Here is a 72,089-nt window from a genome sequence, read left to right on the forward strand (position 1 = left end):
ATGTGTACCTAGAGTTTAAAGCAGAAAAACAGGAACTTTTAGAATTTTCATGTTTTGACCAAAACGACAAGACCGGAGCTGATAAAAATGTTGATATGGATGTTATTTTTTTTCTGACTGTGATTTCAAAACCATGCACCAGAATTCACTTCTTTAAACTCAGTAATGCATTTTGGATGTGTACCTAGAGTTTAAAGCAGAAAAACAGGAACTTTTAGAATTTTCATTTTTTGACCAAAACGACAGGACCGGAGCTGATAAAAATGTTGATATGGATGTTATTTTTTTTCTGACTGCGATTTCAAAACCATGCACCAGAATTCACTTCTTTCAACTCAGTAATGCATTTTGGATGTGTACCTAGAGTTTAAAGCAGAAAAACAGGAACTTTTAGAATTTTCATTTTTTGACCAAAACGACAGAACCGGAGCTGATAAAAATGTTGATATGGATGTTATTTTTTTCTGACTGCGATTTCAAAACCATGCACCAGAATTCACTTCTTTCAACTCAGTAATGCATTTTGGATGTGTACCTAGAGTTTAAAGCAGAAAAACAGGAACTTTTAGAATTTTCATTTTTTGACCAAAACGACAGGACCGGAGCTGATAAAAATGTTGATATGGATGTTATTTTTTTCTGACTGCGATTTCAAAACCATGCACCAGAATTCACTTCTTTCAACTCAGTAATGCATTTTGGATGTGTACCTAGAGTTTAAAGCAGAAAAACAGGAACTTTTAGAATTTTCATTTTTTGACCAAAACGACAGGACCGGAGCTGATAAAAATGTTGATATGGATGTTATTTTTTTCTGACTGCGATTTCAAAACCATGCACCAGAATTCACTTCTTTCAACTCAGTAATGCATTTTGGATGTGTACCTAGAGTTTAAAGCAGAAAAACAGGAACTTTTAGAATTTTCATTTTTTGACCAAAACGACAGGACCGGAGCTGATAAAAATGTTGATATGGATGTTATTTTTTTTCTGACTGCGATTTCAAAACCATGCACCAGAATTATCTTCTTTCAACTCAGTTATGCATTTTGGATGTGTACCTAGAGTTTAAAGCAGAAAAACAGGAACTTTTAGAATTTTCAATTTTTGACCAAAACGACAGGACCGGAGCTGATAAAAATGTTGATATGGATGTTATTTTTTTTCTGACTGCGATTTCAAACCCATGCACCAGAATCAACTTCTTTCAACTCAGTAATGCATTTTGGATGTGTACCTAGAGTTTAAAGCAGAAAAACAGGAACTTTTAGAATTTTCATGTTTTGACCAAAACGACAGGACCGGAGCTGATAAAAATGTTGATATGGATGTTATTTTTTTTCTGACTGTGATTTCAAAACCATGCACCAGAATTCACTTCTTTAAACTCAGTAATGCATTTTGGATGTGTACCTAGAGTTTAAAGCAGAAAAACAGGAACTTTTAGAATTTTCATTTTTTTACCAAAACGACAGGACCGGAGCTGATAAAAATGTTGATATGGATGTTATTTTTTTTCTGACTGCGATTTCAAAACCATGCACCAGAATTCACTTCTTTCAACTCAGTAATGCATTTTGGATGTGTACCTAGAGTTTAAAGCAGAAAAACAGGAACTTTTAGAATTTTCATTTTTTGACCAAAACGACAGGACCGGAGCTGATAAAAATGTTGATATGGATGTTATTTTTTTTCTGACTGCGATTTCAAAACCATGCACCAGAATTCACTTCTTTCAACTCAGTAATGCATTTTGGATGTGTACCTAGAGTTTAAAGCAGAAAAACAGGAACTTTTAGAATTTTCATTTTTTGACCAAAACGACAGGTCCGGAGCTGATAAAAATGTTGATATGGATGTTATTTTTTTTCTGACTGCGATTTGTAAACCATGCACCAGAATTCACTTCTTTCAACTCAGTAATGCATTTTGGATGTGTACCTAGAGTTTAAAGCAGAAAAACAGGAACTTTTAGAATTTTCATTTTTTGACCAAAATGACAGGACCGGAGCTGATAAAAATGTTGATATGGATGTTATTTTTTTCTGACTGCGATTTCAAAACCATGCACCAGAATTCACTTATTTCAACTCAGTAATGCATTTTGGATGTGTACCTAGAGTTTAAAGCAGAAAAACAGGAACTTTTAGAATTTTAATTTTTTGACCAAAACGACAGGACCGGAGCTGATAAAAATGTTGATATGGATGTTATTTTTTTTCTGACTGCGATTTCAAAACCATGCACCAGAATTCACTTCTTTCAACTCAGTAATGCATTTTGGATGTGTACCTAGAGTTTAAAGCAGAAAAACAGGAACTTTTAGAATTTTCATTTTTTGACCAAAACGACAGGACCGGAGCTGATAAAAATGTTGATATGGATGTTATTTTTTTTCTGACTGCGATTTCAAAACCATGCACCAGAATTATCTTCTTTCAACTCAGTTATGCATTTTGGATGTGTACCTAGAGTTTAAAGCAGAAAAACAGGAACTTTTAGAATTTTCAATTTTTGACCAAAACGACAGGACCGGAGCTGATAAAAATGTTGATATGATTGTTATTTTTTTTCTGACTGCGATTTCAAAACCATGCACCAGAATTCACTTCTTTCAACTCAGTAATGCATTTTGGATGTGTACCTAGAGTTTAAAGCAGAAAAACAGGAACTTTTAGAATTTTCATTTTTTGACCAAAATGACAGGACCGGAGCTGATAAAAATGTTGATATGGATGTTATTTTTTTTCTGACTGCGATTTCAAAACCATGCACCAGAATTCACTTCTTTCAACTCAGTAATGCATTTTGGATGTGTACCTAGAGTTTAAAGCAGAAAAACAGGAACTTTTAGAATTTTCATTTTTTGACCAAAACGACAGGACCGGAGCTGATAAAAATGTTGATATGGATGTAATTTTTTTCTGGCTGCGGTTTCAAAACCATGCACCAGAATCAACTTCTTTCAACTCAGTAATGCATTTTGGATGTGTACCTAGAGTTTAAAGCAGAAAAACAGGAACTTTTAGAATTTTAATTTTTTGACCAAAACGACAGGACCGGAGCTGATAAAAATGTTGATATGGATGTTATTTTTTTTCTGACTGCGATTTCAAAACCATGCACCAGAATTCACTTCTTTCAACTCAGTAATGCATTTTGGATGTGTACCTAGAGTTTAAAACAGAAAAACAGGAACTTTTAGAATTTTCATTTTTTGACCAAAACGACAGGTCCGGAGCTGATAAAAATGTTGATATTGATGTAATTTTTTTTCTGACTGCGGTTTCAAAACCATGCACCAGAATCAACTTCTTTCAACTCAGTAATGCATTTTTGGTGTGTACCTAGAGTTTAAAGCAGAAAAACAGGAACTTTTAGAATTTTCATTTTTTGACCAAAACGACAGGACCGGAGCTGATAAAAATGTTGATATGGATGTTATTTTTTTTCTGACTGCGATTTCAAAACCATGCACCAGAATTCACTTCTTTAAACTCAGTAATGCATTTTGGATGTGTACCTAGAGTTTAAAGCAGAAAAACAGGAACTTTTAGAATTTTCATTTTTTGACCAAAACGACAGGACCGGAGCTGATAAAAATGTTGATATGGATGTTATTTTTTTTCTGACTGCGATTTCAAAACCATGCACCAGAATTCACTTCTTTCAACTCAGTAATGCATTTTGGATGTGTACCTAGAGTTTAAAGCAGAAAAACAGGAACTTTTAGAATTTTCATTTTTTGACCAAAACGACAGGACCGGAGCTGATAAAAATGTTGATATGGATGTTATTTTTTTTCTGACTGCGATTTCAAAACCATGCACCAGAATTCACTTCTTTCAACTCAGTAATGCATTTTGGATGTGTACCTGGAGTTTAAAGCAGAAAAACAGGAACTTTTAGAATTTTCATTTTTTTACCAAAACGACAGGCCGGAGCTGATAAAAATGTTGATATGGATGTTATTTTTTTTCTGACTGTGATTTCAAAACCATGCACCAGAATTCACTTCTTTAAACTCAGTAATGCATTTTGGATGTGTACCTAGAGTTTAAAGCAGAAAAACAGGAACTTTTAGAATTTTAATTTTTTGACCAAAACGACAGGACCGGAGCTGATAAAAATGTTGATATGGATGTTATTTTTTTTCTGACTGCGATTTCAAAACCATGCACCAGAATTCACTTCTTTCAACTCAGTAATGCATTTTGGATGTGTACCTAGAGTTTAAAGCAGAAAAACAGGAACTTTTAGAATTTTCATTTTTTGACCAAAATGACAGGACCGGAGCTGATAAAAATGTTGATATGGATGTTATTTTTTTTCTGACTGCGATTTCAAAACCATGCACCAGAATTCACTTCTTTCAACTCAGTAATGCATTTTGGATGTGTACCTAGAGTTTAAAGCAGAAAAACAGGAACTTTTAGAATTTTCATTTTTTGACCAAAACGACAGGACCGGAGCTGATAAAAATGTTGATATGGATGTTATTTTTTTTCTGACTGCGATTTCAAAACCATGCACCAGAATTCACTTCTTTCAACTCAGTAATGCATTTTGGATGTGTACCTAGAGTTTAAAGCAGAAAAACAGGAACTTTTAGAATTTTCATTTTTTGACCAAAACGACAGGACCGGAGCTGATAAAAATGTTGATATGGATGTTATTTTTTTTCTGACTGCGATTTGTAAACCATGCACCAGAATTCACTTCTTTCAACTCAGTAATGCATTTTGGATGTGTACCTAGAGTTTAAAGCAGAAAAACAGGAACTTTTAGAATTTTCATTTTTTGACCAAAATGACAGGACCGGAGCTGATAAAAATGTTGATATGGATGTTATTTTTTTCTGACTGCGATTTCAAAACCATGCACCAGAATTCACTTATTTCAACTCAGTAATGCATTTTGGATGTGTACCTAGAGTTTAAAGCAGAAAAACAGGAACTTTTAGAATTTTAATTTTTTGACCAAAACGACAGGACCGGAGCTGATAAAAATGTTGATATGGATGTTATTTTTTTTCTGACTGCGATTTCAAAACCATGCACCAGAATTCACTTCTTTCAACTCAGTAATGCATTTTGGATGTGTACCTAGAGTTTAAAGCAGAAAAACAGGAACTTTTAGAATTTTCATTTTTTGACCAAAACGACAGGACCGGAGCTGATAAAAATGTTGATATGGATGTTATTTTTTTTCTGACTGCGATTTCAAAACCATGCACCATAATTATCTTCTTTCAACTCAGTTATGCATTTTGGATGTGTACCTAGAGTTTAAAGCAGAAAAACAGGAACTTTTAGAATTTTCAATTTTTGACCAAAACGACAGGACCGGAGCTGATAAAAATGTTGATATGATTGTTATTTTTTTTCTGACTGCGATTTCAAAACCATGCACCAGAATTCACTTCTTTCAACTCAGTAATGCATTTTGGATGTGTACCTAGAGTTTAAAGCAGAAAAACAGGAACTTTTAGAATTTTCATTTTTTGACCAAAATGACAGGACCGGAGCTGATAAAAATGTTGATATGGATGTTATTTTTTTTCTGACTGCGATTTCAAAACCATGCACCAGAATTCACTTCTTTCAACTCAGTAATGCATTTTGGATGTGTACCTAGAGTTTAAAGCAGAAAAACAGGAACTTTTAGAATTTTCATTTTTTGACCAAAACGACAGGACCGGAGCTGATAAAAATGTTGATATGGATGTAATTTTTTTCTGGCTGCGGTTTCAAAACCATGCACCAGAATCAACTTCTTTCAACTCAGTAATGCATTTTGGATGTGTACCTAGAGTTTAAAGCAGAAAAACAGGAACTTTTAGAATTTTAATTTTTTGACCAAAACGACAGGACCGGAGCTGATAAAAATGTTGATATGGATGTTATTTTTTTTCTGACTGCGATTTCAAAACCATGCACCAGAATTCACTTCTTTCAACTCAGTAATGCATTTTGGATGTGTACCTAGAGTTTAAAACAGAAAAACAGGAACTTTTAGAATTTTCATTTTTTGACCAAAACGACAGGTCCGGAGCTGATAAAAATGTTGATATTGATGTAATTTTTTTTCTGACTGCGGTTTCAAAACCATGCACCAGAATCAACTTCTTTCAACTCAGTAATGCATTTTTGGTGTGTACCTAGAGTTTAAAGCAGAAAAACAGGAACTTTTAGAATTTTCATTTTTTGACCAAAACGACAGGACCGGAGCTGATAAAAATGTTGATATGGATGTTATTTTTTTTCTGACTGCGATTTCAAAACCATGCACCAGAATTCACTTCTTTAAACTCAGTAATGCATTTTGGATGTGTACCTAGAGTTTAAAGCAGAAAAACAGGAACTTTTAGAATTTTCATTTTTTGACCAAAACGACAGGACCGGAGCTGATAAAAATGTTGATATGGATGTTATTTTTTTTCTGACTGCGATTTCAAAACCATGCACCAGAATTCACTTCTTTCAACTCAGTAATGCATTTTGGATGTGTACCTAGAGTTTAAAGCAGAAAAACAGGAACTTTTAGAATTTTCATTTTTTGACCAAAACGACAGGACCGGAGCTGATAAAAATGTTGATATGGATGTTATTTTTTTTCTGACTGCGATTTCAAAACCATGCACCAGAATTCACTTCTTTCAACTCAGTAATGCATTTTGGATGTGTACCTGGAGTTTAAAGCAGAAAAACAGGAACTTTTAGAATTTTCATTTTTTTACCAAAACGACAGGCCGGAGCTGATAAAAATGTTGATATGGATGTTATTTTTTTTCTGACTGTGATTTCAAAACCATGCACCAGAATTCACTTCTTTAAACTCAGTAATGCATTTTGGATGTGTACCTAGAGTTTAAAGCAGAAAAACAGGAACTTTTAGAATTTTAATTTTTTGACCAAAACGACAGGACCGGAGCTGATAAAAATGTTGATATGGATGTTATTTTTTTTCTGACTGCGATTTCAAAACCATGCACCAGAATTCACTTCTTTCAACTCAGTAATGCATTTTGGATGTGTACCTAGAGTTTAAAGCAGAAAAACAGGAACTTTTAGAATTTTCATTTTTTGACCAAAATGACAGGACCGGAGCTGATAAAAATGTTGATATGGATGTTATTTTTTTTCTGACTGCGATTTCAAAACCATGCACCAGAATTCACTTCTTTCAACTCAGTAATGCATTTTGGATGTGTACCTAGAGTTTAAAGCAGAAAAACAGGAACTTTTAGAATTTTCATTTTTTGACCAAAACGACAGGACCGGAGCTGATAAAAATGTTGATATGGATGTTATTTTTTTTCTGACTGCGATTTCAAAACCATGCACCAGAATTCACTTCTTTCAACTCAGTAATGCATTTTGGATGTGTACCTAGAGTTTAAAGCAGAAAAACAGGAACTTTTAGAATTTTCATTTTTTGACCAAAATGACAGGACCGGAGCTGATAAAAATGTTGATATGGATGTTATTTTTTTTCTGACTGCGATTTCAAAACCATGCACCAGAATTCACTTCTTTCAACTCAGTAATGCATTTTGGATGTGTACCTAGAGTTTAAAGCAGAAAAACAGGAACTTTTAGAATTTTCATTTTTTGACCAAAACGACAGGACCGGAGCTGATAAAAATGTTGATATGGATGTTATTTTTTTTCTGACTGCGATTTCAAAACCATGCACCAGAATTCACTTCTTTCAACTCAGTAATGCATTTTGGATGTGTACCTAGAATTTAAAGCAGAAAAATAGGAACTTTTAGAATTTTCATTTTTTGACCAAAACGACAGGACCGGAGCTGATAAAAATGTTGATATGGATGTTATTTTTTTTCTGACTGCGATTTCAAAACCATGCACCAGAATTCACTTCTTTCAACTCAGTAATGCATTTTGGATGTGTACCTAGAGTTTAAAGCAGAAAAACAGGAACTTTTAGAATTTTCATTTTTTGACCAAAACGACAGGACCGGAGCTGATAAAAATGTTGATATGGATGTTATTTTTTTTCTGACTGCGATTTGTAAACCATGCACCAGAATTCACTTCTTTCAACTCAGTAATGCATTTTGGATGTGTACCTAGAGTTTAAAGCAGAAAAACAGGAACTTTTAGAATTTTCATTTTTTGACCAAAATGACAGGACCGGAGCTGATAAAAATGTTGATATGGATGTTATTTTTTTCTGACTGCGATTTCAAAACCATGCACCAGAATTCACTTATTTCAACTCAGTAATGCATTTTGGATGTGTACCTAGAGTTTAAAGCAGAAAAACAGGAACTTTTAGAATTTTAATTTTTTGACCAAAACGACAGGACCGGAGCTGATAAAAATGTTGATATGGATGTTATTTTTTTTCTGACTGCGATTTCAAAACCATGCACCAGAATTCACTTCTTTCAACTCAGTAATGCATTTTGGATGTGTACCTAGAGTTTAAAGCAGAAAAACAGGAACTTTTAGAATTTTCATTTTTTGACCAAAACGACAGGACCGGAGCTGATAAAAATGTTGATATGGATGTTATTTTTTTTCTGACTGCGATTTCAAAACCATGCACCAGAATTATCTTCTTTCAACTCAGTTATGCATTTTGGATGTGTACCTAGAGTTTAAAGCAGAAAAACAGGAACTTTTAGAATTTTCAATTTTTGACCAAAACGACAGGACCGGAGCTGATAAAAATGTTGATATGGATGTTATTTTTTTTCTGACTGCGATTTCAAACCCATGCACCAGAATCAACTTCTTTCAACTCAGTAATGCATTTTGGATGTGTACCTAGAGTTTAAAGCAGAAAAACAGGAACTTTTAGAATTTTCATGTTTTGACCAAAACGACAGGACCGGAGCTGATAAAAATGTTGATATGGATGTTATTTTTTTTCTGACTGTGATTTCAAAACCATGCACCAGAATTCACTTCTTTAAACTCAGTAATGCATTTTGGATGTGTAACTAGAGTTTAAAGCAGAAAAACAGGAACTTTTAGAATTTTCATTTTTTGACCAAAACGACAGGACCGGAGCTGATAAAAATGTTGATATGGATGTTATTTTTTTTCTGACTGCGATTTCAAAACCATGCACCAGAATTCACTTCTTTCAACTCAGTAATGCATTTTGGATGTGTACCTAGAGTTTAAAGCAGAAAAACAGGAACTTTTAGAATTTTCATTTTTTGACCAAAACGACAGGACCGGAGCTGATAAAAATGTTGATATGGATGTTATTTTTTTTCTGACTGCGATTTCAAAACCATGCACCAGAATTCACTTCTTTCAACTCAGTAATGCATTTTGGATGTGTACCTAGAGTTTAAAGCAGAAAAACAGGAACTTTTAGAATTTTCATTTTTTGACCAAAATGACAGGACCGGAGCTGATAAAAATGTTGATATGGATGTTATTTTTTTTCTGACTGTGATTTCAAAACCATGCACCAGAATTCACTTCTTTAAACTCAGTAATGCATTTTGGATGTGTACCTAGAGTTTAAAGCAGAAAAACAGGAACTTTTAGAATTTTAATTTTTTGACCAAAACGACAGGACCGGAGCTGATTAAAATGTTGATATGGATGTTATTTTTTTTCTGACTGCGATTTCAAAACCATGCACCAGAATTCACTTCTTTCAACTCAGTAATGCATTTTGGATGTGTACCTAGAGTTTAAAGCAGAAAAACAGGAACTTTTAGAATTTTCATTTTTTGACCAAAATGACAGGACCGGAGCTGATAAAAATGTTGATATGGATGTTATTTTTTTTCTGACTGCGATTTCAAAACCATGCACCAGAATTCACTTCTTTCAACTCAGTAATGCATTTTGGATGTGTACCTAGAGTTTAAAGCAGAAAAACAGGAACTTTTAGAATTTTCATTTTTTGACCAAAACGACAGGACCGGAGCTGATAAAAATGTTGATATGGATGTTATTTTTTTTCTGACTGCGATTTCAAAACCATGCACCAGAATTCACTTCTTTCAACTCAGTAATGCATTTTGGATGTGTACCTAGAGTTTAAAGCAGAAAAACAGGAACTTTTAGAATTTTCATTTTTTGACCAAAATGACAGGACCGGAGCTGATAAAAATGTTGATATGGATGTTATTTTTTTTCTGACTGCGATTTCAAAACCATGCACCAGAATTCACTTCTTTCAACTCAGTAATGCATTTTGGATGTGTACCTAGAGTTTAAAGCAGAAAAACAGGAACTTTTAGAATTTTCATTTTTTGACCAAAACGACAGGACCGGAGCTGATAAAAATGTTGATATGGATGTTATTTTTTTTCTGACTGCGATTTCAAAACCATGCACCAGAATTCACTTCTTTCAACTCAGTAATGCATTTTGGATGTGTACCTAGAGTTTAAAGCAGAAAAACAGGAACTTTTAGAATTTTCATTTTTTGACCAAAACGACAGGACCGGAGCTGATAAAAATGTTGATATGGATGTTATTTTTTTTCTGACTGCGATTTCAAAACCATGCACCAGAATTCACTTCTTTCAACTCAGTAATGCATTTTGGATGTGTACCTAGAGTTTAAAGCAGAAAAACAGGAACTTTTAGAATTTTCATTTTTTGACCAAAACGACAGGACCGGAGCTGATAAAAATGTTGATATGGATGTTATTTTTTTTCTGACTGCGATTTGTAAACCATGCACCAGAATTCACTTCTTTCAACTCAGTAATGCATTTTGGATGTGTACCTAGAGTTTAAAGCAGAAAAACAGGAACTTTTAGAATTTTCATTTTTTGACCAAAATGACAGGACCGGAGCTGATAAAAATGTTGATATGGATGTTATTTTTTTCTGACTGCGATTTCAAAACCATGCACCAGAATTAACTTATTTCAACTCAGTAATGCATTTTGGATGTGTACCTAGAGTTTAAAGCAGAAAAACAGGAACTTTTAGAATTTTAATTTTTTGACCAAAACGACAGGACCGGAGCTGATAAAAATGTTGATATGGATGTTATTTTTTTTCTGACTGCGATTTCAAAACCATGCACCAGAATTCACTTCTTTCAACTCAGTAATGCATTTTGGATGTGTACCTAGAGTTTAAAGCAGAAAAACAGGAACTTTTAGAATTTTCATTTTTTGACCAAAACGACAGGACCGGAGCTGATAAAAATGTTGATATGGATGTTATTTTTTTTCTGACTGCGATTTCAAAACCATGCACCAGAATTATCTTCTTTCAACTCAGTTATGCATTTTGGATGTGTACCTAGAGTTTAAAGCAGAAAAACAGGAACTTTTAGAATTTTCAATTTTTGACCAAAACGACAGGACCGGAGCTGATAAAAATGTTGATATGGATGTTATTTTTTTTCTGACTGCGATTTCAAACCCATGCACCAGAATCAACTTCTTTCAACTCAGTAATGCATTTTGGATGTGTACCTAGAGTTTAAAGCAGAAAAACAGGAACTTTTAGAATTTTCATGTTTTGACCAAAACGACAGGACCGGAGCTGATAAAAATGTTGATATGGATGTTATTTTTTTTCTGACTGTGATTTCAAAACCATGCACCAGAATTCACTTCTTTAAACTCAGTAATGCATTTTGGATGTGTACCTAGAGTTTAAAGCAGAAAAACAGGAACTTTTAGAATTTTCATTTTTTGACCAAAACGACAGGACCGGAGCTGATAAAAATGTTGATATGGATGTTATTTTTTTTCTGACTGCGATTTCAAAACCATGCACCAGAATTCACTTCTTTCAACTCAGTAATGCATTTTGGATGTGTACCTAGAGTTTAAAGCAGAAAAACAGGAACTTTTAGAATTTTCATTTTTTGACCAAAACGACAGGACCGGAGCTGATAAAAATGTTGATATGGATGTAATTTTTTTCTGGCTGCGGTTTCAAAACCATGCACCAGAATCAACTTCTTTCAACTCAGTAATGCATTTTGGATGTGTACCTAGAGTTTAAAGCAGAAAAACAGGAACTTTTAGAATTTTAATTTTTTGACCAAAACGACAGGACCGGAGCTGATAAAAATGTTGATATGGATGTTATTTTTTTTCTGACTGCGATTTCAAAACCATGCACCAGAATTCACTTCTTTCAACTCAGTAATGCATTTTGGATGTGTACCTAGAGTTTAAAGCAGAAAAACAGGAACTTTTAGAATTTTCATTTTTTGACCAAAACGACAGGTCCGGAGCTGATAAAAATGTTGATATTGATGTAATTTTTTTTCTGACTGCGGTTTCAAAACCATGCACCAGAATCAACTTCTTTCAACTCAGTAATGCATTTTTGGTGTGTACCTAGAGTTTAAAGCAGAAAAACAGGAACTTTTAGAATTTTCATTTTTTGACCAAAACGACAGGACCGGAGCTGATAAAAATGTTGATATGGATGTTATTTTTTTTCTGACTGCGATTTCAAAACCATGCACCAGAATTCACTTCTTTAAACTCAGTAATGCATTTTGGATGTGTACCTAGAGTTTAAAGCAGAAAAACAGGAACTTTTAGAATTTTCATTTTTTGACCAAAACGACAGGACCGGAGCTGATAAAAATGTTGATATGGATGTTATTTTTTTTCTGACTGCGATTTCAAAACCATGCACCAGAATTCACTTCTTTCAACTCAGTAATGCATTTTGGATGTGTACCTAGAGTTTAAAGCAGAAAAACAGGAACTTTTAGAATTTTCATTTTTTGACCAAAACGACAGGACCGGAGCTGATAAAAATGTTGATATGGATGTTATTTTTTTTCTGACTGCGATTTCAAAACCATGCACCAGAATTCACTTCTTTCAACTCAGTAATGCATTTTGGATGTGTACCTAGAGTTTAAAGCAGAAAAACAGGAACTTTTAGAATTTTCATTTTTTTACCAAAACGACAGGCCGGAGCTGATAAAAATGTTGATATGGATGTTATTTTTTTTCTGACTGTGATTTCAAAACCATGCACCAGAATTCACTTCTTTAAACTCAGTAATGCATTTTGGATGTGTACCTAGAGTTTAAAGCAGAAAAACAGGAACTTTTAGAATTTTAATTTTTTGACCAAAACGACAGGACCGGAGCTGATAAAAATGTTGATATGGATGTTATTTTTTTTCTGACTGCGATTTCAAAACCATGCACCAGAATTCACTTCTTTCAACTCAGTAATGCATTTTGGATGTGTACCTAGAGTTTAAAGCAGAAAAACAGGAACTTTTAGAATTTTCATTTTTTGACCAAAATGACAGGACCGGAGCTGATAAAAATGTTGATATGGATGTTATTTTTTTTCTGACTGCGATTTCAAAACCATGCACCAGAATTCACTTCTTTCAACTCAGTAATGCATTTTGGATGTGTACCTAGAGTTTAAAGCAGAAAAACAGGAACTTTTAGAATTTTCATTTTTTGACCAAAACGACAGGACCGGAGCTGATAAAAATGTTGATATGGATGTTATTTTTTTTCTGACTGCGATTTCAAAACCATGCACCAGAATTCACTTCTTTCAACTCAGTAATGCATTTTGGATGTGTACCTAGAGTTTAAAGCAGAAAAACAGGAACTTTTAGAATTTTCATTTTTTGACCAAAACGACAGGACCGGAGCTGATAAAAATGTTGATATGGATGTTATTTTTTTCTGACTGCGATTTCAAAACCATGCACCAGAATTCACTTCTTTCAACTCAGTAATGCATTTTGGATGTGTACCTAGAGTTTAAAGCAGAAAAACAGGAACTTTTAGAATTTTCATTTTTTGACCAAAACGACAGGACCGGATCTGATAAAAATGTTGATATGGATGTTATTTTTTTTCTGACTGCGATTTCAAAACCATGCACCAGAATTCACTTCTTTAAACTCAGTAATGCATTTTGGATGTGTACCTAGAGTTTAAAGCAGAAAAACAGGAACTTTTAGAATTTTCATTTTTTGACCAAAACGACAGGTCCAGAGCTGATAAAAATGTTGATATTGATGTAATTTTTTTTCTGACTGCGGTTTCAAAACCATGCACCAGAATTCACTTCTTTCAACTCAGTAATGCATTTTGGATGTGTACCTAGAGTTTAAAGCAGAAAAACAGGAACTTTTAGAATTTTCATTTTTTGACCAAAACGACAGGACCGGAGCTGATAAAAATGTTGATATGGATGTTATTTTTTTTCTGACTGCGATTTCAAACCCATGCACCAGAATTCACTTCTTTCAACTCAGTAATGCATTTTGGATGTGTACCTAGAGTTTAAAGCAGAAAAACAGGAACTTTTAGAATTTTCATTTTTTGACCAAAACGACAGGACCGGAGCTGATAAAAATGTTGATATGGATGTTATTTTTTTTCTGACTGCGATTTCAAAACCATGCACCAGAATTCACTTCTTTCAACTCAGTAATGCATTTTGGATGTGTTCCTAGAGTTTAAAGCAGAAAAACAGGAACTTTTAGAATTTTCATTTTTTGACCAAAACGACAGGACCGGAGCTGATAAAAATGTTGATATGGATGTTATTTTTTTTCTGACTGCGATTTCAAAACCATGCACCAGAATTCACTTCTTTCAACTTAGTAATGCATTTTGGATGTGTACCTAGAGTTTAAAGCAGAAAAACAGGAACTTTTAGAATTTTCATTTTTTGACCAAAACGACAGGACCGGAGCTGATAAAAATGTTGATATGGATGTTATTTTTTTCTGACTGCGATTTCAAAACCATGCACCAGAATTCACTTCTTTCAACTCAGTAATGCATTTTGGATGTGTACCTAGAGTTTAAAGCAGAAAAACAGGAACTTTTAGAATTTTCATTTTTTGACCAAAACGACAGGACCGGATCTGATAAAAATGTTGATATGGATGTTATTTTTTTTCTGACTGCGATTTCAAAACCATGCACCAGAATTCACTTCTTTAAACTCAGTAATGCATTTTGGATGTGTACCTAGAGTTTAAAGCAGAAAAACAGGAACTTTTAGAATTTTCATTTTTTGACCAAAACGACAGGTCCAGAGCTGATAAAAATGTTGATATTGATGTAATTTTTTTTCTGACTGCGGTTTCAAAACCATGCACCAGAATCAACTTCTTTCAACTCAGTAATGCATTTTGGATGTGTACCTAGAGTTTAAAGCAGAAAAACAGGAACTTTTAGAATTTTCATTTTTTGACCAAAACGACAGGACCGGAGCTGATAAAAATGTTGATATGGATGTTATTTTTTTTCTGACTGCGATTTCAAACCCATGCACCAGAATTCACTTCTTTCAACTCAGTAATGCATTTTGGATGTGTACCTAGAGTTTAAAGCAGAAAAACAGGAACTTTTAGAATTTTCATTTTTTGACCAAAACGACAGGACCGGAGCTGATAAAAATGTTGATATGGATGTTATTTTTTTTCTGACTGCGATTTCAAAACCATGCACCAGAATTCACTTCTTTCAACTCAGTAATGCATTTTGGATGTGTTCCTAGAGTTTAAAGCAGAAAAACAGGAACTTTTAGAATTTTCATTTTTTGACCAAAACGACAGGACCGGAGCTGATAAAAATGTTGATATGGATGTTATTTTTTTTCTGACTGCGATTTCAAAACCATGCACCAGAATTCACTTCTTTCAACTCAGTAATGCATTTTGGATGTGTACCTAGAGTTTAAAGCAGAAAAACAGGAACTTTTAGAATTTTCATTTTTTGACCAAAACGACAGGACCGGAGCTGATAAAAATGTTGATATGGATGTTATTTTTTTTCTGACTGCGATTTCAAAACCATGCACCAGAATTCACTTCTTTCAACTCAGTAATGCATTTTGGATGTGTACCTAGAGTTTAAAGCAGAAAAACAGGAACTTTTAAAATTTTCATTTTTTGACCAAAACGACAGGACCGGAGCTGATAAAAATGTTGATATGGATGTTATTTTTTTTTCTGACTGCGATTTCAAAACCATGCACCAGAATTCACTTCTTTCAACTCAGTAATGCATTTTGGATGTGTACCTAGAGTTTAAAGCAGAAAAACAGGAACTTTTAGAATTTTCATTTTTTGACCAAAACGACAGGACCGGAGCTGATAAAAATGTTGATATGGATGTAATTTTTTTCTGGCTGCGGTTTCAAAACCATGCACCAGAATCAACTTCTTTCAACTCAGTAATGCATTTTGGATGTGTACCTAGAGTTTAAAGCAGAAAAACAGGAACTTTTAGAATTTTAATTTTTTGACCAAAACGACAGGACCGGAGCTGATAAAAATGTTGATATGGATGTTATTTTTTTCTGACTAAGATTTCAAAACCATGCACCAGAATTCACTTCTTTCAACTCAGTAATGCATTTTGGATGTGTACCTAGAGTTTAAAGCAGAAAAACAGGAACTTTTAGAATTTTCATTTTTTGACCAAAACGACAGGACCGGAGCTGATAAAAATGTTGATATGGATGTTATTTTTTTTCTGACTGCGATTTCAAAACCATGCACCAGAATTCACTTCTTTCAACTCAGTAATGCATTTTGGATGTGTACCTAGAGTTTAAAGCAGAAAAACAGGAACTTTTAAAATTTTCATTTTTTGACCAAAACGACAGGACCGGAGCTGATTAAAATGTTGATATGGATGTTATTTTTTTTCTGACTGCGATTTCAAAACCATGCACCAGAATTCACTTCTTTCAACTCAGTAATGCATTTTGGATGTGTACCTAGAGTTTAAAGCAGAAAAACAGGAACTTTTAGAATTTTCATTTTTTGACCAAAATGACAGGACCGGAGCTGATAAAAATGTTGATATGGATGTTATTTTTTTTCTGACTGCGATTTCAAAACCATGCACCAGAATTCACTTCTTTCAACTCAGTAATGCATTTTGGATGTGTACCTAGAGTTTAAAGCAGAAAAACAGGAACTTTTAGAATTTTCATTTTTTGACCAAAACGACAGGACCGGAGCTGATAAAAATGTTGATATGGATGTTATTTTTTTTCTGACTGCGATTTCAAAACCATGCACCAGAATTCACTTCTTTCAACTCAGTAATGCATTTTGGATGTGTACCTAGAGTTTAAAGCAGAAAAACAGGAACTTTTAGAATTTTCATTTTTTGACCAAAATGACAGGACCGGAGCTGATAAAAATGTTGATATGGATGTTATTTTTTTTCTGACTGCGATTTCAAAACCATGCACCAGAATTCACTTCTTTCAACTCAGTAATGCATTTTGGATGTGTACCTAGAGTTTAAAGCAGAAAAACAGGAACTTTTAGAATTTTCATTTTTTGACCAAAACGACAGGACCGGAGCTGATAAAAATGTTGATATGGATGTTATTTTTTTTCTGACTGCGATTTCAAAACCATGCACCAGAATTCACTTCTTTCAACTCAGTAATGCATTTTGGATGTGTACCTAGAGTTTAAAGCAGAAAAACAGGAACTTTTAGAATTTTCATTTTTTGACCAAAACGACAGGACCGGAGCTGATAAAAATGTTGATATGGATGTTATTTTTTTTCTGACTGCGATTTCAAAACCATGCACCAGAATTCACTTCTTTCAACTCAGTAATGCATTTTGGATGTGTACCTAGAGTTTAAAGCAGAAAAACAGGAACTTTTAGAATTTTCATTTTTTGACCAAAACGACAGGACCGGAGCTGATAAAAATGTTGATATGGATGTTATTTTTTTTCTGACTGCGATTTGTAAACCATGCACCAGAATTCACTTCTTTCAACTCAGTAATGCATTTTGGATGTGTACCTAGAGTTTAAAGCAGAAAAACAGGAACTTTTAGAATTTTCATTTTTTGACCAAAATGACAGGACCGGAGCTGATAAAAATGTTGATATGGATGTTATTTTTTTCTGACTGCGATTTCAAAACCATGCACCAGAATTAACTTATTTCAACTCAGTAATGCATTTTGGATGTGTACCTAGAGTTTAAAGCAGAAAAACAGGAACTTTTAGAATTTTAATTTTTTGACCAAAACGACAGGACCGGAGCTGATAAAAATGTTGATATGGATGTTATTTTTTTTCTGACTGCGATTTCAAAACCATGCACCAGAATTCACTTCTTTCAACTCAGTAATGCATTTTGGATGTGTACCTAGAGTTTAAAGCAGAAAAACAGGAACTTTTAGAATTTTCATTTTTTGACCAAAACGACAGGACCGGAGCTGATAAAAATGTTGATATGGATGTTATTTTTTTTCTGACTGCGATTTCAAAACCATGCACCAGAATTATCTTCTTTCAACTCAGTTATGCATTTTGGATGTGTACCTAGAGTTTAAAGCAGAAAAACAGGAACTTTTAGAATTTTCAATTTTTGACCAAAACGACAGGACCGGAGCTGATAAAAATGTTGATATGGATGTTATTTTTTTTCTGACTGCGATTTCAAACCCATGCACCAGAATCAACTTCTTTCAACTCAGTAATGCATTTTGGATGTGTACCTAGAGTTTAAAGCAGAAAAACAGGAACTTTTAGAATTTTCATGTTTTGACCAAAACGACAGGACCGGAGCTGATAAAAATGTTGATATGGATGTTATTTTTTTTCTGACTGTGATTTCAAAACCATGCACCAGAATTCACTTCTTTAAACTCAGTAATGCATTTTGGATGTGTACCTAGAGTTTAAAGCAGAAAAACAGGAACTTTTAGAATTTTCATTTTTTGACCAAAACGACAGGACCGGAGCTGATAAAAATGTTGATATGGATGTTATTTTTTTTCTGACTGCGATTTCAAAACCATGCACCAGAATTCACTTCTTTCAACTCAGTAATGCATTTTGGATGTGTACCTAGAGTTTAAAGCAGAAAAACAGGAACTTTTAGAATTTTCATTTTTTGACCAAAACGACAGGACCGGAGCTGATAAAAATGTTGATATGGATGTAATTTTTTTCTGGCTGCGGTTTCAAAACCATGCACCAGAATCAACTTCTTTCAACTCAGTAATGCATTTTGGATGTGTACCTAGAGTTTAAAGCAGAAAAACAGGAACTTTTAGAATTTTAATTTTTTGACCAAAACGACAGGACCGGAGCTGATAAAAATGTTGATATGGATGTTATTTTTTTTCTGACTGCGATTTCAAAACCATGCACCAGAATTCACTTCTTTCAACTCAGTAATGCATTTTGGATGTGTACCTAGAGTTTAAAGCAGAAAAACAGGAACTTTTAGAATTTTCATTTTTTGACCAAAACGACAGGTCCGGAGCTGATAAAAATGTTGATATTGATGTAATTTTTTTTCTGACTGCGGTTTCAAAACCATGCACCAGAATCAACTTCTTTCAACTCAGTAATGCATTTTTGGTGTGTACCTAGAGTTTAAAGCAGAAAAACAGGAACTTTTAGAATTTTCATTTTTTGACCAAAACGACAGGACCGGAGCTGATAAAAATGTTGATATGGATGTTATTTTTTTTCTGACTGCGATTTCAAAACCATGCACCAGAATTCACTTCTTTAAACTCAGTAATGCATTTTGGATGTGTACCTAGAGTTTAAAGCAGAAAAACAGGAACTTTTAGAATTTTCATTTTTTGACCAAAACGACAGGACCGGAGCTGATAAAAATGTTGATATGGATGTTATTTTTTTTCTGACTGCGATTTCAAAACCATGCACCAGAATTCACTTCTTTCAACTCAGTAATGCATTTTGGATGTGTACCTAGAGTTTAAAGCAGAAAAACAGGAACTTTTAGAATTTTCATTTTTTGACCAAAACGACAGGACCGGAGCTGATAAAAATGTTGATATGGATGTTATTTTTTTTCTGACTGCGATTTCAAAACCATGCACCAGAATTCACTTCTTTCAACTCAGTAATGCATTTTGGATGTGTACCTAGAGTTTAAAGCAGAAAAACAGGAACTTTTAGAATTTTCATTTTTTTACCAAAACGACAGGCCGGAGCTGATAAAAATGTTGATATGGATGTTATTTTTTTTCTGACTGTGATTTCAAAACCATGCACCAGAATTCACTTCTTTAAACTCAGTAATGCATTTTGGATGTGTACCTAGAGTTTAAAGCAGAAAAACAGGAACTTTTAGAATTTTAATTTTTTGACCAAAACGACAGGACCGGAGCTGATAAAAATGTTGATATGGATGTTATTTTTTTTCTGACTGCGATTTCAAAACCATGCACCAGAATTCACTTCTTTCAACTCAGTAATGCATTTTGGATGTGTACCTAGAGTTTAAAGCAGAAAAACAGGAACTTTTAGAATTTTCATTTTTTGACCAAAATGACAGGACCGGAGCTGATAAAAATGTTGATATGGATGTTATTTTTTTTCTGACTGCGATTTCAAAACCATGCACCAGAATTCACTTCTTTCAACTCAGTAATGCATTTTGGATGTGTACCTAGAGTTTAAAGCAGAAAAACAGGAACTTTTAGAATTTTCATTTTTTGACCAAAACGACAGGACCGGAGCTGATAAAAATGTTGATATGGATGTTATTTTTTTTCTGACTGCGATTTCAAAACCATGCACCAGAATTCACTTCTTTCAACTCAGTAATGCATTTTGGATGTGTACCTAGAGTTTAAAGCAGAAAAACAGGAACTTTTAGAATTTTCATTTTTTGACCAAAACGACAGGACCGGAGCTGATAAAAATGTTGATATGGATGTTATTTTTTTCTGACTGCGATTTCAAAACCATGCACCAGAATTCACTTCTTTCAACTCAGTAATGCATTTTGGATGTGTACCTAGAGTTTAAAGCAGAAAAACAGGAACTTTTAGAATTTTCATTTTTTGACCAAAACGACAGGACCGGATCTGATAAAAATGTTGATATGGATGTTATTTTTTTTCTGACTGCGATTTCAAAACCATGCACCAGAATTCACTTCTTTAAACTCAGTAATGCATTTTGGATGTGTACCTAGAGTTTAAAGCAGAAAAACAGGAACTTTTAGAATTTTCATTTTTTGACCAAAACGACAGGTCCAGAGCTGATAAAAATGTTGATATTGATGTAATTTTTTTTCTGACTGCGGTTTCAAAACCATGCACCAGAATTCACTTCTTTCAACTCAGTAATGCATTTTGGATGTGTACCTAGAGTTTAAAGCAGAAAAACAGGAACTTTTAGAATTTTCATTTTTTGACCAAAACGACAGGACCGGAGCTGATAAAAATGTTGATATGGATGTTATTTTTTTTCTGACTGCGATTTCAAACCCATGCACCAGAATTCACTTCTTTCAACTCAGTAATGCATTTTGGATGTGTACCTAGAGTTTAAAGCAGAAAAACAGGAACTTTTAGAATTTTCATTTTTTGACCAAAACGACAGGACCGGAGCTGATAAAAATGTTGATATGGATGTTATTTTTTTTCTGACTGCGATTTCAAAACCATGCACCAGAATTCACTTCTTTCAACTCAGTAATGCATTTTGGATGTGTTCCTAGAGTTTAAAGCAGAAAAACAGGAACTTTTAGAATTTTCATTTTTTGACCAAAACGACAGGACCGGAGCTGATAAAAATGTTGATATGGATGTTATTTTTTTTCTGACTGCGATTTCAAAACCATGCACCAGAATTCACTTCTTTCAACTTAGTAATGCATTTTGGATGTGTACCTAGAGTTTAAAGCAGAAAAACAGGAACTTTTAGAATTTTCATTTTTTGACCAAAACGACAGGACCGGAGCTGATAAAAATGTTGATATGGATGTTATTTTTTTCTGACTGCGATTTCAAAACCATGCACCAGAATTCACTTCTTTCAACTCAGTAATGCATTTTGGATGTGTACCTAGAGTTTAAAGCAGAAAAACAGGAACTTTTAGAATTTTCATTTTTTGACCAAAACGACAGGACCGGATCTGATAAAAATGTTGATATGGATGTTATTTTTTTTCTGACTGCGATTTCAAAACCATGCACCAGAATTCACTTCTTTAAACTCAGTAATGCATTTTGGATGTGTACCTAGAGTTTAAAGCAGAAAAACAGGAACTTTTAGAATTTTCATTTTTTGACCAAAACGACAGGTCCAGAGCTGATAAAAATGTTGATATTGATGTAATTTTTTTTCTGACTGCGGTTTCAAAACCATGCACCAGAATCAACTTCTTTCAACTCAGTAATGCATTTTGGATGTGTACCTAGAGTTTAAAGCAGAAAAACAGGAACTTTTAGAATTTTCATTTTTTGACCAAAACGACAGGACCGGAGCTGATAAAAATGTTGATATGGATGTTATTTTTTTTCTGACTGCGATTTCAAACCCATGCACCAGAATTCACTTCTTTCAACTCAGTAATGCATTTTGGATGTGTACCTAGAGTTTAAAGCAGAAAAACAGGAACTTTTAGAATTTTCATTTTTTGACCAAAACGACAGGACCGGAGCTGATAAAAATGTTGATATGGATGTTATTTTTTTTCTGACTGCGATTTCAAAACCATGCACCAGAATTCACTTCTTTCAACTCAGTAATGCATTTTGGATGTGTTCCTAGAGTTTAAAGCAGAAAAACAGGAACTTTTAGAATTTTCATTTTTTGACCAAAACGACAGGACCGGAGCTGATAAAAATGTTGATATGGATGTTATTTTTTTTCTGACTGCGATTTCAAAACCATGCACCAGAATTCACTTCTTTCAACTCAGTAATGCATTTTGGATGTGTACCTAGAGTTTAAAGCAGAAAAACAGGAACTTTTAGAATTTTCATTTTTTGACCAAAACGACAGGACCGGAGCTGATAAAAATGTTGATATGGATGTTATTTTTTTTCTGACTGCGATTTCAAAACCATGCACCAGAATTCACTTCTTTCAACTCAGTAATGCATTTTGGATGTGTACCTAGAGTTTAAAGCAGAAAAACAGGAACTTTTAAAATTTTCATTTTTTGACCAAAACGACAGGACCGGAGCTGATAAAAATGTTGATATGGATGTTATTTTTTTTTCTGACTGCGATTTCAAAACCATGCACCAGAATTCACTTCTTTCAACTCAGTAATGCATTTTGGATGTGTACCTAGAGTTTAAAGCAGAAAAACAGGAACTTTTAGAATTTTCATTTTTTGACCAAAACGACAGGACCGGAGCTGATAAAAATGTTGATATGGATGTAATTTTTTTCTGGCTGCGGTTTCAAAACCATGCACCAGAATCAACTTCTTTCAACTCAGTAATGCATTTTGGATGTGTACCTAGAGTTTAAAGCAGAAAAACAGGAACTTTTAGAATTTTAATTTTTTGACCAAAACGACAGGACCGGAGCTGATAAAAATGTTGATATGGATGTTATTTTTTTCTGACTAAGATTTCAAAACCATGCACCAGAATTCACTTCTTTCAACTCAGTAATGCATTTTGGATGTGTACCTAGAGTTTAAAGCAGAAAAACAGGAACTTTTAGAATTTTCATTTTTTGACCAAAACGACAGGACCGGAGCTGATAAAAATGTTGATATGGATGTTATTTTTTTTCTGACTGCGATTTCAAAACCATGCACCAGAATTCACTTCTTTCAACTCAGTAATGCATTTTGGATGTGTACCTAGAGTTTAAAGCAGAAAAACAGGAACTTTTAAAATTTTCATTTTTTGACCAAAACGACAGGACCGGAGCTGATAAAAATGTTGATATGGATGTTATTTTTTTTTCTGACTGCGATTTCAAAACCATGCACCAGAATTCACTTCTTTCAACTCAGTAATGCATTTTGGATGTGTACCTAGAGTTTAAAGCAGAAAAACAGGAACTTTTAGAATTTTCATTTTTTGACCAAAACGACAGGACCGGAGCTGATAAAAATGTTGATATGGATGTAATTTTTTTCTGGCTGCGGTTTCAAAACCATGCACCAGAATCAACTTCTTTCAACTCAGTAATGCATTTTGGATGTGTACCTAGAGTTTAAAGCAGAAAAACAGGAACTTTTAGAATTTTAATTTTTTGACCAAAACGACAGGACCGGAGCTGATAAAAATGTTGATATGGATGTTATTTTTTTCTGACTAAGATTTCAAAACCATGCACCAGAATTCACTTCTTTCAACTCAGTTATGCATTTTGGATGTGTACCTAGAGTTTAAAGCAGAAAAACAGGAACTTTTAGAATTTTCATTTTTTGAACAAAACGACAGGACCGGAGCTGATAAAAATGTTGATATGGATGTTATTTTTTTTCTGACTAAGATTTCAAAACCATGCACCAGAATTCACTTCTTTCAACTCAGTTATGCATTTTGGATGTGTACCTAGAGTTTAAAGCAGAAAAACAGGAACTTTTAGAATTTTCATTTTTTGACCAAAACGACAGGTCCGGAGCTGATAAAAATGTTGATATGGATGTAATTTTTTTTCTGACTGCGGTTTCAAAACCATGCACCAGAATCAACTTCTTTCAACTCAGTAATGCATTTTGGATGTGTACCTAGAGTTTAAAGCAGAAAAACAGGAACTTTTAGAATTTTAATTTTTTGACCAAAACGACAGGACCGGAGCTGATAAAAATGTTGATATGGATGTTATTTTTTTTCTGACTAAGATTTCAAAACCATGCACCAGAATTCACTTCTTTCAACTCAGTTATGCATTTTGGATGTGTACCTAGAGTTTAAAGTAGAAAAACAGGAACTTTTAGAATTTTCATTTTTTGACCAAAACGACAGGACCGGAGCTGATAAAAATGTTGATATGGATGTAATTTTTTTCTGGCTGCGGTTTCAAAACCATGCACCAGAATCAACTTCTTTCAACTCAGTAATGCATTTTGGATGTGTACCTAGAGTTTAAAGCAGAAAAACAGGAACTTTTAGAATTTTAATTTTTTGACCAAAACGACAGGACCGGAGCTGATAAAAATGTTGATATGGATGTTATTTTTTTTCTGACTAAGATTTCAAAACCATGCACCAGAATTCACTTCTTTCAACTCAGTTATGCATTTTGGATGTGTACCTAGAGTTTAAAGTAGAAAAACAGGAACTTTTAGAATTTTCATTTTTTGACCAAAACGACAGGACCGGAGCTGATAAAAATGTTGATATGGATGTAATTTTTTTCTGGCTGCGGTTTCAAAACCATGCACCAGAATCAACTTCTTTCAACTCAGTAATGCATTTTGGATGTGTACCTAGAGTTTAAAGCAGAAAAACAGGAACTTTTAGAATTTAAATTTTTTGACCAAAACGACAGGACCGGAGCTGATAAAAATGTTGATATGGATGTTATTTTTTTTCTGACTAAGATTTCAAAACCATGCACCAGAATTCACTTCTTTCAACTCAGTTATGCATTTTGGATGTGTACCTAGAGTTTAAAGCAGAAAAACAATAACTTTTAGAATTTTCATTTTTTGACCAAAACGACAGGTCCGGAGCTGATACAAATGTTGATATGGATGTAATTTTTTTTCTGACTGCGGTTTCAAAACCATGCACCAGAATTAACTTCTTTCAACTCAGTAATGCATTTTGGATGTGTACCTAGAGTTTAAAGCAGAAAAACAGGAACTTTTAGAATTTTAATTTTTTGACCAAAACGACAGGACCGGAGCTGATAAAAATGTTGATATGGATGTTATTTTTTTTCTGACTAAGATTTCAAAACCATGCACCAGAATTCACTTCTTTCAACTCAGTTATGCATTTTGGATGTGTACCTAGAGTTTAAAGCAGAAAAACAGGAACTTTTAGAATTTTAATTTTTTGACCAAAACGACAGGTCCGGAGATGATAAAAATGTTGATATGGATGTAATTTTTTTTCTGACTGCGGTTTCAAAACCATGCACCAGAATCAACTTCTTTCAACTCAGTAATGCATTTTGGATGTGTACCTAGAGTTTAAAGCAGAAAAACAGGAACTTTTAGAATTTTAATTTTTTGACCAAAACGACAGGACCGGAGCTGATAAAAATGTTGATATGGATGTTATTTTTTTTCTGACTGCAATTTCAAAACCATGTACCAGAATTCACTTCTTTCAACTCAGTAATGCATTTTGGATGTGTACCTAGAGTTTAAAGCAGAAAAACAGGAACTTTTAGAATTTTCAATTTTTGACCAAAACGACAGGTCCGGAGCTGATAAAAATGTTGATATGGATGTAATTTATTTCTGACTGCGGTTTCAAAACCATGCACCAGAATCAACTTCTTTCAACTCAGTAATGCATTTTGGATGTGTACCTAGAGTTTAAAGCAGAAAAAAAGGAACTTTTAGAATTTTCATTTTTTGACCAAAACGACAGGACCGGAGTTGATAAAAATGTTGATATGGATGTTATTATTTTTCTGACTGCGATTTCAAAACCATGCACCAGAATTCACTTCTTTCAACTCAGTAATGCATTTTGGATGTGTACCTAGAGTTTAAAGCAGAAAAACAGGAACTTTTAGAATTTTCATTTTTTGACCAAAACGACAGGTCCGGAGCTGATAAAAATGTTGATATTGATGTAATTTTTTTTCTGACTGCGGTTTCAAAACCATGCACCAGAATCAACTTCTTTCAACTCAGTAATGCATTTTGGATGTGTACCTAGAGTTTAAAGCAGAAAAACAGGAACTTTTAGAATTTTCATTTTTTGACCAAAACGATAGGACCGGATCTGATAAAAATGTTGATATGGATGTTATTTTTTTTCTGACTGCGATTTCAAAACCATGCACCAGAATTCACTTCTTTAAACTCAGTAATGCATTTTGGATGTGTACCTAGAGTTTAAAGCAGAAAAACAGGAACTTTTAGAATTTTCATTTTTTGACCAAAACGACAGGTCCAGAGCTGATAAAAATGTTGATATTGATGTAATTTTTTTTCTGACTGCGGTTTCAAAACCATGCACCAGAATCAACTTCTTTAAACTCAGTAATGCATTTTGGATGTGTACCTAGAGTTTAAAGCAGAAAAACAGGAACTTTTAGAATTTTCATTTTTTGACCAAAACGACAGGACCGGAGCTGATAAAAATGTTGATATGGATGTTATTTTTTTCTGACTGCGATTTCAAACCCATGCACCAGAATTCACTTCTTTCAACTCAGTAATGCATTTTGGATGTGTACCTAGAGTTTAAAGCAGAAAAACAGGAACTTTTAGAATTTTCATTTTTTGACCAAAACGACAGGACCGGAGCTGATAAAAATGTTGATATGGATGTTATTTTTTTCTGACTGCGATTTCAAAACCATGCACCAGAATTCACTTCTTTCAACTCAGTAATGCATTTTGGATGTGTTCCTAGAGTTTAAAGCAGAAAAACAGGAACTTTTAGAATTTTCATTTTTTGACCAAAACGACAGGTCCGGAGCTGATAAAAATGTTGATATTGATGTAATTTTTTTTCTGACTGCGGTTTCAAAACCATGCACCAGAATCAACTTCTTTCAACTCAGTAATGCATTTTGGATGTGTACCTAGAGTTTAAAGCAGAAAAACAGGAACTTTTAGAATTTTCATTTTTTGACCAAAACGATAGGACCGGATCTGATAAAAATGTTGATATGGATGTTATTTTTTTTCTGACTGCGATTTCAAAACCATGCACCAGAATTCACTTCTTTAAACTCAGTAATGCATTTTGGATGTGTACCTAGAGTTTAAAGCAGAAAAACAGGAACTTTTAGAATTTTCATTTTTTGACCAAAACGACAGGTCCAGAGCTGATAAAAATGTTGATATTGATGTAATTTTTTTTCTGACTGCGGTTTCAAAACCATGCACCAGAATCAACTTCTTTAAACTCAGTAATGCATTTTGGATGTGTACCTAGAGTTTAAAGCAGAAAAACAGGAACTTTTAGAATTTTCATTTTTTGACCAAAACGACAGGACCGGAGCTGATAAAAATGTTGATATGGATGTTATTTTTTTCTGACTGCGATTTCAAACCCATGCACCAGAATTCACTTCTTTCAACTCAGTAATGCATTTTGGATGTGTACCTAGAGTTTAAAGCAGAAAAACAGGAACTTTTAGAATTTTCATTTTTTGACCAAAACGACAGGACCGGAGCTGATAAAAATGTTGATATGGATGTTATTTTTTTCTGACTGCGATTTCAAACCCATGCACCAGAATTCACTTCTTTCAACTCAGTAATGCATTTTGGATGTGTACCTAGAGTTTAAAGCAGAAAAACAGGAACTTTTAGAATTTTCATTTTTTGACCAAAACGACAGGACCGGAGCTGATAAAAATGTTGATATGGATGTTATTTTTTTCTGACTGCGATTTCAAAACCATGCACCAGAATTCACTTCTTTCAACTCAGTAATGCATTTTGGATGTGTTCCTAGAGTTTAAAGCAGAAAAACAGGAACTTTTAGAATTTTCATTTTTTGACCAAAACGACAGGTCCGGAGCTGATAAAAATGTTGATATTGATGTAATTTTTTTTCTGACTGCGGTTTCAAAACCATGCACCAGAATCAACTTCTTTCAACTCAGTAATGCATTTTGGATGTGTACCTAGAGTTTAAAGCAGAAAAACAGGAACTTTTAGAATTTTCATTTTTTGACCAAAACGATAGGACCGGATCTGATAAAAATGTTGATATGGATGTTATTTTTTTCTGACTGCGATTACAAAACCATGCACCAGAATTCACTTCTTTCAACTCAGTAATGCATTTTGGATGTGTTCCTAGAGTTTAAAGCAGAAAAACAGGAACTTTTAGAATTTTAATTTTTTGACCAAAACGACAGGACCGGAGCTGATAAAAATGTTGATATGGATGTTATTTTTTTCTGACTAAGATTTCAAAACCATGCACCAGAATTCACTTCTTTCAACTCAGTTATGCATTTTGGATGTGTACCTAGAGTTTAAAGCAGAAAAACAGGAACTTTTAGAATTTTCATTTTTTGAACAAAACGACAGGACCGGAGCTGATAAAAATGTTGATATGGATGTTATTTTTTTTCTGACTAAGATTTCAAAACCATGCACCAGAATTCACTTCTTTCAACTCAGTTATGCATTTTGGATGTGTACCTAGAGTTTAAAGCAGAAAAACAGGAACTTTTAGAATTTTCATTTTTTGACCAAAACGACAGGTCCGGAGCTGATAAAAATGTTGATATGGATGTAATTTTTTTTCTGACTGCGGTTTCAAAACCATGCACCAGAATCAACTTCTTTCAACTCAGTAATGCATTTTGGATGTGTACCTAGAGTTTAAAGCAGAAAAACAGGAACTTTTAGAATTTTAATTTTTTGACCAAAACGACAGGACCGGAGCTGATAAAAATGTTGATATGGATGTTATTTTTTTTCTGACTAAGATTTCAAAACCATGCACCAGAATTCACTTCTTTCAACTCAGTTATGCATTTTGGATGTGTACCTAGAGTTTAAAGTAGAAAAACAGGAACTTTTAGAATTTTCATTTTTTGACCAAAACGACAGGACCGGAGCTGATAAAAATGTTGATATGGATGTAATTTTTTTCTGGCTGCGGTTTCAAAACCATGCACCAGAATCAACTTCTTTCAACTCAGTAATGCATTTTGGATGTGTACCTAGAGTTTAAAGCAGAAAAACAGGAACTTTTAGAATTTTAATTTTTTGACCAAAACGACAGGACCGGAGCTGATAAAAATGTTGATATGGATGTTATTTTTTTTCTGACTAAGATTTCAAAACCATGCACCAGAATTCACTTCTTTCAACTCAGTTATGCATTTTGGATGTGTACCTAGAGTTTAAAGTAGAAAAACAGGAACTTTTAGAATTTTCATTTTTTGACCAAAACGACAGGACCGGAGCTGATAAAAATGTTGATATGGATGTAATTTTTTTCTGGCTGCGGTTTCAAAACCATGCACCAGAATCAACTTCTTTCAACTCAGTAATGCATTTTGGATGTGTACCTAGAGTTTAAAGCAGAAAAACAGGAACTTTTAGAATTTAAATTTTTTGACCAAAACGACAGGACCGGAGCTGATAAAAATGTTGATATGGATGTTATTTTTTTTCTGACTAAGATTTCAAAACCATGCACCAGAATTCACTTCTTTCAACTCAGTTATGCATTTTGGATGTGTACCTAGAGTTTAAAGCAGAAAAACAATAACTTTTAGAATTTTCATTTTTTGACCAAAACGACAGGTCCGGAGCTGATACAAATGTTGATATGGATGTAATTTTTTTTCTGACTGCGGTTTCAAAACCATGCACCAGAATCAACTTCTTTCAACTCAGTAATGCATTTTGGATGTGTACCTAGAGTTTAAAGCAGAAAAACAGGAACTTTTAGAATTTTAATTTTTTGACCAAAACGACAGGACCGGAGCTGATAAAAATGTTGATATGGATGTTATTTTTTTTCTGACTAAGATTTCAAAACCATGCACCAGAATTCACTTCTTTCAACTCAGTTATGCATTTTGGATGTGTACCTAGAGTTTAAAGCAGAAAAACAGGAACTTTTAGAATTTTAATTTTTTGACCAAAACGACAGGTCCGGAGATGATAAAAATGTTGATATGGATGTAATTTTTTTTCTGACTGCGGTTTCAAAACCATGCACCAGAATCAACTTCTTTCAACTCAGTAATGCATTTTGGATGTGTACCTAGAGTTTAAAGCAGAAAAACAGGAACTTTTAGAATTTTAATTTTTTGACCAAAACGACAGGACCGGAGCTGATAAAAATGTTGATATGGATGTTATTTTTTTTCTGACTGCAATTTCAAAACCATGTACCAGAATTCACTTCTTTCAACTCAGTAATGCATTTTGGATGTGTACCTAGAGTTTAAAGCAGAAAAACAGGAACTTTTAGAATTTTCAATTTTTGACCAAAACGACAGGTCCGGAGCTGATAAAAATGTTGATATGGATGTAATTTATTTCTGACTGCGGTTTCAAAACCATGCACCAGAATCAACTTCTTTCAACTCAGTAATGCATTTTGGATGTGTACCTAGAGTTTAAAGCAGAAAAAAAGGAACTTTTAGAATTTTCATTTTTTGACCAAAACGACAGGACCGGAGTTGATAAAAATGTTGATATGGATGTTATTATTTTTCTGACTGCGATTTCAAAACCATGCACCAGAATTCACTTCTTTCAACTCAGTAATGCATTTTGGATGTGTACCTAGAGTTTAAAGCAGAAAAACAGGAACTTTTAGAATTTTCATTTTTTGACCAAAACGACAGGTCCGGAGCTGATAAAAATGTTGATATTGATGTAATTTTTTTTCTGACTGCGGTTTCAAAACCATGCACCAGAATCAACTTCTTTCAACTCAGTAATGCATTTTGGATGTGTACCTAGAGTTTAAAGCAGAAAAACAGGAACTTTTAGAATTTTCATTTTTTGACCAAAACGATAGGACCGGATCTGATAAAAATGTTGATATGGATGTTATTTTTTTTCTGACTGCGATTTCAAAACCATGCACCAGAATTCACTTCTTTAAACTCAGTAATGCATTTTGGATGTGTACCTAGAGTTTAAAGCAGAAAAACAGGAACTTTTAGAATTTTCATTTTTTGACCAAAACGACAGGTCCAGAGCTGATAAAAATGTTGATATTGATGTAATTTTTTTTCTGACTGCGGTTTCAAAACCATGCACCAGAATCAACTTCTTTAAACTCAGTAATGCATTTTGGATGTGTACCTAGAGTTTAAAGCAGAAAAACAGGAACTTTTAGAATTTTCATTTTTTGACCAAAACGACAGGACCGGAGCTGATAAAAATGTTGATATGGATGTTATTTTTTTCTGACTGCGATTTCAAACCCATGCACCAGAATTCACTTCTTTCAACTCAGTAATGCATTTTGGATGTGTACCTAGAGTTTAAAGCAGAAAAACAGGAACTTTTAGAATTTTCATTTTTTGACCAAAACGACAGGACCGGAGCTGATAAAAATGTTGATATGGATGTTATTTTTTTCTGACTGCGATTTCAAAACCATGCACCAGAATTCACTTCTTTCAACTCAGTAATGCATTTTGGATGTGTTCCTAGAGTTTAAAGCAGAAAAACAGGAACTTTTAGAATTTTCATTTTTTGACCAAAACGACAGGTCCGGAGCTGATAAAAATGTTGATATTGATGTAATTTTTTTTCTGACTGCGGTTTCAAAACCATGCACCAGAATCAACTTCTTTCAACTCAGTAATGCATTTTGGATGTGTACCTAGAGTTTAAAGCAGAAAAACAGGAACTTTTAGAATTTTCATTTTTTGACCAAAACGATAGGACCGGATCTGATAAAAATGTTGATATGGATGTTATTTTTTTTCTGACTGCGATTTCAAAACCATGCACCAGAATTCACTTCTTTAAACTCAGTAATGCATTTTGGATGTGTACCTAGAGTTTAAAGCAGAAAAACAGGAACTTTTAGAATTTTCATTTTTTGACCAAAACGACAGGTCCAGAGCTGATAAAAATGTTGATATTGATGTAATTTTTTTTCTGACTGCGGTTTCAAAACCATGCACCAGAATCAACTTCTTTAAACTCAGTAATGCATTTTGGATGTGTACCTAGAGTTTAAAGCAGAAAAACAGGAACTTTTAGAATTTTCATTTTTTGACCAAAACGACAGGACCGGAGCTGATAAAAATGTTGATATGGATGTTATTTTTTTCTGACTGCGATTTCAAACCCATGCACCAGAATTCACTTCTTTCAACTCAGTAATGCATTTTGGATGTGTACCTAGAGTTTAAAGCAGAAAAACAGGAACTTTTAGAATTTTCATTTTTTGACCAAAACGACAGGACCGGAGCTGATAAAAATGTTGATATGGATGTTATTTTTTTCTGACTGCGATTTCAAACCCATGCACCAGAATTCACTTCTTTCAACTCAGTAATGCATTTTGGATGTGTACCTAGAGTTTAAAGCAGAAAAACAGGAACTTTTAGAATTTTCATTTTTTGACCAAAACGACAGGACCGGAGCTGATAAAAATGTTGATATGGATGTTATTTTTTTCTGACTGCGATTTCAAACCCATGCACCAGAATTCACTTCTTTCAACTCAGTAATGCATTTTGGATGTGTACCTAGAGTTTAAAGCAGAAAAACAGGAACTTTTAGAATTTTCATTTTTTGACCAAAACGACAGGACCGGAGCTGATAAAAATGTTGATATGGATGTTATTTTTTTCTGACTGCGATTTCAAAACCATGCACCAGAATTCACTTCTTTCAACTCAGTAATGCATTTTGGATGTGTTCCTAGAGTTTAAAGCAGAAAAACAGGAACTTTTAGAATTTTCATTTTTTGACCAAAACGACAGGTCCGGAGCTGATAAAAATGTTGATATTGATGTAATTTTTTTTCTGACTGCGGTTTCAAAACCATGCACCAGAATCAACTTCTTTCAACTCAGTAATGCATTTTGGATGTGTACCTAGAGTTTAAAGCAGAAAAACAGGAACTTTTAGAATTTTCATTTTTTGACCAAAACGATAGGACCGGATCTGATAAAAATGTTGATATGGATGTTATTTTTTTTCTGACTGCGATTTCAAAACCATGCACCAGAATTCACTTCTTTAAACTCAGTAATGCATTTTGGATGTGTACCTAGAGTTTAAAGCAGAAAAACAGGAACTTTTAGAATTTTCATTTTTTGACCAAAACGACAGGTCCAGAGCTGATAAAAATGTTGATATTGATGTAATTTTTTTTCTGACTGCGGTTTCAAAACCATGCACCAGAATCAACTTCTTTAAACTCAGTAATGCATTTTGGATGTGTACCTAGAGTTTAAAGCAGAAAAACAGGAACTTTTAGAATTTTCATTTTTTGACCAAAACGACAGGACCGGAGCTGATAAAAATGTTGATATGGATGTTATTTTTTTCTGACTGCGATTTCAAACCCATGCACCAGAATTCACTTCTTTCAACTCAGTAATGCATTTTGGATGTGTACCTAGAGTTTAAAGCAGAAAAACAGGAACTTTTAGAATTTTCATTTTTTGACCAAAACGACAGGACCGGAGCTGATAAAAATGTTGATATGGATGTTATTTTTTTCTGACTGCGATTTCAAAACCATGCACCAGAATTCACTTCTTTCAACTCAGTAATGCATTTTGGATGTGTTCCTAGAGTTTAAAGCAGAAAAACAGGAACTTTTAGAATTTTCATTTTTTGACCAAAACGACAGGACCGGAGCTGATAAAAATGTTGATATGGATGTTATTTTTTTTCTGACTGCGATTTCAAAACCATGCACCAGAATTCACTTCTTTCAACTCAGTAATGCATTTTGGATGTGTACCTAGAGTTTAAAGCAGAAAAACAGGAACTTTTAGAATTTTCATTTTTTGACCAAAACGACAGGACCGGAGCTGATAAAAATGTTGATATGGATGTTATTTTTTTTCTGACTGTGATTTCAAAACCATGCACCAGAATTCACTTCTTTAAACTCAGTAATGCATTTTGGATGTGTACCTAGAGTTTAAAGCAGAAAAACAGGAACTTTTAGAATTTTCATTTTTTGACCAAAACGACAGGTCCGGAGCTGATAAAAATGTTGATATTGATGTAATTTTTTTTCTGACTGCGGTTTCAAAACCATGCACCAGAATCAACTTCTTTCAACTCAGTAATGCATTTTGGATGTGTACCTAGAGTTTAAAGCAGAAAAACAGGAACTTTTAGAATTTTCATTTTTTGACCAAAACGATAGGACCGGATCTGATAAAAATGTTGATATGGATGTTATTTTTTTTCTGACTGCGATTTCAAAACCATGCACCAGAATTCACTTCTTTAAACTCAGTAATGCATTTTGGATGTGTACCTAGAGTTTAAAGCAGAAAAACAGGAACTTTTAGAATTTTCATTTTTTGACCAAAACGACAGGTCCAGAGCTGATAAAAATGTTGATATTGATGTAATTTTTTTTCTGACTGCGGTTTCAAAACCATGCACCAGAATCAACTTCTTTAAACTCAGTAATGCATTTTGGATGTGTACCTAGAGTTTAAAGCAGAAAAACAGGAACTTTTAGAATTTTCATTTTTTGACCAAAACGACAGGACCGGAGCTGATAAAAATGTTGATATGGATGTTATTTTTTTCTGACTGCGATTTCAAACCCATGCACCAGAATTCACTTCTTTCAACTCAGTAATGCATTTTGGATGTGTACCTAGAGTTTAAAGCAGAAAAACAGGAACTTTTAGAATTTTCATTTTTTGACCAAAACGACAGGACCGGAGCTGATAAAAATGTTGATATGGATGTTATTTTTTTCTGACTGCGATTTCAAAACCATGCACCAGAATTCACTTCTTTCAACTCAGTAATGCATTTTGGATGTGTTCCTAGAGTTTAAAGCAGAAAAACAGGAACTTTTAGAATTTTCATTTTTTGACCAAAACGACAGGACCGGAGCTGATAAAAATGTTGATATGGATGTTATTTTTTTTCTGACTGCGATTTCAAAACCATGCACCAGAATTCACTTCTTTCAACTCAGTAATGCATTTTGGATGTGTACCTAGAGTTTAAAGCAGAAAAACAGGAACTTTTAGAATTTTCATTTTTTGACCAAAACGACAGGACCGGAGCTGATAAAAATGTTGATATGGATGTTATTTTTTTTCTGACTGTGATTTCAAAACCATGCACCAGAATTCACTTCTTTAAACTCAGTAATGCATTTTGGATGTGTACCTAGAGTTTAAAGCAGAAAAACAGGAACTTTTAGAATTTTCATTTTTTGACCAAAACGACAGGACCGGAGCTGATAAAAATGTTGATATGGATGTTATTTTTTTTCTGACTGCGATTTCAAAACCATGCACCAGAATTCACTTCTTTCAACTCAGTAATGCATTTTGGATGTGTACCTAGAGTTTAAAGCAGAAAAACAGGAACTTTTAAAATTTTAATTTTTTGACCAAAACGACAGGACCGGAGCTGATAAAAATGTTGATATGGATGTTATTTTTTTTCTGACTGCGATTTCAAAACCATGCACCAGAATTCACTTCTTTCAACTCAGTAATGCATTTTGGATGTGTACCTAGAGTTTAAAGCAGAAAAACAGGAACTTTTAGAATTTTCATTTTTTGACCAAAATGACAGGACCGGAGCTGATAAAAATGTTGATATGGATGTTATTTTTTTTCTGACTGCGATTTCAAAACCATGCACCAGAATTCACTTCTTTCAACTCAGTAATGCATTTTGGATGTGTACCTAGAGTTTAAAGCAGAAAAACAGGAACTTTTAGAATTTTCATTTTTTGACCAAAACGACAGGACCGGAGCTGATAAAAATGTTGATATGGATGTTATTTTTTTTCTGACTAAGATTTCAAAACCATGCACCAGAATTCACTTCTTTCAACTCAGTTATGCATTTTGGATGTGTACCTAGAGTTTAAAGCAGAAAAACAGGAATTTTTCGAATTTTAATTTTTTGACCAAAACGACAGGTCCGGAGCTGATAAAAATGTTGATATGGATGTAATTTTTTTTCTGACTGCGGTTTCAAAACCATGCACCAGAATCAACTTCTTTCAACTCAGTAATGCATTTTGGATGTGTACCTAGAGTTTAAAGCAGAAAAACAGGAACTTTTAGAATTTTATTTTTTGACCAAAACGACAGGACCGGAGCTTATAAAAATGTTGATATGGATGTTATTTTTTTTCTGACTAAGATTTCAAAACCATGCACCAGAATTCACTTCTTTCAACTCAGTTATGCATTTTGGATGTGTACCTAGAGTTTAAAGTAGAAAAACAGGAACTTTTAGAATTTTCATTTTTTGACCAAAACGACAGGACCGGAGCTGATAAAAATGTTGATATGGATGTAATTTTTTTCTGGCTGCGGTTTCAAAACCATGCACCAGAATCAACTTCTTTCAACTCAGTAATGCATTTTGGATGTGTACCTAGAGTTTAAAGCAGAAAAACAGGAACTTTTAGAATTTTAATTTTTTGACCAAAACGACAGGACCGGAGCTGATAAAAATGTTGATATGGATGTTATTTTTTTTCTGACTAAGATTTCAAAACCATGCACCAGAATTCACTTCTTTCAACTCAGTTATGCATTTTGGATGTGTACCTAGAGTTTAAAGCAGAAAAACAGGAACTTTTAGAATTTTCATTTTTTGACCCAAACGACAGGTCCGGAGCTGATAAAAATGTTGATATGGATGTAATTTTTTTTCTGACTGCGGTTTCAAAACCATGCACCAGAATCAACTTCTTTCAACTCAGTAATGCATTTTGGATGTGTACCTAGAGTTTAAAGCAGAAAAACAGGAGCTTTTAGAATTTTCATTTTTTGACCAAAACGACAGGTCCGGAGCTGATAAAAATGTTGATATGGATGTAATTTTTTTTCTGACTGCGGTTTCAAAACTATGCACCAGAATCAACTTCTTTCAACTCAGTAATACATTTTGGATGTGTACCTAGAGTTTAAAGCAGAAAAACAGGAACTTTTAGAATTTTCATTTTTTGACCAAAACGACAGGACCGGAGCTGATAAAAATGTTAATATGGATGTTATTTTTTTTCTGACTGCGATTTTAAACCCATGCACCAGAATTCACTTCTTTCAACTCAGTAATGCATTTTGGATGTGTACCTAGAGTTTAAAGCAGAAAAACAGGAACTTTTAGAATTTTCATTTTTTGACCAAAACGACAGGTCCAGAGCTGATAAAAATGTTGATATTGATGTAATTTTTTTTCTGACTGCGATTTCAAAACCATGCACCAGAATTCACTTCTTTCAACTCAGTAATGCATTTTGGATGTGTTCCTAGAGTTTAAAGCAGAAAAACAGGAACTTTTAGAATTTTCATTTTTTGACCAAAACGACAGGACCGGAGCTGATAAAAATGTTGATATGGATGTTATTTTTTTCTGACTGTGATTTCAAAACCATGCACCAGAATTCACTTCTTTAAACTCAGTAATGCATTTTGGATGTGTACCTAGAGTTTAAAGCAGAAAAACAGGAACTTTTAAAATTTTCATTTTTTGACCAAAACGACAGGACCGGAGCTGATAAAAATGTTGATATGGATGTTATTTTTTTTCTGACTGCGATTTCAAAACCATGCACCAGAATTCACTTCTTTCAACTCAGTAATGCATTTTGGATGTGTTCCTAGAGTTTAAAGCAGAAAAACAGGAACTTTTAGAATTTTCATTTTTTGACCAAAACGACAGGACCGGAGCTGATAAAAATGTTGATATGGATGTTATTTTTTTTCTGACTGCGATTTCAAAACCATGCACCAGAATTCACTTCTTTCAACTCAGTAATGCATTTTGGATGTGTTCCTAGAGTTTAAAGCAGAAAAACAGGAACTTTTAGAATTTTCATTTTTTGACCAAAACGACAGGACCGGAGCTGATAAAAATGTTGATATGGATGTTATTTTTTTTCTGACTGCGATTTCAAAACCATGCACCAGAATTCACTTCTTTCAACTCAGTAATGCATTTTGGATGTGTACCTAGAGTTTAAAGCAGAAAAACAGGAACTTTTAGAATTTTCATTTTTTGACCAAAACGACAGGACCGGAGCTGATAAAAATGTTGATATGGATGTTATTTTTTTTCTGACTGTGATTTCAAAACCATGCACCCGAATTCACTTCTTTAAACTCAGTAATGCATTTTGGATGTGTACCTAGAGTTTAAAGCAGAAAAACAGGAACTTTTAGAATTTTCATTTTTTGACCAAAACGACAGGACCGGAGCTGATAAAAATGTTGATATGGATGTTATTTTTTTTCTGACTGCGATTTCAAAACCATGCACCAGAATTCACTTCTTTCAACTCAGTAAGGCATTTTGGATGTGTACCTAGAGTTTAAAGCAGAAAAACAGGAACTTTTAAAATTTTAATTTTTTGACCAAAACGACAGGACCGGAGCTGATAAAAATGTTGATATGGATGTTATTTTTTTTCTGACTGCGATTTCAAAACCATGCACCAGAATTCACTTCTTTCAACTCAGTAATGCATTTTGGATGTGTACCTAGAGTTTAAAGCAGAAAAACAGGAACTTTTAGAATTTTCATTTTTTGACCAAAATGACAGGACCGGAGCTGATAAAAATGTTGATATGGATGTTATTTTTTTTCTGACTGCGATTTCAAAACCATGCACCAGAATTCACTTCTTTCAACTCAGTAATGCATTTTGGATGTGTACCTAGAGTTTAAAGCAGAAAAACAGGAACTTTTAGAATTTTCATTTTTTGACCAAAACGACAGGACCGGAGCTGATAAAAATGTTGATATGGATGTTATTTTTTTTCTGACTAAGATTTCAAAACCATGCACCAGAATTCACTTCTTTCAACTCAGTTATGCATTTTGGATGTGTACCTAGAGTTTAAAGCAGAAAAACAGGAATTTTTCGAATTTTAATTTTTTGACCAAAACGACAGGTCCGGAGCTGATAAAAATGTTGATATGGATGTAATTTTTTTTCTGACTGCGGTTTCAAAACCATGCACCAGAATCAACTTCTTTCAACTCAGTAATGCATTTTGGATGTGTACCTAGAGTTTAAAGCAGAAAAACAGGAACTTTTAGAATTTTAATTTTTTGACCAAAACGACAGGACCGGAGCTTATAAAAATGTTGATATGGATGTTATTTTTTTTCTGACTAAGATTTCAAAACCATGCACCAGAATTCACTTCTTTCAACTCAGTTATGCATTTTGGATGTGTACCTAGAGTTTAAAGTAGAAAAACAGGAACTTTTAGAATTTTCATTTTTTGACCAAAACGACAGGACCGGAGCTGATAAAAATGTTGATATGGATGTAATTTTTTTCTGGCTGCGGTTTCAAAACCATGCACCAGAATCAACTTCTTTCAACTCAGTAATGCATTTTGGATGTGTACCTAGAGTTTAAAGCAGAAAAACAGGAACTTTTAGAATTTTCATTTTTTGACCAAAACGACAGGACCGGAGCTGATAAAAATGTTGATATGGATGTTATTTTTTTTCTGACTAAGATTTCAAAACCATGCACCAGAATTCACTTCTTTCAACTCAGTTATGCATTTTGGATGTGTACCTAGAGTTTAAAGCAGAAAAACAGGAACTTTTAGAATTTTCATTTTTTGACCCAAACGACAGGTCCGGAGCTGATAAAAATGTTGATATGGATGTAATTTTTTTTCTGACTGCGGTTTCAAAACCATGCACCAGAATCAACTTCTTTCAACTCAGTAATGCATTTTGGATGTGTACCTAGAGTTTAAAGCAGAAAAACAGGAGCTTTTAGAATTTTCATTTTTTGACCAAAACGACAGGTCCGGAGCTGATAAAAATGTTGATATGGATGTAATTTTTTTTCTGACTGCGGTTTCAAAACCATGCACCAGAATCAACTTCTTTCAACTCAGTAATGCATTTTGGATGTGTACCTAGAGTTTAAAGCAGAAAAACAGGAGCTTTTAGAATTTTCATTTTTTGACCAAAACGACAGGTCCGGAGCTGATAAAAATGTTGATATGGATGTAATTTTTTTTCTGACTGCGGTTTCAAAACCATGCACCAGAATCAACTTCTTTCAACTCAGTAATACATTTTGGATGTGTACCTAGAGTTTAAAGCAGAAAAACAGGAACTTTTAGAATTTTCATTTTTTGACCAAAACGACAGGACCGGAGCTGATAAAAATGTTAATATGGATGTTATTTTTTTTCTGACTGCGATTTTAAACCCATGCACCAGAATTCACTTCTTTCAACTCAGTAATGCATTTTGGATGTGTACCTAGAGTTTAAAGCAGAAAAACAGGAACTTTTAGAATTTTCATTTTTTGACCAAAACGACAGGTCCAGAGCTGATAAAAATGTTGATATTGATGTAATTTTTTTTCTGACTGCGATTTCAAAACCATGCACCAGAATTCACTTCTTTCAACTCAGTAATGCATTTTGGATGTGTTCCTAGAGTTTAAAGCAGAAAAACAGGAACTTTTAGAATTTTCATTTTTTGACCAAAACGACAGGACCGGAGCTGATAAAAATGTTGATATGGATGTTATTTTTTTCTGACTGTGATTTCAAAACCATGCACCAGAATTCACTTCTTTAAACTCAGTAATGCATTTTGGATGTGTACCTAGAGTTTAAAGCAGAAAAACAGGAACTTTTAGAATTTTCATTTTTTGACCAAAACGACAGGACCGGAGCTGATAAAAATGTTGATATGGATGTTATTTTTTTTCTGACTGCGATTTCAAAACCATGCACCAGAATTCACTTCTTTCAACTCAGTAATGCATTTTGGATGTGTACCTAGAGTTTAAAGCAGAAAAACAGGAACTTTTAAAATTTTCATTTTTTGACCAAAACGACAGGACCGGAGCTGATAAAAATGTTGATATGGATGTTATTTTTTTTCTGACTGCGATTTCAAAACCATGCACCAGAATTCACTTCTTTCAACTCAGTAATGCATTTTGGATGTGTTCCTAGAGTTTAAAGCAGAAAAACAGGAACTTTTAGAATTTTCATTTTTTGACCAAAACGACAGGACCGGAGCTGATAAAAATGTTGATATGGATGTTATTTTTTTTCTGACTGCGATTTCAAAACCATGCACCAGAATTCACTTCTTTCAACTCAGTAATGCATTTTGGATGTGTTCCTAGAGTTTAAAGCAGAAAAACAGGAACTTTTAGAATTTTCATTTTTTGACCAAAACGACAGGACCGGAGCTGATAAAAATGTTGATATGGATGTTATTTTTTTTCTGACTGCGATTTCAAAACCATGCACCAGAATTCACTTCTTTCAACTCAGTAATGCATTTTGGATGTGTACCTAGAGTTTAAAGCAGAAAAACAGGAACTTTTAGAATTTTCATTTTTTGACCAAAACGACAGGACCGAAGCTGATAAAAATGTTGATATGGATGTTATTTTTTTTCTGACTGTGATTTCAAAACCATGCACCAGAATTCACTTCTTTAAACTCAGTAATGCATTTTGGATGTGTACCTAGAGTTTAAAGCAGAAAAACAGGAACTTTTAGAATTTTCATTTTTTGACCAAAACGACAGGACCGGAGCTGATAAAAATGTTGATATGGATGTTATTTTTTTTCTGACTGCGATTTCAAAACCATGCACCAGAATTCACTTCTTTCAACTCAGTAATGCATTTTGGATGTGTACCTAGAGTTTAAAGCAGAAAAACAGGAACTTTTAAAATTTTAATTTTTTGACCAAAACGACAGGACCGGAGCTGATAAAAATGTTGATATGGATGTTATTTTTTTTCTGACTGCGATTTCAAAACCATGCACCAGAATTCACTTCTTTCAACTCAGTAATGCATTTTGGATGTGTACCTAGAGTTTAAAGCAGAAAAACAGGAACTTTTAGAATTTTCATTTTTTGACCAAAATGACAGGACCGGAGCTGATAAAAATGTTGATATGGATGTTATTTTTTTTCTGACTGCGATTTCAAAACCATGCACCAGAATTCACTTCTTTCAACTCAGTAATGCATTTTGGATGTGTACCTAGAGTTTAAAGCAGAAAAACAGGAACTTTTAGAATTTTCATTTTTTGACCAAAACGACAGGACCGGAGCTGATAAAAATGTTGATATGGATGTTATTTTTTTTCTGACTAAGATTTCAAAACCATGCACCAGAATTCACTTCTTTCAACTCAGTTATGCATTTTGGATGTGTACCTAGAGTTTAAAGCAGAAAAACAGGAATTTTTCGAATTTTAATTTTTTGACCAAAACGACAGGTCCGGAGCTGATAAAAATGTTGATATGGATGTAATTTTTTTTCTGACTGCGGTTTCAAAACCATGCACCAGAATCAACTTCTTTCAACTCAGTAATGCATTTTGGATGTGTACCTAGAGTTTAAAGCAGAAAAACAGGAACTTTTAGAATTTTAATTTTTTGACCAAAACGACAGGACCGGAGCTTATAAAAATGTTGATATGGATGTTATTTTTTTTCTGACTAAGATTTCAAAACCATGCACCAGAATTCACTTCTTTCAACTCAGTTATGCATTTTGGATGTGTACCTAGAGTTTAAAGTAGAAAAACAGGAACTTTTAGAATTTTCATTTTTTGACCAAAACGACAGGACCGGAGCTGATAAAAATGTTGATATGGATGTAATTTTTTTCTGGCTGCGGTTTCAAAACCATGCACCAGAATCAACTTCTTTCAACTCAGTAATGCATTTTGGATGTGTACCTAGAGTTTAAAGCAGAAAAACAGGAACTTTTAGAATTTAAATTTTTTGACCAAAACGACAGGACCGGAGCTGATAAAAATGTTGATATGGATGTTATTTTTTTTCTGACTAAGATTTCAAAACCATGCACCAGAATTCACTTCTTTCAACTCAGTTATGCATTTTGGATGTGTACCTAGAGTTTAAAGCAGAAAAACAGGAACTTTTAGAATTTTCATTTTTTGACCCAAACGACAGGTCCGGAGCTGATAAAAATGTTGATATGGATGTAATTTTTTTTCTGACTGCGGTTTCAAAACCATGCACCAGAATCAACTTCTTTCAACTCAGTAATGCATTTTGGATGTGTACCTAGAGTTTAAAGCAGAAAAACAGGAGCTTTTAGAATTTTCATTTTTTGACCAAAACGACAGGTCCGGAGCTGATAAAAATGTTGATATGGATGTAATTTTTTTTCTGACTGCGGTTTCAAAACCATGCACCAGAATCAACTTCTTTCAACTCAGTAATACATTTTGGATGTGTACCTAGAGTTTAAAGCAGAAAAACAGGAACTTTTAGAATTTTCATTTTTTGACCAAAACGACAGGACCGGAGCTGATAAAAATGTTAATATGGATGTTATTTTTTTTCTGACTGCGATTTTAAACCCATGCACCAGAATTCACTTCTTTCAACTCAGTAATGCATTTTGGATGTGTACCTAGAGTTTAAAGCAGAAAAACAGGAACTTTTAGAATTTTCATTTTTTGACCAAAACGACAGGTCCAGAGCTGATAAAAATGTTGATATTGATGTAATTTTTTTTCTGACTGCGATTTCAAAACCATGCACCAGAATTCACTTCTTTCAACTCAGTAATGCATTTTGGATGTGTTCCTAGAGTTTAAAGCAGAAAAACAGGAACTTTTAGAATTTTCATTTTTTGACCAAAACGACAGGACCGGAGCTGATAAAAATGTTGATATGGATGTTATTTTTTTTCTGACTGTGATTTCAAAACCATGCACCAGAATTCACTTCTTTAAACTCAGTAATGCATTTTGGATGTGTACCTAGAGTTTAAAGCAGAAAAACAGGAACTTTTAGAATTTTCATTTTTTGACCAAAACGACAGGACCGGAGCTGATAAAAATGTTGATATGGATGTTATTTTTTTTCTGACTGCGATTTCAAAACCATGCACCAGAATTCACTTCTTTCAACTCAGTAATGCATTTTGGATGTGTACCTAGAGTTTAAAGCAGAAAAACAGGAACTTTTAAAATTTTCATTTTTTGACCAAAACGACAGGACCGGAGCTGATAAAAATGTTGATATGGATGTTACTTTTTTTCTGACTGCGATTTCAAAACCATGCACCAGAATTCACTTCTTTCAACTCAGTAATGCATTTTGGATGTGTACCTAGAGTTTAAAGCAGAAAAACAGGAACTTTTAGAATTTTCATTTTTTGACCAAAATGACAGGACCGGAGCTGATAAAAATGTTGATATGGATGTTATTTTTTTTCTGACTGCGATTTCAAAACCATGCACCAGAATTCACTTCTTTCAACTCAGTAATGCATTTTGGATGTGTACCTAGAGTTTAAAGCAGAAAAACAGGAACTTTTAGAATTTTCATTTTTTGACCAAAACGACAGGACCGGAGCTGATAAAAATGTTGATATGGATGTTATTTTTTTTCTGACTAAGATTTCAAAACCATGCACCAGAATTCACTTCTTTCAACTCAGTTATGCATTTTGGATGTGTACCTAGAGTTTAAAGCAGAAAAACAGGAATTTTTCGAATTTTAATTTTTTGACCAAAACGACAGGTCCGGAGCTGATAAAAATGTTGATATGGATGTAATTTTTTTTCTGACTGCGGTTTCAAAACCATGCACCAGAATCAACTTCTTTCAACTCAGTAATGCATTTTGGATGTGTACCTAGAGTTTAAAGCAGAAAAACAGGAACTTTTAGAATTTTAATTTTTTGACCAAAACGACAGGACCGGAGCTTATAAAAATGTTGATATGGATGTTATTTTTTTTCTGACTAAGATTTCAAAACCATGCACCAGAATTCACTTCTTTCAACTCAGTTATGCATTTTGGATGTGTACCTAGAGTTTAAAGTAGAAAAACAGGAACTTTTAGAATTTTCATTTTTTGACCAAAACGACAGGACCGGAGCTGATAAAAATGTTGATATGGATGTAATTTTTTTCTGGCTGCGGTTTCAAAACCATGCACCAGAATCAACTTCTTTCAACTCAGTAATGCATTTTGGATGTGTACCTAGAGTTTAAAGCAGAAAAACAGGAACTTTTAGAATTTAAATTTTTTGACCAAAACGACAGGACCGGAGCTGATAAAAATGTTGATATGGATGTTATTTTTTTTCTGACTAAGATTTCAAAACCATGCACCAGAATTCACTTCTTTCAACTCAGTTATGCATTTTGGATGTGTACCTAGAGTTTAAAGCAGAAAAACAGGAACTTTTAGAATTTTCATTTTTTGACCCAAACGACAGGTCCGGAGCTGATAAAAATGTTGATATGGATGTAATTTTTTTTCTGACTGCGGTTTCAAAACCATGCACCAGAATCAACTTCTTTCAACTCAGTAATGCATTTTGGATGTGTACCTAGAGTTTAAAGCAGAAAAACAGGAGCTTTTAGAATTTTCATTTTTTGACCAAAACGACAGGTCCGGAGCTGATAAAAATGTTGATATGGATGTAATTTTTTTTCTGACTGCGGTTTCAAAACCATGCACCAGAATCAACTTCTTTCAACTCAGTAATACATTTTGGATGTGTACCTAGAGTTTAAAGCAGAAAAACAGGAACTTTTAGAATTTTCATTTTTTGACCAAAACGACAGGACCGGAGCTGATAAAAATGTTAATATGGATGTTATTTTTTTTCTGACTGCGATTTTAAACCCATGCACCAGAATTCACTTCTTTCAACTCAGTAATGCATTTTGGATGTGTACCTAGAGTTTAAAGCAGAAAAACAGGAACTTTTAGAATTTTCATTTTTTGACCAAAACGACAGGTCCAGAGCTGATAAAAATGTTGATATTGATGTAATTTTTTTTCTGACTGCGATTTCAAAACCATGCACCAGAATTCACTTCTTTCAACTCAGTAATGCATTTTGGATGTGTTCCTAGAGTTTAAAGCAGAAAAACAGGAACTTTTAGAATTTTCATTTTTTGACCAAAACGACAGGACCGGAGCTGATAAAAATGTTGATATGGATGTTATTTTTTTTCTGACTGTGATTTCAAAACCATGCACCAGAATTCACTTCTTTAAACTCAGTAATGCATTTTGGATGTGTACCTAGAGTTTAAAGCAGAAAAACAGGAACTTTTAGAATTTTCATTTTTTGACCAAAACGACAGGACCGGAGCTGATAAAAATGTTGATATGGATGTTATTTTTTTTCTGACTGCGATTTCAAAACCATGCACCAGAATTCACTTCTTTCAACTCAGTAATGCATTTTGGATGTGTACCTAGAGTTTAAAGCAGAAAAACAGGAACTTTTAAAATTTTCATTTTTTGACCAAAACGACAGGACCGGAGCTGATAAAAATGTTGATATGGATGTTACTTTTTTTCTGACTGCGATTTCAAAACCATGCACCAGAATTCACTTCTTTCAACTCAGTAATGCATTTTGGATGTGTACCTAGAGTTTAAAGCAGAAAAACAGGAACTTTTAGAATTTTCATTTTTTGACCAAAATGACAGGACCGGAGCTGATAAAAATGTTGATATGGATGTTATTTTTTTTCTGACTGCGATTTCAAAACCATGCACCAGAATTCACTTCTTTCAACTCAGTAATGCATTTTGGATGTGTACCTAGAGTTTAAAGCAGAAAAACAGGAACTTTTAGAATTTTCATTTTTTGACCAAAACGACAGGACCGGAGCTGATAAAAATGTTAATATGGATGTTATTTTTTTTCTGACTGCGATTTTAAACCCATGCACCAGAATTCACTTCTTTCAACTCAGTAATGCATTTTGGATGTGTACCTAGAGTTTAAAGCAGAAAAACAGGAACTTTTAGAATTTTCATTTTTTGACCAAAACGACAGGTCCAGAGCTGATAAAAATGTTGATATTGATGTAATTTTTTTTCTGACTGCGATTTCAAAACCATGCACCAGAATTCACTTCTTTCAACTCAGTAATGCATTTTGGATGTGTTCCTAGAGTTTAAAGCAGAAAAACAGGAACTTTTAGAATTTTCATTTTTTGACCAAAACGACAGGACCGGAGCTGATAAAAATGTTGATATGGATGTTATTTTTTTTCTGACTGTGATTTCAAAACCATGCACCAGAATTCACTTCTTTAAACTCAGTAATGCATTTTGGATGTGTACCTAGAGTTTAAAGCAGAAAAACAGGAACTTTTAGAATTTTCATTTTTTGACCAAAACGACAGGACCGGAGCTGATAAAAATGTTGATATGGATGTTATTTTTTTTCTGACTGCGATTTCAAAACCATGCACCAGAATTCACTTCTTTCAACTCAGTAATGCATTTTGGATGTGTACCTAGAGTTTAAAGCAGAAAAACAGGAACTTTTAAAATTTTCATTTTTTGACCAAAACGACAGGACCGGAGCTGATAAAAATGTTGATATGGATGTTACTTTTTTTCTGACTGCGATTTCAAAACCATGCACCAGAATTCACTTCTTTCAACTCAGTAATGCATTTTGGATGTGTACCTAGAGTTTAAAGCAGAAAAACAGGAACTTTTAGAATTTTCATTTTTTGACCAAAATGACAGGACCGGAGCTGATAAAAATGTTGATATGGATGTTATTTTTTTTCTGACTGCGATTTCAAAACCATGCACCAGAATTCACTTCTTTCAACTCAGTAATGCATTTTGGATGTGTACCTAGAGTTTAAAGCAGAAAAACAGGAACTTTTAGAATTTTCATTTTTTGACCAAAACGACAGGACCGGAGCTGATAAAAATGTTGATATGGATGTAATTTTTTTCTGGCTGCGGCTTCAAAACCATGCACCAGAATCAACTTCTTTCAACTCAGTAATGCATTTTGGATGTGTACCTAGAGTTTAAAGCAGAAAAACAGGAACTTTTAGAATTTTCATTTTTTGACCAAAACGACAGGACCGGAGCTGATAAAAATGTTGATATGGATGTTATTTTTTTTCTGACTGTGATTTCAAAACCATGCACCAGAATTCACTTCTTTAAACTCAGTAATGCATTTTGGATGTGTACCTAGAGTTTAAAGCAGAAAAACAGGAACTTTTAGAATTTTCATTTTTTGACCAAAACGACAGGACCGGAGCTGATAAAAATGTTGATATGGATGTTATTTTTTTTCTGACTGCGATTTCAAAACCATGCACCAGAATTCACTTCTTTCAACTCAGTAATGCATTTTGGATGTGTACCTAGAGTTTAAAGCAGAAAAACAGGAATTTTTCGAATTTTAATTTTTTGACCAAAACGACAGGTCCGGAGCTGATAAAAATGTTGATATGGATGTAATTTTTTTTCTGACTGCGGTTTCAAAACCATGCACCAGAATCAACTTCTTTCAACTCAGTAATGCATTTTGGATGTGTACCTAGAGTTTAAAGCAGAAAAACAGGAACTTTTAGAATTTTAATTTTTTGACCAAAACGACAGGACCGGAGCTTATAAAAATGTTGATATGGATGTTATTTTTTTTCTGACTAAGATTTCAAAACCATGCACCAGAATTCACTTCTTTCAACTCAGTTATGCATTTTGGATGTGTACCTAGAGTTTAAAGTAGAAAAACAGGAACTTTTAGAATTTTCATTTTTTGACCAAAACGACAGGACCGGAGCTGATAAAAATGTTGATATGGATGTAATTTTTTTCTGGCTGCGGTTTCAAAACCATGCACCAGAATCAACTTCTTTCAACTCAGTAATGCATTTTGGATGTGTACCTAGAGTTTAAAGCAGAAAAACAGGAACTTTTAGAATTTAAATTTTTTGACCAAAACGACAGGACCGGAGCTGATAAAAATGTTGATATGGATGTTATTTTTTTTCTGACTAAGATTTCAAAACCATGCACCAGAATTCACTTCTTTCAACTCAGTTATGCATTTTGGATGTGTACCTAGAGTTTAAAGCAGAAAAACAGGAACTTTTAGAATTTTCATTTTTTGACCCAAACGACAGGTCCGGAGCTGATAAAAATGTTGATATGGATGTAATTTTTTTTCTGACTGCGGTTTCAAAACCATGCACCAGAATCAACTTCTTTCAACTCAGTAATGCATTTTGGATGTGTACCTAGAGTTTAAAGCAGAAAAACAGGAGCTTTTAGAATTTTCATTTTTTGACCAAAACGACAGGTCCGGAGCTGATAAAAATGTTGATATGGATGTAATTTTTTTTCTGACTGCGGTTTCAAAACCATGCACCAGAATCAACTTCTTTCAACTCAGTAATACATTTTGGATGTGTACCTAGAGTTTAAAGCAGAAAAACAGGAACTTTTAGAATTTTCATTTTTTGACCAAAACGACAGGACCGGAGCTGATAAAAATGTTAATATGGATGTTATTTTTTTTCTGACTGCGATTTTAAACCCATGCACCAGAATTCACTTCTTTCAACTCAGTAATGCATTTTGGATGTGTACCTAGAGTTTAAAGCAGAAAAACAGGAACTTTTAGAATTTTCATTTTTTGACCAAAACGACAGGTCCAGAGCTGATAAAAATGTTGATATTGATGTAATTTTTTTTCTGACTGCGATTTCAAAACCATGCACCAGAATCAACTTCTTTCAACTCAGTAATGCATTTTGGATGTGTACCTAGAGTTTAAAGCAGAAAAACAGGAACTTTTAAAATTTTCATTTTTTGACCAAAACGACAGGACCGGAGCTGATAAAAATGTTGATATGGATGTTACTTTTTTTCTGACTGCGATTTCAAAACCATGCACCAGAATTCACTTCTTTCAACTCAGTAATGCATTTTGGATGTGTACCTAGAGTTTAAAGCAGAAAAACAGGAACTTTTAGAATTTTCATTTTTTGACCAAAATGACAGGACCGGAGCTGATAAAAATGTTGATATGGATGTTATTTTTTTTCTGACTGCGATTTCAAAACCATGCACCAGAATTCACTTCTTTCAACTCAGTAATGCATTTTGGATGTGTACCTAGAGTTTAAAGCAGAAAAACAGGAACTTTTAGAATTTTCATTTTTTGACCAAAACGACAGGACCGGAGCTGATAAAAATGTTGATATGGATGTAATTTTTTTCTGGCTGCGGCTTCAAAACCATGCACCAGAATCAACTTCTTTCAACTCAGTAATGCATTTTGGATGTGTACCTAGAGTTTAAAGCAGAAAAACAGGAACTTTTAGAATTTTCATTTTTTGACCAAAACGACAGGACCGGAGCTGATAAAAATGTTGATATGGATGTTATTTTTTTTCTGACTGTGATTTCAAAACCATGCACCAGAATTCACTTCTTTAAACTCAGTAATGCATTTTGGATGTGTACCTAGAGTTTAAAGCAGAAAAACAGGAACTTTTAGAATTTTCATTTTTTGACCAAAACGACAGGACCGGAGCTGATAAAAATGTTGATATGGATGTTATTTTTTTTCTGACTGCGATTTCAAAACCATGCACCAGAATTCACTTCTTTCAACTCAGTAATGCATTTTGGATGTGTACCTAGAGTTTAAAGCAGAAAAACAGGAATTTTTCGAATTTTAATTTTTTGACCAAAACGACAGGTCCGGAGCTGATAAAAATGTTGATATGGATGTAATTTTTTTTCTGACTGCGGTTTCAAAACCATGCACCAGAATCAACTTCTTTCAACTCAGTAATGCATTTTGGATGTGTACCTAGAGTTTAAAGCAGAAAAACAGGAACTTTTAGAATTTTAATTTTTTGACCAAAACGACAGGACCGGAGCTTATAAAAATGTTGATATGGATGTTATTTTTTTTCTGACTAAGATTTCAAAACCATGCACCAGAATTCACTTCTTTCAACTCAGTTATGCATTTTGGATGTGTACCTAGAGTTTAAAGTAGAAAAACAGGAACTTTTAGAATTTTCATTTTTTGACCAAAACGACAGGACCGGAGCTGATAAAAATGTTGATATGGATGTAATTTTTTTCTGGCTGCGGTTTCAAAACCATGCACCAGAATCAACTTCTTTCAACTCAGTAATGCATTTTGGATGTGTACCTAGAGTTTAAAGCAGAAAAACAGGAACTTTTAGAATTTAAATTTTTTGACCAAAACGACAGGACCGGAGCTGATAAAAATGTTGATATGGATGTTATTTTTTTTCTGACTAAGATTTCAAAACCATGCACCAGAATTCACTTCTTTCAACTCAGTTATGCATTTTGGATGTGTACCTAGAGTTTAAAGCAGAAAAACAGGAACTTTTAGAATTTTCATTTTTTGACCCAAACGACAGGTCCGGAGCTGATAAAAATGTTGATATGGATGTAATTTTTTTTCTGACTGCGGTTTCAAAACCATGCACCAGAATCAACTTCTTTCAACTCAGTAATGCATTTTGGATGTGTACCTAGAGTTTAAAGCAGAAAAACAGGAGCTTTTAGAATTTTCATTTTTTGACCAAAACGACAGGTCCGGAGCTGATAAAAATGTTGATATGGATGTAATTTTTTTTCTGACTGCGGTTTCAAAACCATGCACCAGAATCAACTTCTTTCAACTCAGTAATACATTTTGGATGTGTACCTAGAGTTTAAAGCAGAAAAACAGGAACTTTTAGAATTTTCATTTTTTGACCAAAACGACAGGACCGGAGCTGATAAAAATGTTAATATGGATGTTATTTTTTTTCTGACTGCGATTTTAAACCCATGCACCAGAATTCACTTCTTTCAACTCAGTAATGCATTTTGGATGTGTACCTAGAGTTTAAAGCAGAAAAACAGGAACTTTTAGAATTTTCATTTTTTGACCAAAACGACAGGTCCAGAGCTGATAAAAATGTTGATATTGATGTAATTTTTTTTCTGACTGCGATTTCAAAACCATGCACCAGAATTCACTTCTTTCAACTCAGTAATGCATTTTGGATGTGTTCCTAGAGTTTAAAGCAGAAAAACAGGAACTTTTAGAATTTTCATTTTTTGACCAAAACGACAGGACCGGAGCTGATAAAAATGTTGATATGGATGTTATTTTTTTTCTGACTGTGATTTCAAAACCATGCACCAGAATTCACTTCTTTAAACTCAGTAATGCATTTTGGATGTGTACCTAGAGTTTAAAGCAGAAAAACAGGAACTTTTAGAATTTTCATTTTTTGACCAAAACGACAGGACCGGAGCTGATAAAAATGTTGATATGGATGTTATTTTTTTTCTGACTGCGATTTCAAAACCATGCACCAGAATTCACTTCTTTCAACTCAGTAATGCATTTTGGATGTGTACCTAGAGTTTAAAGCAGAAAAACAGGAACTTTTAAAATTTTCATTTTTTGACCAAAACGACAGGACCGGAGCTGATAAAAATGTTGATATGGATGTTACTTTTTTTCTGACTGCGATTTCAAAACCATGCACCAGAATTCACTTCTTTCAACTCAGTAATGCATTTTGGATGTGTACCTAGAGTTTAAAGCAGAAAAACAGGAACTTTTAGAATTTTCATTTTTTGACCAAAATGACAGGACCGGAGCTGATAAAAATGTTGATATGGATGTTATTTTTTTTCTGACTGCGATTTCAAAACCATGCACCAGAATTCACTTCTTTCAACTCAGTAATGCATTTTGGATGTGTACCTAGAGTTTAAAGCAGAAAAACAGGAACTTTTAGAATTTTCATTTTTTGACCAAAACGACAGGACCGGAGCTGATAAAAATGTTAATATGGATGTTATTTTTTTTCTGACTGCGATTTTAAACCCATGCACCAGAATTCACTTCTTTCAACTCAGTAATGCATTTTGGATGTGTACCTAGAGTTTAAAGCAGAAAAACAGGAACTTTTAGAATTTTCATTTTTTGACCAAAACGACAGGTCCAGAGCTGATAAAAATGTTGATATTGATGTAATTTTTTTTCTGACTGCGATTTCAAAACCATGCACCAGAATTCACTTCTTTCAACTCAGTAATGCATTTTGGATGTGTTCCTAGAGTTTAAAGCAGAAAAACAGGAACTTTTAGAATTTTCATTTTTTGACCAAAACGACAGGACCGGAGCTGATAAAAATGTTGATATGGATGTTATTTTTTTTCTGACTGTGATTTCAAAACCATGCACCAGAATTCACTTCTTTAAACTCAGTAATGCATTTTGGATGTGTACCTAGAGTTTAAAGCAGAAAAACAGGAACTTTTAGAATTTTCATTTTTTGACCAAAACGACAGGACCGGAGCTGATAAAAATGTTGATATGGATGTTATTTTTTTTCTGACTGCGATTTCAAAACCATGCACCAGAATTCACTTCTTTCAACTCAGTAATGCATTTTGGATGTGTACCTAGAGTTTAAAGCAGAAAAACAGGAACTTTTAAAATTTTCATTTTTTGACCAAAACGACAGGACCGGAGCTGATAAAAATGTTGATATGGATGTTACTTTTTTTCTGACTGCGATTTCAAAACCATGCACCAGAATTCACTTCTTTCAACTCAGTAATGCATTTTGGATGTGTACCTAGAGTTTAAAGCAGAAAAACAGGAACTTTTAGAATTTTCATTTTTTGACCAAAATGACAGGACCGGAGCTGATAAAAATGTTGATATGGATGTTATTTTTTTTCTGACTGCGATTTCAAAACCATGCACCAGAATTCACTTCTTTCAACTCAGTAATGCATTTTGGATGTGTACCTAGAGTTTAAAGCAGAAAAACAGGAACTTTTAGAATTTTCATTTTTTGACCAAAACGACAGGACCGGAGCTGATAAAAATGTTGATATGGATGTAATTTTTTTCTGACTGTGATTTCAAAACCATGCACCAGAATTCACTTCTTTCAACTCAGTAATGCATTTTGGATGTGTACCTAGAGTTTAAAGCAGAAAAACAGGAACTTTTAGAATTTTCATTTTTTGACCAAAACGACAGGACCGGAGCTGATAAAAATGTTGATATGGATGTTATTTTTTTTCTGACTGCGATTTCAAAACCATGCACCAGAATTCACTTCTTTCAACTCAGTAATGCATTTTGGATGTGTACCTAGAGTTTAAAGCAGAAAAACAGGAACTTTTAAAATTTTCATTTTTTGACCAAAACGACAGGACCGGAGCTGATAAAAATGTTGATATGGATGTTATTTTTTTTCTGACTGCGATTTCAAAACCATGCACCAGAATTCACTTCTTTCAACTCAGTAATGCATTTTGGATGTGTACCTAGAGTTTAAAGCAGAAAAACAGGAACTTTTAGAATTTTCATTTTTTGACCAAAACGACAGGACCGGAGCTGATAAAAATGTTGATATGGATGTTATTTTTTTTCTGACTGTGATTTCAAAACCATGCACCAGAATTTACTTCTTTAAACTCAGTAATGCATTTTGGATGTGTACCTAGAGTTTAAAGCAGAAAAACAGGAACTTTTAGAATTTTCATTTTTTGACCAAAACGACAGGACCGGAGCTGATAAAAATGTTGATATGGATGTTATTTTTTTTCTGACTGCGATTTCAAAACCATGCACCAGAATTCACTTCTTTCAACTCAGTAATGCATTTTGGATGTGTACCTAGAGTTTAAAGCAGAAAAACAGGAACTTTTAAAATTTTCATTTTTTGACCAAAACGACAGGACCGGAGCTGATAAAAATGTTGATATGGATGTTATTTTTTTTCTGACTGCGATTTCAAAACCATGCACCAGAATTCACTTCTTTCAACTCAGTAATGCATTTTGGATGTGTACCTAGAGTTTAAAGCAGAAAAACAGGAACTTTTAGAATTTTCATTTTTTGACCAAAACGACAGGACCGGAGCTGATAAAAATGTTGATATGGATGTTATTTTTTTTTCTGACTGCGATTTCAAAACCATGCACCAGAATTCACTTCTTTCAACTCAGTAATGCATTTTGGATGTGTACCTAGAGTTTAAAGCAGAAAAACAGGAACTTTTAGAATTTTCATTTTTTGACCAAAACGACAGGACCGGAGCTGATAAAAATGTTGATATGGATGTAATTTTTTTCTGGCTGCGGTTTCAAAACCATGCACCAGAATCAACTTCTTTCAACTCAGTAATGCATTTTGGATGTGTACCTAGAGTTTAAAGCAGAAAAACAGGAACTTTTAGAATTTTAATTTTTTGACCAAAACGACAGGACCGGAGCTGATAAAAATGTTGATATGGATGTTATTTTTTTCTGACTAAGATTTCAAAACCATGCACCAGAATTCACTTCTTTCAACTCAGTTATGCATTTTGGATGTGTACCTAGAGTTTAAAGCAGAAAAACAGGAACTTTTAGAATTTTCATTTTTTGAACAAAACGACAGGACCGGAGCTGATAAAAATGTTGATATGGATGTTATTTTTTTTCTGACTAAGATTTCAAAACCATGCACCAGAATTCACTTCTTTCAACTCAGTTATGCATTTTGGATGTGTACCTAGAGTTTAAAGCAGAAAAACAGGAACTTTTAGAATTTTCATTTTTTGACCCAAACGACAGGTCCGGAGCTGATAAAAATGTTGATATGGATGTAATTTTTTTTCTGACTGCGGTTTCAAAACCATGCACCAGAATCAACTTCTTTCAACTCAGTAATGCATTTTGGATGTGTACCTAGAGTTTAAAGCAGAAAAACAGGAGCTTTTAGAATTTTCATTTTTTGACCAAAACGACAGGTCCGGAGCTGATAAAAATGTTGATATGGATGTAATTTTTTTTCTGACTGCGGTTTCAAAACCATGCACCAGAATCAACTTCTTTCAACTCAGTAATACATTTTGGATGTGTACCTAGAGTTTAAAGCAGAAAAACAGGAACTTTTAGAATTTTCATTTTTTGACCAAAACGACAGGACCGGAGCTGATAAAAATGTTAATATGGATGTTATTTTTTTTCTGACTGCGATTTCAAACCCATGCACCAGAATTCACTTCTTTCAACTCAGTAATGCATTTTGGATGTGTACCTAGAGTTTAAAGCAGAAAAACAGGAACTTTTAGAATTTTCATTTTTTGACCAAAACGACAGGTCCAGAGCTGATAAAAATGTTGATATTGATGTAATTTTTTTTCTGACTGCGATTTCAAAACCATGCACCAGAATTCACTTCTTTCAACTCAGTAATGCATTTTGGATGTGTTCCTAGAGTTTAAAGCAGAAAAACAGGAACTTTTAGAATTTTCATTTTTTGACCAAAACGACAGGACCGGAGCTGATAAAAATGTTGATATGGATGTTATTTTTTTTCTGACTGTGATTTCAAAACCATGCACCAGAATTCACTTCTTTAAACTCAGTAATGCATTTTGGATGTGTACCTAGAGTTTAAAGCAGAAAAACAGGAACTTTTAGAATTTTCATTTTTTGACCAAAACGACAGGACCGGAGCTGATAAAAATGTTGATATGGATGTTATTTTTTTTCTGACTGCGATTTCAAAACCATGCACCAGAATTCACTTCTTTCAACTCAGTAATGCATTTTGGATGTGTACCTAGAGTTTAAAGCAGAAAAACAGGAACTTTTAAAATTTTCATTTTTTGACCAAAACGACAGGACCGGAGCTGATAAAAATGTTGATATGGATGTTATTTTTTTTCTGACTGCGATTTCAAAACCATGCACCAGAATTCACTTCTTTCAACTCAGTAATGCATTTTGGATGTGTACCTAGAGTTTAAAGCAGAAAAACAGGAACTTTTAGAATTTTCATTTTTTGACCAAAATGACAGGACCGGAGCTGATAAAAATGTTGATATGGATGTTATTTTTTTTCTGACTGCGATTTCAAAACCATGCACCAGAATTCACTTCTTTCAACTCAGTAATGCATTTTGGATGTGTACCTAGAGTTTAAAGCAGAAAAACAGGAACTTTTAGAATTTTCATTTTTTGACCAAAACGACAGGACCGGAGCTGATAAAAATGTTGATATGGATGTAATTTTTTTCTGGCTGCGGTTTCAAAACCATGCACCAGAATCAACTTCTTTCAACTCAGTAATGCATTTTGGATGTGTACCTAGAGTTTAAAGCAGAAAAACAGGAACTTTTAGAATTTTCATTTTTTGACCAAAACGACAGGACCGGAGCTGATAAAAATGTTGATATGGATGTTATTTTTTTTCTGACTGTGATTTCAAAACCATGCACCAGAATTCACTTCTTTAAACTCAGTAATGCATTTTGGATGTGTACCTAGAGTTTAAAGCAGAAAAACAGGAACTTTTAGAATTTTCATTTTTTGACCAAAACGACAGGACCGGAGCTGATAAAAATGTTGATATGGATGTTATTTTTTTTCTGACTGCGATTTCAAAACCATGCACCAGAATTCACTTCTTTCAACTCAGTAATGCATTTTGGATGTGTACCTAGAGTTTAAAGCAGAAAAACAGGAACTTTTAAAATTTTCATTTTTTGACCAAAACGACAGGACCGGAGCTGATAAAAATGTTGATATGGATGTTATTTTTTTTCTGACTGCGATTTCAAAACCATGCACCAGAATTCACTTCTTTCAACTCAGTAATGCATTTTGGATGTGTACCTAGAGTTTAAAGCAGAAAAACAGGAACTTTTAGAATTTTCATTTTTTGACCAAAACGACAGGACCGGAGCTGATAAAAATGTTGATATGGATGTTATTTTTTTTTCTGACTGCGATTTCAAAACCATGCACCAGAATTCACTTCTTTCAACTCAGTAATGCATTTTGGATGTGTACCTAGAGTTTAAAGCAGAAAAACAGGAACTTTTAGAATTTTCATTTTTTGACCAAAACGACAGGACCGGAGCTGATAAAAATGTTGATATGGATGTAATTTTTTTCTGGCTGCGGTTTCAAAACCATGCACCAGAATCAACTTCTTTCAACTCAGTAATGCATTTTGGATGTGTACCTAGAGTTTAAAGCAGAAAAACAGGAACTTTTAGAATTTTAATTTTTTGACCAAAACGACAGGACCGGAGCTGATAAAAATGTTGATATGGATGTTATTTTTTTCTGACTAAGATTTCAAAACCATGCACCAGAATTCACTTCTTTCAACTCAGTTATGCATTTTGGATGTGTACCTAGAGTTTAAAGCAGAAAAACAGGAACTTTTAGAATTTTCATTTTTTGAACAAAACGACAGGACCGGAGCTGATAAAAATGTTGATATGGATGTTATTTTTTTTCTGACTAAGATTTCAAAACCATGCACCAGAATTCACTTCTTTCAACTCAGTTATGCATTTTGGATGTGTACCTAGAGTTTAAAGCAAAAAAAACAGGAACTTTTAGAATTTTAATTTTTTGACCAAAACGACAGGTCCGGAGCTGATAAAAATGTTGATATGGATGTAATTTTTTTTCTGACTGCGGTTTCAAAACCATGCACCAGAATCAACTTCTTTCAACTCAGTAATGCATTTTGGATGTGTACCTAGAGTTTAAAGCAGAAAAACAGGAACTTTTAGAATTTTAATTTTTTGACCAAAACGACAGGACCGGAGCTGATAAAAATGTTGATATGGATGTTATTTTTTTTCTGACTAAGATTTCAAAACCATGCACCAGAATTCACTTCTTTCAACTCAGTTATGCATTTTGGATGTGTACCTAGAGTTTAAAGTAGAAAAACAGGAACTTTTAGAATTTTCATTTTTTGACCAAAAAGATAAGGCCCGGAGCGGATAAAAATGTTGATATGGATGTAATTTTTTTCTGGCTGCGGTTTCAAAACCATGCACCAGAATCAACTTCTTTCAACTCAGTAATGCATTTTGGATGTGTACCTAGAGTTTAAAGCAGAAAAACAGGAACTTTTAGAATTTTAATTTTTTGACCAAAACGACAGGACCGGAGCTGATAAAAATGTTGATATGGATGTTATTTTTTTTCTGACTAAGATTTCAAAACCATGCACCAGAATTCACTTCTTTCAACTCAGTTATGCATTTTGGATGTGTACCTAGAGTTTAAAGTAGAAAAACAGGAACTTTTAGAATTTTCATTTTTTGACCAAAACGACAGGACTGGAGCTGATAAAAATGTTGATATGGATGTAATTTTTTTCTGGCTGCGGTTTCAAAACCATGCACCAGAATCAACTTCTTTCAACTCAGTAATGCATTTTGGATGTGTACCTAGAGTTTAAAGCAGAAAAACAGGAACTTTTAGAATTTAAATTTTTTGACCAAAACGACAGGACCGGAGCTGATAAAAATGTTGATATGGATGTTATTTTTTTTCTGACTAAGATTTCAAAACCATGCACCAGAATTCACTTCTTTCAACTCAGTTATGCATTTTGGATGTGTACCTAGAGTTTAAAGCAGAAAAACAGGAACTTTTAGAATTTTCATTTTTTGACCAAAACGACAGGTCCGGAGCTGATAAAAATGTTGATATGGATGTAATTTTTTTTCTGACTGCGGTTTCAAAACCATGCACCAGAATCAACTTCTTTCAACTCAGTAATGCATTTTGGATGTGTACCTAGAGTTTAAAGCAGAAAAACAGGAACTTTTAGAATTTTAATTTTTTGACCAAAACGACAGGACCGGAGCTGATAAAAATGTTGATATGGATGTTATTTTTTTCTGACTGCAATTTCAAAACCATGTACCAGAATTCACTTCTTTCAACTCAGTAATGCATTTTGGATGTGTACCTAGAGTTTAAAGCAGAAAAACAGGAACTTTTAGAATTTTCAATTTTTGACCAAAACGACAGGTCCGGAGCTGATAAAAATGTTGATATGGATGTAATTTATTTCTGACTGCGGTTTCAAAACCATGCACCAGAATCAACTTCTTTCAACTCAGTAATGCATTTTGGATGTGTACCTAGAGTTTAAAGCAGAAAAAAGGAACTTTTAGAATTTTCATTTTTTGACCAAAACGACAGGACCGGAGTTGATAAAAATGTTGATATGGATGTTATTATTTTTCTGACTGCGATTTCAAAACCATGCACCAGAATTCACTTCTTTCAACTCAGTAATGCATTTTGGATGTGTACCTAGAGTTTAAAGCAGAAAAACAGGAACTTTTAGAATTTTCATTTTTTGACCAAAATGACAGGTCCGGAGCTGATAAAAATGTTGATATTGATGTAATTTTTTTTCTGACTGCGGTTTCAAAACCATGCACCAGAATCAACTTCTTTCAACTCAGTAATGCATTTTGGATGTGTACCTAGAGTTTAAAGCAGAAAAACAGGAACTTTTAGAATTTTCATTTTTTGACCAAAACGATAGGACCGGATCTGATAAAAATGTTGATATGGATGTTATTTTTTTTCTGACTGCGATTTCAAAACCATGCACCAGAATTCACTTCTTTAAACTCAGTAATGCATTTTGGATGTGTACCTAGAGTTTAAAGCAGAAAAACAGGAACTTTTAGAATTTTCATTTTTTGACCAAAACGACAGGTCCAGAGCTGATAAAAATGTTGATATTGATGTAATTTTTTTTCTGACTGCGGTTTCAAAACCATGCACCAGAATCAACTTCTTTAAACTCAGTAATGCATTTTGGATGTGTACCTAGAGTTTAAAGCAGAAAAACAGGAACTTTTAGAATTTTCATTTTTTGACCAAAACGACAGGACCGGAGCTGATAAAAATGTTGATATGGATGTTATTTTTTTCTGACTGCGATTTCAAACCCATGCACCAGAATTCACTTCTTTCAACTCAGTAATGCATTTTGGATGTGTACCTAGAGTTTAAAGCAGAAAAACAGGAACTTTTAGAATTTTCATTTTTTGACCAAAACGACAGGACCGGAGCTGATAAAAATGTTGATATGGATGTTATTTTTTTCTGACTGCGATTTCAAAACCATGCACCAGAATTCACTTCTTTCAACTCAGTAATGCATTTTGGATGTGTTCCTAGAGTTTAAAGCAGAAAAACAGGAACTTTTAGAATTTTCATTTTTTGACCAAAACGACAGGACCGGAGCTGATAAAAATGTTGATATGGATGTTATTTTTTTTCTGACTGCGATTTCAAAACCATGCACCAGAATTCACTTCTTTCAACTCAGTAATGCATTTTGGATGTGTACCTAGAGTTTAAAGCAGAAAAACAGGAACTTTTAGAATTTTCATTTTTTGACCAAAACGACAGGACCGGAGCTGATAAAAATGTTGATATGGATGTTATTTTTTTTCTGACTGTGATTTCAAAACCATGCACCAGAATTCACTTCTTTAAACTCAGTAATGCATTTTGGATGTGTACCTAGAGTTTAAAGCAGAAAAACAGGAACTTTTAGAATTTTCATTTTTTGACCAAAACGACAGGACCGGAGCTGATAAAAATGTTGATATGGATGTTATTTTTTTTCTGACTGCGATTTCAAAACCATGCACCAGAATTCACTTCTTTAAACTCAGTAATGCATTTTGGATGTGTACCTAGAGTTTAAAGCAGAAAAACAGGAACTTTTAGAATTTTCATTTTTTGACCAAAACGACAGGACCGGAGCTGATAAAAATGTTGATATGGATGTTATTTTTTTTCTGACTGCGATTTCAAAACCATGCACCAGAATTCACTTCTTTCAACTCAGTAATGCATTTTGGATGTGTACCTAGAGTTTAAAGCAGAAAAACAGGAACTTTTAGAATTTTCATTTTTTGACCAAAACGACAGGACCGGAGCTGATAAAAATGTTGATATGGATGTTATTTTTTTTCTGACTGCGATTTCAAAACCATGCACCAGAATTCACTTCTTTCAACTCAGTAATGCATTTTGGATGTGTACCTAGAGTTTAAAGCAGAAAAACAGGAACTTTTAGAATTTTCATTTTTTGACCAAAATGACAAGACCGGAGCTGATAAAAATGTTGATATGGATGTTATTTTTTTTCTGACTGCGATTTCAAAACCATGCACCAGAATTCACTTCTTTCAACTCAGTAATGCATTTTGGATGTGTACCTAGAGTTTAAAGCAGAAAAACAGGAACTTTTAGAATTTTCATTTTTTGACCAAAACGACAGGACCGGAGCTGATAAAAATGTTGATATGGATGTTATTTTTTTTCTGACTAAGATTTCAAAACCATGCACCAGAATTCACTTCTTTCAACTCAGTTATGCATTTTGGATGTGTACCTAGAGTTTAAAGCAGAAAAACAGGAACTTTTAGAATTTTCATTTTTTGACCAAAACGACAGGTCCGGAGCTGATAAAAATGTTGATATGGATGTAATTTTTTTTCTGACTGCGGTTTCAAAACCATGCACCAGAATCAACTTCTTTCAACTCAGTAATGCATTTTGGATGTGTACCTAGAGTTTAAAGCAGAAAAACAGGAACTTTTAGAATTTTAATTTTTTGACCAAAACGACAGGACCGGAGCTGATAAAAATGTTGATATGGATGTTATTTTTTTTCTGACTAAGATTTCAAAACCATGCACCAGAATTCACTTCTTTCAACTCAGTTATGCATTTTGGATGTGTACCTAGAGTTTAAAGTAGAAAAACAGGAACTTTTAGAATTTTCATTTTTTGACCAAAACGACAGGACCGGAGCTGATAAAAATGTTGATATGGATGTAATTTTTTTCTGGCTGCGGTTTCAAAACCATGCACCAGAATCAACTTCTTTCAACTCAGTAATGCATTTTGGATGTGTACCTAGAGTTTAAAGCAGAAAAACAGGAACTTTTAGAATTTTAATTTTTTGACCAAAACGACAGGACCGGAGCTGATAAAAATGTTGATATGGATGTTATTTTTTTTCTGACTAAGATTTCAAAACCATGCACCAGAATTCACTTCTTTCAACTCAGTTATGCATTTTGGATGTGTACCTAGAGTTTAAAGTAGAAAAACAGGAACTTTTAGAATTTTCATTTTTTGACCAAAACGACAGGACCGGAGCTGATAAAAATGTTGATATGGATGTAATTTTTTTCTGGCTGCGGTTTCAAAACCATGCACCAGAATCAACTTCTTTCAACTCAGTAATGCATTTTGGATGTGTATCTAGAGTTTAAAGCAGAAAAACAGGAACTTTTAGAATTTTAATTTTTTGACCAAAACGACAGGACCGGAGCTGATAAAAATGTTGATATGGATGTTATTTTTTTCTGACTGCAATTTCAAAACCATGTACCAGAATTCACTTCTTTCAACTCAGTAATGCATTTTGGATGTGTACCTAGAGTTTAAAGCAGAAAAACAGGAACTTTTAGAATTTTCAATTTTTGACCAAAACGACAGGTCCGGAGCTGATAAAAATGTTGATATGGATGTAATTTATTTCTGACTGCGGTTTCAAAACCATGCACCAGAATCAACTTCTTTCAACTCAGTAATGCATTTTGGATGTGTACCTAGAGTTTAAAGCAGAAAAAAAGGAACTTTTAGAATTTTCATTTTTTGACCAAAACGACAGGACCGGAGTTGATAAAAATGTTGATATGGATGTTATTATTTTTCTGACTGCGATTTCAAAACCATGCACCAGAATTCACTTCTTTCAACTCAGTAATGCATTTTGGATGTGTACCTAGAGTTTAAAGCAGAAAAACAGGAACTTTTAGAATTTTCATTTTTTGACCAAAACGACAGGTCCGGAGCTGATAAAAATGTTGATATTGATGTAATTTTTTTTCTGACTGCGGTTTCAAAACCATGCACCAGAATCAACTTCTTTCAACTCAGTAATGCATTTTGGATGTGTACCTAGAGTTTAAAGCAGAAAAACAGGAACTTTTAGAATTTTCATTTTTTGACCAAAACGATAGGACCGGATCTGATAAAAATGTTGATATGGATGTTATTTTTTTTCTGACTGCGATTTCAAAACCATGCACCAGAATTCACTTCTTTCAACTCAGTAATGCATTTTGGATGTGTACCTAGAGTTTAAAGCAGAAAAACAGGAACTTTTAGAATTTTCATTTTTTGACCAAAACGACAGGTCCAGAGCTGATAAAAATGTTGATATTGATGTAATTTTTTTTCTGACTGCGGTTTCAAAACCATGCACCAGAATCAACTTCTTTAAACTCAGTAATGCATTTTGGATGTGTACCTAGAGTTTAAAGCAGAAAAACAGGAACTTTTAGAATTTTCATTTTTTGACCAAAACGACAGGACCGGAGCTGATAAAAATGTTGATATGGATGTTATTTTTTTCTGACTGCGATTTCAAACCCATGCACCAGAATTCACTTCTTTCAACTCAGTAATGCATTTTGGATGTGTACCTAGAGTTTAAAGCAGAAAAACAGGAACTTTTAGAATTTTCATTTTTTGACCAAAACGACAGGACCGGAGCTGATAAAAATGTTGATATGGATGTTATTTTTTTCTGACTGCGATTTCAAAACCATGCACCAGAATTCACTTCTTTCAACTCAGTAATGCATTTTGGATGTGTTCCTAGAGTTTAAAGCAGAAAAACAGGAACTTTTAGAATTTTCATTTTTTGACCAAAACGACAGGACCGGAGCTGATAAAAATGTTGATATGGATGTTATTTTTTTTCTGACTGCGATTTCAAAACCATGCACCAGAATTCACTTCTTTCAACTCAGTAATGCATTTTGGATGTGTACCTAGAGTTTAAAGCAGAAAAACAGGAACTTTTAGAATTTTCATTTTTTGACCAAAACGACAGGACCGGAGCTGATAAAAATGTTGATATGGATGTTATTTTTTTTCTGACTGTGATTTCAAAACCATGCACCAGAATTCACTTCTTTAAACTCAGTAATGCATTTTGGATGTGTACCTAGAGTTTAAAGCAGAAAAACAGGAACTTTTAGAATTTTCATTTTTTGACCAAAACGACAGGACCGGAGCTGATAAAAATGTTGATATGGATGTTATTTTTTTTCTGACTGCGATTTCAAAACCATGCACCAGAATTCACTTCTTTAAACTCAGTAATGCATTTTGGATGTGTACCTAGAGTTTAAAGCAGAAAAACAGGAACTTTTAGAATTTTCATTTTTTGACCAAAACGACAGGACCGGAGCTGATAAAAATGTTGATATGGATGTTATTTTTTTTCTGACTGCGATTTCAAAACCATGCACCAGAATTCACTTCTTTCAACTCAGTAATGCATTTTGGATGTGTACCTAGAGTTTAAAGCAGAAAAACAGGAACTTTTAGAATTTTCATTTTTTGACCAAAATGACAGGACCGGAGCTGATAAAAATGTTGATATGGATGTTATTTTTTTTCTGACTGCGATTTCAAAACCATGCACCAGAATTCACTTCTTTCAACTCAGTAATGCATTTTGGATGTGTACCTAGAGTTTAAAGCAGAAAAACAGGAACTTTTAGAATTTTCATTTTTTGACCAAAACGACAGGACCGGAGCTGATAAAAATGTTGATATGGATGTTATTTTTTTTCTGACTAAGATTTCAAAACCATGCACCAGAATTCACTTCTTTCAACTCAGTTATGCATTTTGGATGTGTACCTAGAGTTTAAAGCAGAAAAACAGGAATTTTTCGAATTTTAATTTTTTGACCAAAACGACAGGTCCGGAGCTGATAAAAATGTTGATATGGATGTAATTTTTTTTCTGACTGCGGTTTCAAAACCATGCACCAGAATCAACTTCTTTCAACTCAGTAATGCATTTTGGATGTGTACCTAGAGTTTAAAGCAGAAAAACAGGAACTTTTAGAATTTTAATTTTTTGACCAAAACGACAGGACCGGAGCTTATAAAAATGTTGATATGGATGTTATTTTTTTTCTGACTAAGATTTCAAAACCATGCACCAGAATTCACTTCTTTCAACTCAGTTATGCATTTTGGATGTGTACCTAGAGTTTAAAGTAGAAAAACAGGAACTTTTAGAATTTTCATTTTTTGACCAAAACGACAGGACCGGAGCTGATAAAAATGTTGATATGGATGTAATTTTTTTCTGGCTGCGGTTTCAAAACCATGCACCAGAATCAACTTCTTTCAACTCAGTAATGCATTTTGGATGTGTACCTAGAGTTTAAAGCAGAAAAACAGGAACTTTTAGAATTTTAATTTTTTGACCAAAACGACAGGACCGGAGCTGATAAAAATGTTGATATGGATGTTATTTTTTTTCTGACTAAGATTTCAAAACCATGCACCAGAATTCACTTCTTTCAACTCAGTTATGCATTTTGGATGTGTACCTAGAGTTTAAAGCAGAAAAACAGGAACTTTTAGAATTTTCATTTTTTGACCAAAACGACAGGTCCGGAGCTGATAAAAATGTTGATATGGATGTAATTTTTTTTCTGACTGCGGTTTCAAAACCATGCACCAGAATCAACTTCTTTCAACTCAGTAATGCATTTTGGATGTGTACCTAGAGTTTAAAGCAGAAAAACAGGAACTTTTAGAATTTTCATTTTTTGACCAAAACGATAGGACCGGATCTGATAAAAATGTTGATATGGATGTTATTTTTTTTCTGACTGCGATTTCAAAACCATGCACCAGAATTCACTTCTTTAAACTCAGTAATGCATTTTGGATGTGTACCTAGAGTTTAAAGCAGAAAAACAGGAACTTTTAGAATTTTCATTTTTTGACCAAAACGACAGGTCCAGAGCTGATAAAAATGTTGATATTGATGTAATTTTTTTTCTGACTGCGGTTTCAAAACCATGCACCAGAATCAACTTCTTTCAACTCAGTAATGCATTTTGGATGTGTACCTAGAGTTTAAAGCAGAAAAACAGGAACTTTTAGAATTTTCATTTTTTGACCAAAACGACAGGACCGGAGTTGATAAAAATGTTGATATGGATGTTATTATTTTTCTGACTGCGATTTCAAAACCATGCACCAGAATTCACTTCTTTCAACTCAGTAATGCATTTTGGATGTGTACCTAGAGTTTAAAGCAGAAAAACAGGAACTTTTAGAATTTTCATTTTTTGACCAAAACGACAGGTCCAGAGCTGATAAAAATGTTGATATTGATGTAATTTTTTTTCTGACTGCGGTTTCAAAACCATGCACCAGAATCAACTTCTTTCAACTCAGTAATGCATTTTGGATGTGTACCTAGAGTTTAAAGCAGAAAAACAGGAACTTTTAGAATTTTCATTTTTTGACCAAAACGACAGGACCGGAGCTGATAAAAATGTTGATATGGATGTTATTTTTTTTCTGACTGCGATTTCAAACCCATGCACCAGAATTCACTTCTTTCAACTCAGTAATGCATTTTGGATGTGTACCTAGAGTTTAAAGCAGAAAAACAGGAACTTTTAGAATTTTCATTTTTTGACCAAAACGACAGGACCGGAGCTGATAAAAATGTTGATATGGATGTTATTTTTTTTCTGACTGCGATTTCAAAACCATGCACCAGAATCAACTTCTTTCAACTCAGTAATGCATTTTGGATGTGTTCCTAGAGTTTAAAGCAGAAAAACAGGAACTTTTAGAATTTTCATTTTTTGACCAAAACGACAGGACCGGAGCTGATAAAAATGTTGATATGGATGTTATTTTTTTTCTGACTGCGATTTCAAAACCATGCACCAGAATTCACTTCTTTCAACTCAGTAATGCATTTTGGATGTGTACCTAGAGTTTAAAGCAGAAAAACAGGAACTTTTAGAATTTTCATTTTTTGACCAAAATGACAGGTCCGGAGCTGATAAAAATGTTGATATGGATGTAATTTTTTTTCTGACTGCTGTTTCAAAACCATGCACCAGAATCAACTTCTTTCAACTCAGTAATGCATTTTGGATGTGTACCTAGAGTTTAAAGCAGAAAAACAGGAACTTTTAGAATTTTCATTTTTTGACCAAAACGATAGGACCGGATCTGATAAAAATGTTGATATGGATGTTATTTTTTTTCTGACTGCGATTTCAAAACCATGCACCAGAATTCACTTCTTTAAACTCAGTAATGCATTTTGGATGTGTACCTAGAGTTTAAAGCAGAAAAACAGGAACTTTTAGAATTTTCATTTTTTGACCAAAACGACAGGACCGGAGCTGATAAAAATGTTGATATGGATGTTATTTTTTTTCTGACTGCGATTTCAAACCCATGCACCAGAATTCACTTCTTTCAACTCAGTAATGCATTTTGGATGTGTACCTAGAGTTTAAAGCAGAAAAACAGGAACTTTTAGAATTTTCATTTTTTGACCAAAACGACAGGACCGGAGCTGATAAAAATGTTGATATGGATGTTATTTTTTTTCTGACTGCGATTTCAAAACCATGCACCAGAATTCACTTCTTTCAACTCAGTAATGCATTTTGGATGTGTACCTAGAGTTTAAAGCAGAAAAACAGGAACTTTTAGAATTTTCATTTTTTGACCAAAACGACAGGACCGGAGCTGATAAAAATGTTGATATGGATGTTATTTTTTTTCTGACTGCGATTTCAAAACCATGCACCAGAATTCACTTCTTTCAACTCAGTAATGCATTTTGGATGTGTACCTAGAGTTTAAAGCAGAAAAACAGGAACTTTTAGAATTTTCATTTTTTGACCAAAATGACAGGACCGGAGCTGATAAAAATGTTGATATGGATGTTATTTTTTTTCTGACTGCGATTTCAAAACCATGCACCAGAATTCACTTCTTTCAACTCAGTAATGCATTTTGGATGTGTACCTAGAGTTTAAAGCAGAAAAACAGGAACTTTTAGAATTTTCATTTTTTGACCAAAACGACAGGACCGGAGCTGATAAAAATGTTGATATGGATGTAATTTTTTTCTGGCTGCGGTTTCAAAACCATGCACCAGAATCAACTTCTTTCAACTCAGTAATGCATTTTGGATGTGTACCTAGAGTTTAAAGCAGAAAAACAGGAACTTTTAGAATTTTAATTTTTTGACCAAAACGACAGGACCGGAGCTGATAAAAATGTTGATATGGATGTTATTTTTTTTCTGACTAAGATTTCAAAACCATGCACCAGAATTCACTTATTTCAACTCAGTTATGCATTTTGGATGTGTACCTAGAGTTTAAAGCAGAAAAACAGGAACTTTTAGAATTTTCATTTTTTGAACAAAACGACAGGACCGGAGCTGAGAAAAATGTTGATATGGATGTTATTTTTTTTCTGACTAAGATTTCAAAACCATGCACCAGAATTCACTTCTTTCAACTCAGTTATGCATTTTGGATGTGTACCTAGAGTTTAAAGCAGAAAAACAGGAACTTTTCGAATTTTCATTTTTTGACCAAAACGACAGGTCCGGAGCTGATAAAAATGTTGATATGGATGTAATTTTTTTTCTGACTGCGGTTTCAAAACCATGCACCAGAATCAACTTCTTTCAACTCAGTAATGCATTTTGGATGTGTACCTAGAGTTTAAAGCAGAAAAACAGGAACTTTTAGAATTTAAATTTTTTGACCAAAACGACAGGACCGGAGCTGATAAAAATGTTGATATGGATGTTATTTTTTTTCTGACTAAGATTTCAAAACCATGCACCAGAATTCACTTCTTTCAACTCAGTTATGCATTTTGGATGTGTACCTAGAGTTTAAAGTAGAAAAACAGAAACTTTTAGAATTTTTATTTTTTGACCAAAACGACAGGACCGGAGCTGATAAAAATGTTGATATGGATGTAATTTTTTTCTGGCTGCGGTTTCAAAACCATGCACCAGAATCAACTTCTTTCAACTCAGTAATGCATTTTGGATGTGTACCTAGAGTTTAAAGCAGAAAAACAGGAACTTTTAGAATTTTAATTTTTTGACCAAAACGACAGGACCGGAGCTGATAAAAATGTTGATATGGATGTTATTTTTTTTCTGACTAAGATTTCAAAACCATGCACCAGAATTCACTTCTTTCAACTCAGTTATGCATTTTGGATGTGTACCTAGAGTTTAAAGCAGAAAAACAGGAACTTTTAGAATTTTCATTTTTTGACCCAAACGACAGGTCCGGAGCTGATAAAAATGTTGATATGGATGTAATTTTTTTTCTGACTGCGGTTTCAAAACCATGCACCAGAATCAACTTCTTTCAACTCAGTAATGCATTTTGGATGTGTACCTAGAGTTTAAAGCAGAAAAACAGGAGCTTTTAGAATTTTCATTTTTTGACCAAAACGACAGGTCCGGAGCTGATAAAAATGTTGATATGGATGTAATTTTTTTTCTGACTGCGGTTTCAAAACCATGCACCAGAATCAACTTCTTTCAACTCAGTAATACATTTTGGATGTGTACCTAGAGTTTAAAGCAGAAAAACAGGAACTTTTAGAATTTTCATTTTTTGACCAAAACGACAGGACCGGAGCTGATAAAAATGTTAATATGGATGTTATTTTTTTTCTGACTGCGATTTCAAACCCATGCACCAGAATTCACTTCTTTCAACTCAGTAATGCATTTTGGATGTGTACCTAGAGTTTAAAGCAGAAAAACAGGAACTTTTAGAATTTTCATTTTTTGACCAAAACGACAGGTCCAGAGCTGATAAAAATGTTGATATTGATGTAATTTTTTTTCTGACTGCGATTTCAAAACCATGCACCAGAATTCACTTCTTTCAACTCAGTAATGCATTTTGGATGTGTTCCTAGAGTTTAAAGCAGAAAAACAGGAACTTTTAGAATTTTCATTTTTTGACCAAAACGACAGGACCGGAGCTGATAAAAATGTTGATATGGATGTTATTTTTTTTCTGACTGTGATTTCAAAACCATGCACCAGAATTCACTTCTTTAAACTCAGTAATGCATTTTGGATGTGTACCTAGAGTTTAAAGCAGAAAAACAGGAACTTTTAGAATTTTCATTTTTTGACCAAAACGACAGGACCGGAGCTGATAAAAATGTTAATATGGATGTTATTTTTTTTCTGACTGCGATTTCAAACCCATGCACCAGAATTCACTTCTTTCAACTCAGTAATGCATTTTGGATGTGTACCTAGAGTTTAAAGCAGAAAAACAGGAACTTTTAGAATTTTCATTTTTTGACCAAAACGACAGGTCCAGAGCTGATAAAAATGTTGATATTGATGTAATTTTTTTTCTGACTGCGATTTCAAAACCATGCACCAGAATTCACTTCTTTCAACTCAGTAATGCATTTTGGATGTGTTCCTAGAGTTTAAAGCAGAAAAACAGGAACTTTTAGAATTTTCATTTTTTGACCAAAACGACAGGACCGGAGCTGATAAAAATGTTGATATGGATGTTATTTTTTTTCTGACTGTGATTTCAAAACCATGCACCAGAATTCACTTCTTTAAACTCAGTAATGCATTTTGGATGTGTACCTAGAGTTTAAAGCAGAAAAACAGGAACTTTTAGAATTTTCATTTTTTGACCAAAACGACAGGACCGGAGCTGATAAAAATGTTGATATGGATGTTATTTTTTTTCTGACTGCGATTTCAAAACCATGCACCAGAATTCACTTCTTTCAACTCAGTAATGCATTTTGGATGTGTACCTAGAGTTTAAAGCAGAAAAACAGGAACTTTTAAAATTTTCATTTTTTGACCAAAACGACAGGACCGGAGCTGATAAAAATGTTGATATGGATGTTATTTTTTTTCTGACTGCGATTTCAAAACCATGCACCAGAATTCACTTCTTTCAACTCAGTAATGCATTTTGGATGT

This window comes from Crinia signifera, chromosome 11 (assembly GCF_055691185.1).
Source record: "Crinia signifera chromosome 11, ASM5569118v1, whole genome shotgun sequence".
Lineage (NCBI taxonomy): Eukaryota > Metazoa > Chordata > Amphibia > Anura > Myobatrachidae > Crinia > Crinia signifera.